This window comes from Olea europaea, chromosome 21, assembly GCF_002742605.1.
Source record: "Olea europaea var. sylvestris chromosome 21, O_europaea_v1, whole genome shotgun sequence".
Lineage (NCBI taxonomy): Eukaryota > Viridiplantae > Streptophyta > Magnoliopsida > Lamiales > Oleaceae > Olea > Olea europaea.
The window spans coordinates 9,673,370-9,745,458 of record NC_036257.1 but is presented as its reverse complement, the minus strand read 5'-3'; the positions used below and the strand labels follow the sequence as shown (position 1 = coordinate 9,745,458).

At 32.8% G+C, this 72,089-nt stretch overlaps 2 protein-coding genes across 2 annotated transcripts; one reads left to right on the top strand and one right to left on the bottom strand.

The window, feature by feature from the left end:
* Positions 1-11,252: 11,252 nt before the first annotated feature.
* LOC111370097 lies at positions 11,253-17,457 on the top strand. Its single transcript, XM_022991800.1, has 5 exons — positions 11,253-11,406; positions 11,600-11,860; positions 11,906-12,833; positions 16,063-16,260; positions 17,310-17,457. The coding sequence occupies exons 1-5, from the start codon at positions 11,253-11,255 to the stop codon at positions 17,455-17,457; spliced, it is 1,689 nt and encodes a 562-aa protein (XP_022847568.1).
* Positions 17,458-44,996: 27,539 nt separating this feature from the next.
* On the bottom strand, positions 44,997-49,286 carry LOC111370096 ((E,E)-geranyllinalool synthase-like). Its single transcript, XM_022991799.1, has 10 exons — positions 48,965-49,286; positions 48,406-48,598; positions 48,026-48,255; positions 47,817-47,940; positions 46,924-47,042; positions 46,610-46,836; positions 46,426-46,518; positions 46,006-46,123; positions 45,717-45,835; positions 44,997-45,617 (listed from the first exon to the last, which is right to left on the bottom strand). Exons 1-10 carry the CDS (start codon positions 49,284-49,286, stop codon positions 45,114-45,116), a joined length of 2,049 nt encoding a protein of 682 aa, XP_022847567.1. The 3' UTR covers positions 44,997-45,113.
* Between the last annotated feature and the right edge of the window lie 22,803 nt (positions 49,287-72,089).

The window sequence follows — 72,089 nt, the reverse complement described above, 5'->3', positions numbered from 1 at the left end:
TTTTTTTGTTAGTGTTTTTGAGCATTAGAGTTGGAGACTCCAAAACTCATTTGTACTTTCTTGTCTTCAGATCTTGTTCTCAAAGATAAAATCTTCATATGTGACTTGGTTCATCAAAGAATAGGATGGGCTGATTATGATTGTAAGTTCCTGATGTAAACCCCGTAACAACGTTGACTACGAAACTCACGACTAAATTGTTAGAACCCCAGAAAAGCCAATTAAGAGGTTTGAGAGTTTGAACACAAATCAATGAACGAAAAAACCTAACAAGATTAAAACTTGAAAGACCCCTTGATTACACGATTAAAGACCCGCACTCGGATTGTAGAACGCCACAAGATTGTAATTCTTGATAAGTTCCGATTGTTTGATGAAAAAGGATGTGAAGAAAGCAAATTGCCTCTCTTTATTGAATTCTTTCAAAATAATGTTGTGTAATGTTTGACAATGAAAATAAACCTATTTATATGTAGAAAATCTATAAACTAATTCTAATAGGAATAAAATTCTAATCTTAGCTTAAAATAGAATTAAGTATTACAAGATTATTGTCTATAATAGAATTCTAATGAAATAAGGAAAGTTCGCGCAAAAAAGGAAAATTCTAAGCAACTACGCGACCGTATAGTTGTTATTTTGGTCTTTGACTTTTGTTGCTTGTATCATGTTGATCCAATTCACTTCGACTCTCGACCCAAACAAGAAAGTTGCCTCGGTTTACATCCCGAACAATGTTTTGACAATTATTTCTTGAACGACCAATCTCATCGCTTGTTTTAATCATTTTGCCCTCAATAGCGTCACCGGTCCGCCTTCGATTATCCATGTGTCTCACTCGACACTTGTTTTCTTCGAACTTGACTCTTGAATCACATTATTATTCCTACCCTGTCTTTCAAATCTATAGCCTCTATTCCTCATCCGCCCCAAATTAACGTCATTAGCCTCATACTCGTCTAGATCACTATCATATTCCTCACGCCTTACTCTCCTAGGTTCTCGCCTACCCAGTCCCCTCGACACCTCTACTGGTTGTCCCCTACTAAGATTAGCCACCGAGGTATCTAACCTTGTCATCCAAACTTCCTGTCTATCCAACCTATCTCTCACATCTCCAAACGCACTTTCAAACCGTTGTATCAAATCATTCAACGCACTGTTATGATTGCTGTGTTGGCTTGAAATAGAATCTTCTCGTTCAGACATTCTAAACCTAGAAATTTTATCTGCCTCACTGGTATTCACTCGAAAATCACACAATATGGCTTTTCCCCTCTATTAATCCCACCATTATGTCTTTTACTACTCAGTGCTTTCTTCCAAACTCTTCAAAGAACAAAGTGAACTCGAAGAATATTAACTCATGGAATTCCCAACTGAATGTGAATCAAAGATTGTGAAACAAAAGGACTCAAAGAATTTTTAATAAAATTGACCCAACTTTGATTGAAAGAAACTAATGTGACTTGACAAAATAAAGATTGCTGGTAGTAAATTGATCAATAAAAATAGCAATATGATTTTTTTATATGAACAGTATAGTGAACAGTAATCTCTTTTTTTTTTTTTTTTTTTTTTTTTTTTTGGAGCAAAAAAAAATGAATTAAACTACCAACAAATTAAAAAAATATGGTTTTGAATGCTAGAACAACCCCAAAACAACTTCGACAAAATTTGACAGATTAAAGACTCGAAGAAACAAAGAACACAAGAGTGAAAACTAACAAAAACGCGGAAAAACAAAGAACAAAGACTCAACGAAGAAAGCTAAGGATATAACCTGTTAAATTGGAGCATGCGCTCTGATACCAACTGATGCGAACCCCGTAACAACATTGAATACGAAACCCACAACTATTAAAACCCCAGAAAAGCCAATTAAGAGGTTTGAGGGTTTGAACCCAAATCAATGAACCAAAAAATCCAACAAGATCAAAACTTGAAAGATCCCTTGATTACATGATGAAAGACCCGCACCTAGATTGTGGAACGCCACAAGATTGTAATTCTTGATAAGTTACAATTTTTCGATGAAAAAAGATGTGAAGAATGCAAATTACCTCTCTTTATTGAATTCTCTCCAAATAATGTAGTGTAATGTTTTACAATGAAAATAAATCTATTTATATGTAGAAAATCTATAAACTAATTCTAATAGGAATAAAACTTTAATGAAAATCTAGAAACTAATTCTAATAGGAATAAAACTCTAGTCCTAGCTTAAAAGAGAATTAAAGATTACAAGAATATTTTCTAAAATAGAATTCTAATGAAATAAGGAAAATTTGCGCAAAAAAGGAAAATTCTGAGCAACTATGCGACCGTATAGTTGTTATTTTGGTCTTCGACTTTTGTTACTTGTATCATGTCGATCCAATTCACTTCGACTCTCGACCCCAACATGAAAGTTGCATCGTTTTGCGTTCCGAACAATGTTTTGTCAATTGTTTTTTGAACGAACAATCCCATTGCTAGTTTTACTCATTTTGCCCTCGATCGCGTCATTAGCCCACCTTTGATTATCAACGGGTCTCGCTCCACAGTTGTCTTCTTGGATCTTGACTCTTGGATGACATCAGTTCCTCCGTTCACTTTTTTTATTTATTTATTATTATTTTTTTAACACTCTCTAATCCAATCTTACATTCATATGTAGCTACATAGGTATATATTTCTTGAAGCACCACTGTCCTGATGAATTCCAAAGTCTCCGTGTGTGTGTGTGTGTTTTTTTGAATGTTCTTATGATTTTGAACATATAGAATTTAAATAGAAACATGGTTATATCATTCTTAAACTTAAATAAAAAAATTATCAAGCCTTGCTTCGGAATAATTGAGTCCACTTAGGAATATTATTTTCTGGCATTTTGATTGGTTTAAATTTTTGGGCCAATCGGAACTTCTTTTCTTTTTTCTTTTTTTCGCAGTAATTATTGAACACTGTCAACAATCTTTTGCCCGGGATTTGTCTTCTTTATTATTTTATATGGAAATTTATCAACTTCATTTTCTTATTTCAAGAGGGGTGCATGCACTTGCAAAAGAGTTTTTAAAAGCTAATGACAATGTCATTATATGCTCAAGATCAGGTATGCCTTATATATCCTTAATAAAATTATATGTTGTAGGCAACATTATATGTTTGCTTAAATATATTAATTCGAATCTTTTAATATGATGACTGATAGTTAATCCTTTTTAATGACCGAAGATAATAGTACTATCAATATTTGGTTTTGATTTTTATTTTGCTAATCCTGCTTTTGTTTTGAGTTTGCAGACCTAAAGATGATCTGGACAGGTCAGTGTTCTCTTTCTTTCCCTGGCTTCATATATAATTAGCCTCCCTTTTTTTTTTATTTTTTTGAAACACCTAACATCTTATCTCTCTGTCTTTCTTCCTTCTTTTTTTGATATGGACAGATTATTATAGGAAGCTGGAATAGATCCTAGGTAAAAATCGAAGGCAGCACCTCTCAATGTATGACAATATTGAAGAATTCCAACAAAAACGAGAACAACTTCATGCCAATAAGTCATATTCCTTTACATATTGTACTCTTTCTATGGTTTGACATTGCACTCGAAAAGATATGAAAATCGACTTCCTAATGAAAACTATCGTTATTTTGAATTCTTTGTTTAAGGAAAATCAAGAATTTTCTTTGATTTATTGAAATGATAAGTTCTATGTTCATTTTTATGGATTAATGAAGTTATTATCAATTTCATGTAGTCCCAAAAAATATTTTTAATTTTATTGGTTAATTTGAAATTGTTATAAAAAGAGAAAAAAAATGTAAAATGACTTACAACAACAGTAAAAAAAATTTTTTGTAAAAATTAAGATATAAGCACATACAATATTCAAAAAACACTGTAAAACGTGATTAGCAACGTTCAAAATGCTACAAAAACGTTTAAACGTTGTAAAAAATTATTTGCAATGTTCAAAAAATGCTGCAAAAAGGTTATTCGCAACATTCGAAAAACGATGCAAAAACATTATTTACAACGTTCAAAAACAGTTGTTGTATCCTTTTACTCTACGATAACATCAAGGTTTGCAACATACGTTTAAACGTTGCAAAAGGTTTTCGGCAACGTTTTTTGAACGTTGCAAAATGTTGTTTTTGTTGTAGCGTTCGTGTTAGACAAACTTTTCCGTATTTAGATTTGATTGCACTTGATAGTTTGATTACTCGATGCTTTCGTGGATATTTCTCTCATTTTCTTTTCTGAACTTTCCCGTGACTGTCAATTTTTCACATCTCCAAGTCATTTTTTAAATATATTTGTCCCATATGTCCATACCATACATAACTCAAAACAACCAACCTTGCACGTAGTTACAAATTAGGGTTGGCACCGCAGTTTCCTTCCCCCCGCCCCGTTGCGACTTTTTTCAGTCACTTTTTTTTTGTCACTTTTTTAGTATTTGTCACTTTTTTCAGTAACATTCTTAATTTCTATCATTTTTTTAGCGACAAACATCACTTTTTAATAAAAGTGACATTGTATTTCAATTTTCAATAAAAAGTGACACTTTTATTAAAAAGATAATATTGCATAGTATTTTTTACTTCCAAGAAACTTTTCATATGATAATTTAAAAGACCCCTAATTTTAAGAGTATATTTGCAAGTTGATTAATAAGTATAGGTCCAAATATGTGTAGAGATTGGTTCCATTAGGATTGTATTTAATGATGGAAAAAAATACATATGGAACTATATAGAGAGTTACAATCCCCAATTCACATGCGATTCTCATTTTTTGTGTCATCCATCAACAATAGAATACAAGAAAAAAACATATTGAAGAGGAAGATCCACAATCAATATCAACAATCAGGCATCAAGAAGAAAGATAGAAGCAATTAAATTGAATAACACGACAATTAAGATTAAAAACATGAAGATAAAATAAGAGGAGTTGATCTTCAAGATTCAAAGTCATGGAACCAGGTATATTCCGCATTAATTAATTCTTTTGAGGATTTGACATTGAGAATCTTGACAATAAAGTATTTAGGTTTTCAAGTTCTTGATGTTTAAAGTTGTATAAAATTCTAACAAGTGATATTAGAGCCAACTCCTTAAACCGATGAGAAACAAAAAGAATTTCAGGGATAAAATTCATATTTTGGATTCTTCAATTTTGGTATACGAATAAATTTCATGTTGAAGAATTTTGGGGTTTTTTTGGGAAATAAATTCAAAGGTTGAATTAAGGTAAATTATATGCATTTTGCTTTGGATTTGGGTCAATATCTGTATTAATCATTATGACATTAAAAAAGCTAGCATGGCCCCACCTTTTATGGATTAAGGATTGAAGAAATTTGACTCAATATTTTATAGTTATAGGGATTAGGGTATTTCCCATTACCGTGTAATTATTGGCACCCACTATATGATTGTCAACACCTTTAATATCTTATGATTGCATTGTAAATTGTGTATTTCTCATTAGGATTATGTTACTTCTACATAAAAATGGTACATAATATATTACATAAAATGATGTTAAGGAAAAAGATTGGATGAAAAAGATAAAAAAAATTGACGGTGTTTTAAATTGATAAATGATAGAGTGGCATTATGTAACCCATTATATAAAGTTTGATATACATGTATCAAGGTCCTTCTCATTAATGGATTAAGGCATCAACAATGGTGGTCGACATGTGTGCATATGGATTAAGATTGGTTGTAGCAATTAGAAGGAAAATCATGTTTTTTCTTTGGCAGTGGGTTTTCGCATAATGGTGCTGCAACGCCCACTTTTGGGCGCTACAGTGCCAATTTGCTGAAAATTTTCAATTTTTTTTGTTTTAACAAATAAGGATCAAGGAGCAATCAATTTCAACTATTAGTATTTAAAGTTTCTTTCAAATTACTAATTTTCTAAAATGGATTAATTAAAACAACATGTTATCAAAGTAACATCTCTTGTCTAAATTGATTTATTTAAAATATTAGGATGGTGGTATAATTCATGTGGGTATTGACTGGCCCAAAGTATGATAAATATTTAGCCGAATTATTTGCACACTTGTGATACTAAATATGTTACAATTATAAAGTTTCCTTTTATGTGAACATTGAGTCCATTCAAAGATAAACTTAATGTTTGCCATTATTTATTGTCAATATTCATTAATATACAATAGTACCACTTACAATGTTACATTTCTGTATAAAGACTAAATGTCAATGTTGTACCCAACATCTTGTGATAGTTCCTACCACTATTTGAATTTATTGATTGTTGAATATGGATTCCCATATGAATATATTAATCAGGTTTAAGTTCTCTATTCAATTAATTCATCCATTTCTGCAATATCTGCCAATATCCATTCAATGCTTGTGCTTGAACCAAAGTTTAAGGGTTATGAAGAGAACATTTTTATCATTATTATTGGCATGGATCTAGGCCTTACATAAAGAACTGAACAACCTACTACTCTTACGAATAAGAGCTTTGCTAATAAATACAAGACTTGGATAAGTGGGATCATTCAAATGACACAAGTTTTACGACCATGAAGCGTGGAATTTCAGTAACATTTAGGGGTGCTAAGTCCTATAAGGTGAATACTATCTAGAAATTTTTGAAGAAATTGAAAAATGTTTTGTTAAAAGCAATTGCCTGAAACTTGTATGCTTCTGGTGAGAATGGTTTCACTAAAGTATAAAGATCAAGGAAATATACGGAAGTACATAAGGAAATATCTCATCTTGGTTCAATTCTAAAGGCATTAAAGCTTGAGTTACCTTATGACTTACTCGTGCATTTGGTTTTGATTTCCCTTCTTGCACAATTCAGTTAATCTAAGGTTGGTTACAACTGTCAAAAGGGAAGAAAGGCAAGCAGAGAGAATTGAAAGTGCTCACTTGGCAAGTATCTACAAGGACAAGTTCAAGAAATGAAAGAGTAAGAAAGTTGCATCTAATTCAGTTCAGAAAAAATAGCAAAAGCCTAAAACGGTTAATCATATGGTTGTTACTTTTGTGAGCATCCTACACACATCAAGAGGGTCTATACTAAATACCACGCTTGGAGCATAAAGGGGAGGAGTACACTTCTTACTTTGGCTTCTTGTGAGGTTAATTTAGTTTCGGAACCTGAACACACTTGGTGAATAAATTTTGCTACCACTACTCATATAAATGTGTCTATGCAAGGTTTCCTAAATAGCCAAAAGTCAAATGATGCTGAAAGATTTATTTATATGGATGATGGAAAGTTAGTTAAAGTTGAGGTTAGAGGAAATTTTAGGTTATTTTTAAAGATTGGTTATCATTCCTAGGTAGATATCATTCCTAGGTAGAATTTGGTTTATGTTCCTAAATTGGACAAATTCTGTTTACTCTTGTTTTAGAAATAGTCAGTTTAGTCTTTTTTCTATATTCAAATATTGTGGGTACCAGTTCTTTATCTAGTTATGACAACCTATATTTGCCTAATATAGTTGCTTCTTATAAAGAAACCTTGTATGTGTTCACGTGGTATTAACATAAATTAATCAATAAGAATTCTGCTTCCTATGATACAAGTGATTAGGTCACATCTCTCAAAAGAGAAAGAGTTACAGTTAATGATATTCCAAATTTCATCAAATAATTATCTCATTTGGTTTTGAGATGAATGCAGTTAATGGTTGTGTTTATCAAAAGTTCAGTAGAAATAAGCATATTTTTTGGTATTATATGCCAATTACGTACTACTTGCCTGCAATAATATAAGCCTATTAAATGAAATTAAGAGACTTCTAATCATGGAACTTTAAATTTAAAGATCTTGGTGACACCTCTTTTGTACTAGGGACATAGATACTTCTCGGGGTATTTTCGATTATTACAAAGAAGCTATATCTATCAATAAGGTTTTAAAGAGATTTACGATGTAGGAATGTAACCAGGTGATATCCCTATTGCTAAGGGAGATAAGTTTAGTCTCATATGTCACAAAGATAAACTTAAAATATTGAAATATAGAACATTTATTGTCCTTCAGCAGTTGAGAGTTTAATATATGCTTATGTCTGAACAGATTCGGATATAGCATTCGTTGTTGAAATGTTGGGTAGATAATTAAGCAACTCTGGGATGGATATTTGAAAACCAGCCAAACAGGTTGTTTGATATCTATAGAAAACTAAGAATTATATGATAACAAACAAAAAATCCGAAAAATTAAAAATTATTGGATATTATGATTCTAAGTATGGAATATGATTGAAAATTTTGTCATTGGGCTGCACCATTTTACTTGGATTTGAAAGACCACTTCAGTTAGTTAGTCTCTGACAATAGGAGTCTTGTATTTCAATAGTAGCTTGATGAATTAAAGTTTATAGACATCAAAGTTCTTAGTTGTTAAGGAAAAAAATAAAGATTAGTTAGTTTCTATAGAGCATATTGGGATAAATTCCATGACTACGGATCCGTTTACTAAAGAACTATCGCCAAAGGCTTTCATGAGCATACTAATCAGTTGCATCTTTTGATGGTATGGTAGTTTAGTGGGAGTTTGTATTTGGATTTTGTCTACTTTAGATAGAAATTTTTTATCCATAGATATCCAGTGTATTTCAAAATAAGGTATTCACTTTAGTTTCACTCTAATTAAAGCTTTGGTTTGATCTCATTAAAAAATAAAGTAGGACCAATTGTAAATAGGTATGTTTAGATCATATTATATGTAATTTTCATGCTACAAATCCATACCTAACCTATGTCATTTGATTGTATTGATATATGTGACCATTGATGGACTTAGTTAAGATAATAGTAACAGAGACCACCTTGATCCTATATTGACATAATTAATGGATGAGATTGTTCGGAAATGCTCTTAGTTATGATAGCAAAATTTTGACATCATAATGTTATACACATTTATAAGGAAACATATGTGTCCCAAGTGGGAAATTGTTGAGTTTTAATTTGTCATGTGGGCCCACATATATAATTGATTGTGTATAAAGACTTTTAAGGTTAAGCCCAACTATTGCAGTTGTGCATGCTAGATCCGCTGAATTTTACAGGCCCCGCCCTTTCTTAGATAAGTGAAGTTACAAGGAAGATTGAAGAAGAAGCGGGGAAGAAGATGCGGGGAAGTTATAGGGGAAGCAAAAGGGGAAGAAGGTGTATTCTTGGGCCATTTTCTTGTTTTTAGATTTTGGACCTTTTCTTTATTTGGCTTTAAATAAAGGGGGAGAAAAAAAAAACAATGACCCATTAAGAATTGCAAAGGAAACAAGCCCATAGACCTTTTTATTTCATACAACATTTCATCTCATACCAAACCCTATCCTCTAAGTTCTACCTCTCAACTGCCTGGCTCTCGTTCTCCGACTCACATCATCACATAGGATGCCGTAACCACCCAGCTTCATGGTTGCTCTTCTAAAAATAGGTGAAATGTTTAGGCTTTTTATTAGTCTTGTGTTGTACCCAAAAAAAAAAAAAGGTTTTTAGGGTTTTGGCAACATGGTATAATTTTTCTACATGTGGCTAAAATTTTGCATCAAGTCATTTGACCAATGAGGTAGTTCATTTGGTTATGTTCTGCATTTTTGCTTCACTTCTTTATAATTTATTAATTTTCTATCTAATTTTGTATATTACTTGATGCATAAATACACATATTGATAGAAATGCACTAATACACAGTTTGAGTATGCATGATTTTGTTTATTTTCTGTATAATTTTATATATCTCTTGATGATGCATAGGTAATTTTCTGTTTTATGAGATGATTGTGAGTTCTCTGATTTATCATTTTTGATTTATAATTTATTATGAGTTATAATGTGAAAATTTTGGATTTTGTGAATTTGAGAATATGCGATATATGTGAACTGAAGTACGTGAATATGTGATAAGTGAGAACGATAAATTTACAATTTAGTGCATTTACAAATAGATTGAAAAATTGTTAATATTATTTAATTAATTATTAACAAACAATCTTGCTATTACGATTGTTGACATCGAAGGTCAATGGTCAATAATTGTCCTACCTGACCTCAAATCCTGGATTGGCGACTGCATAGAGAGACTCAAATTTATAGTTCACAAAGAGATAGGGGCGGAGCCCCAATAGGTCTACCCGCACTGAACTTTTGGGCTCCTGTAGGCCCAAAAATTAATTTTTTTTTAAAGCCTGGTTCTTCAATCTCCAACCCAGATGGAAGCCCAATTGCCCACAGCCCATGACCTGTTTGCTGACCCAAACCCGGAATGTTGATTTAAATCATTCAATTAACCTGAAATCAAAACCAAACCCTTGAATCAGAATCACGTCTCTCTCCATCTTTCTGCTCTGGCCTTGCTTCTCTCAAAACTTCGACTCACAGTCACTGGCTTCTACTTCCAGTCCACCGGCGGCCAACATCTCCTAGATTTAGGGGCTCTAATCTCCGATCCAGTAAGTGTATCCGCTATGATCCCCAATGTCGAAACCCCAATCCTCCCCCACCGCAAGTCCGCAACTACATCACTGCCTGCCGCCTGCCAGGCCAACTAAAGAAGAAGAACTGAAGGAGTCGTAGCCCTGATGAACGAAGAAGGTGACTTTGATTTCAATTTCAGCCTCCAATTTCAATTTTTTCAGTATAGTGATGATTTTTATTTTTTTTAGAGCTAATGGTTTTAGGGTTTAGGGATATTGGATATTTCAAACTAGCATGAATTTGTAGTTTGAGAAGAACTAACTTAGCAGAAATAGTTGGGATTGAGTGGAATAATACTTGCTAACTTCCATTGCGTTCGACAAGGCACTCGCTTTCGATTTTGGAGCCGTCACCGTCGGTACCTGCTTTGGATTGGAAATTGCGAACCACTGTGTGAAATTGTAAGTTCAAGTTGCTTAAGATTTAGAAATAGTATAAATTGCATTGTGAAATTGCGAATTGGAAGGTGAATTGATATTGTGAAATTTGATTGATAGTGTGAAATTGTGAATTGTGAATTGGTTTGTGAAATAGTATAAATTGCATTGCGAAATTACGAATTCGAAGGTGAATTGATATTGTGAAATTGGATTGATAATGTGAAATTGTGAATTGTGAATTGGATTGTGAAATGTGAATTGCACTGCAAATTGAGATTGTGAAATTGTGAATTTATGATTCTTTTGTGATTATGAATTATTCTCACACACTCCCAGTAATAATTGGATATCAAATGTTTAAATTCAGATATCAAATGAATAGATACTTTCAACGAAAAATGAACATAGATAATGTTGATAAGGAGGTATCGAATAATGTGGAATTTGATGTCACAAAACCTCCAACTGATCCTGGTCTAAGGATACCCATTTTCGATTACAATGCTAACATCCGAGATGATGTTCGAAGAGCATATATGTTAAAGGGTCCTTGTCAGCCCCAAGATCATGACTTTTCAAAATGACAATTTGGAGTAAAATTAGACGATTCAATCCTTCGTGGTTTAAAGAGTTCGGTAGTTGGTTGGAGTACAATGTAGAGAAGGATACTGCTTATTGTTTGTATTATTATCTTTTCAAAACAAGTTCTGGAAAGAAAGTGGAGGTGAGTCTTTTGTTGGTTAAGGTTCTACATACTGGAAAGATAAAAAAAGGCTTCATACTCATGTTGGACTTCATGATAGTGCACATAATCAAGCTCACATTAAGTGTGAAGTGTTGATGAATCAAGAGCAACACATTCAATCAGTTTTCTACAAACAGTCAGAACAAGCAAGAAGTGCATATGTTACACGTCTTACTGCATCCATTGATTGTGTTCGACTTCTTTTGCGACAAGGGCACTCATTTCGAGGTCATAATGAATCTGAGGATTCTCTCAATCCAGGTAACTTCTTAGTGTAATTGCAATTTTTGGCTGCTCATAATGAAGTTATTAATGCCATCACATTGGGAAATGCTCCTCACAATTGCAAATTGACATCAACTGATGTTCAAAAGGATATAGTAAATGCTTGTGCTATTGAAACAATTAATGTTATTATCAAAGATGTTGGCGACTCATTGTTTTCTATTCTAGTTGATGAATCTCGTGATGTGTCAATGAAGGAGCAAATATCTATTGTTTTACATTATGTAGACAATAGTAGGCATGTCAATGAATGCTTCATAGGGATTGAACATGTTACAAGTACCACGAATCTATCACTTAAGGCTGCAATTGATAAGGTATTTTCTAGATATAACTTGAGCATGTCTAGATTGAGAGGACAAGGTTATGATGGAGCAAGTAATATGCAAGGTAAGTTTAATGGTCTGAAAATACTCATTTTGAAGGAGAGTTCATGTGCCTTTTACATTCACTATTTTACTCATCAACTCCAACTTACGCTTGTTGCTGTGGCAAAGAAGAACATCCCTATTACTAACTTTTTTCGTGTGGTTGGGGACGTGATATATACTATTGGAGCATCTTCCAAATGTAGTGATCTTCTTCGAGAAAAACAATTAGACTTTATTATTGAGGCATTGGAAAAAGGTGAGATTTTAAGTAGACCGGGACTTAATCAAGAAACGACCCTTCAGTGCTCTAGTGATACACAATGGAGTTCACATTATAATTCTTTGGTCAGCTTGCTTTTCATGTTCTCTTCTGTTTTAAATGTACTTGCAATGATTGTTGAAAATGAATCTCGTTCTTGTGATCAAAGATCTTATGCAACAAATTTATTGGAGTCGATACAAAAATTTGATTTTGCATTTAATCTACAGTTGATGAGAAGTGTCTTGGGGATGTCAAATGAACTGTCAAAGGCATTGCAAAAAAAAAAGATCAAGATATTGTTAATACAATGCAATTGGTGAGATTGTGCAAACGACGACTCCAAATAATGAGAGATGAAGGGTGGGACTCCTTTTTGGAAGAAGTATGTTCTTTTTGTCAATAACATTACATTCATGTACCCACATGGATGATATATTTGTGCACCTTGCACTTCATGGTCGCCCTTAGCGTAATTCTCCAAAAATTGCAAATTTACATCATTATTGGGTAGATTTGTTCTATTTTGTCATCGATTTACAACTTCAAGAATTGAATGATAGTTTCTCGGAGGTAAATACAGAGTTACTCCTTTGTGTAGCTTGTTTATGTCCACAAGGTTCATTTTCTTCTTTTGACAAGTAAAGCTTGATTAGACTTGCTAAACTTTAGCCATTAGATTTCTCTGTAGTAGATGTCATTGTACTTAACGATCAACTTGAGACCTATATTTTTGACATGCGTTCTAACAAATAGAATGAAGAGTTGAATGACCTTGGTGATCTTGCGGAGAAGTTAGTTCTGACAAAGAAAGATAGGGTATATCCATTGGTTTACAAACTTTTGACTTTGGTATTGATTTTACCGGTTGCTACTGCTATTGTGGAAGTCTTTTCTGCAATGAGCATTGTAAAGGATAGATTGCGCAATTGGATGGGTGATCAATGGATGAATAATAGCAAAATTGTTTATGTAGAGAAAGATATATTTTTGAAGCTCGATAATAAAGTTATTGTACGACGATATTAAAATATGAAAACTCGCAAGGAACAAGTTTAATATATAAATTTTGTCATTTTTAGTATTGTTCTAATATTGTTTTATTTTTTTTATCATCATTAAATTTATGACCAAAACCTCGAAGTTCAGCGTCGAAAAATGATGCCCGCACTGAACACAGATTCTGGCTCTGCCCTTGCAAAGAGATCAACTTACCAGTGAAGAATTTGTATAATTTTTCCAAGAAGTGGATGCGAAAGCCAGAGCACCTGAAAAATTATACTCGTAGGTGAACATGTAGTGGTTCATGGATCCACTACTATGGCTACGACCATCGACCTGTACACTTACGTCACTTTTGGCTTCCTCACGCGTTCTAGTATCTTTTAAATTTCTCAGTTCCCAATACTAATTTTGGTTGTGGAGTTCTGTGATACATGTTGGATTCTGATAGTTAGAATATTTTATGAATTCTAGTAATTGAGTGGATACCTTTTTTGTGATTCGTATTTTATTTTAATTAATTTGAGTATTTTATTTGGGATTTATAACCCTTTAAGGTTTTTCAGTAATTAGGTGTTGTTGATACTTTTTTTTTGTATTCTAATTAATTTCAATATTTTATTTACTATTCCTATTTGATCCTGATTAATTAAACTGCAATTTTCTCTTGGCATAATGATTTGTAGTGGTTGGATTTTGCAAATACTAATAATTCTATATATAAATTCAAATAAACTAGAAAACTGAACAAAAAAAATATGAATTAAAACTAAAATGCTACAAAAATTACGAAAATACCGTTAAATTGATTCAAAATAGAAAAATGCCAAAACGGACCACTCAAGGACAAAAAATTGACAATCGATCTGAAAGTTATGCACATTTTCATAGATCCTTCTTATTTCTGCAATGTTACAATTGGTTTTCGAATTTAGAAGACTGATACTCATTACATATGATGTGAAAGAATAAAATAATAAATAAAACTGCAGAATATATGAATTACTAAAAGGAGAATAAATTTGCAAATCGAGGCCTGTGTATTACATAGTGCCATTAAAATAGATTTGATCCGTTCTAGTAGGTGCTTGAGGTTTCATTTAAGCGTCTAAGGTTGGCCAAAATCCAAATTAACCTATCTAAATTGTCCAAACCGATCGGTTCAAGTTTTTTTATTTTTTTATTTGGGTTCGGGCTTTGGGTGAATGAGGCAGGTCAGGTTAGATTGGGTCATGGGTTGACCCCATGAAAACAGATTAAAATCGCCTAATCCAACCTACTTGGTTGAAAAAAAAAAAGAAAAAAAAAACTCAAATTTTAATCAAATCTCATGAGACACAAACAATACACAACCCTAACTTTCCATCTTTCTCTCGCTCTTGCTCTCACTCTCAAGAACTCGCTGATAGGACTGGGCAAAATCCAAACCAACCCATCTAAACCTTCCAAATCGTTTGGGTTGATTTTTTTATTATTTATTTATTTTTTTTATTTGGGTCCAAGTTTTGGGTGAAGGAGGCAGGTTGGGTCGGGTCATGGGTTGACCCATGAAAATCGATTAAAATAGCCCGACTCGATCCCCTTAGTTAAAAAAAACTCATATTTTAATCAAAACTCATGAGACACAAACAAAACACAACCCTAACCTTCCATCTCTCTCTCACTATCACTATCAGGAACTCGTCGGTACCATAATCTTCCATCTCTCTCTCACTCTCAAGAACTCGTTGACGCCACCTCTCCTATTTTCTCTTGCTGGCGTCGATAATCCATGGTCAAAGGTCTTTTGAAAGGTAGTTATAACTTGTTTCTTCATCATTGGATCTATTTTAGTTCTTCATTATTTCTACATTTGCAGAAATCAAGAAAAAAAATAGACAAGGAAATAGGAATAGATGAGTGTGATTCGTAATGTTACTTGCCGATAATCTTTGAGCGATAGTCATCTGCATTTTCCTTTCTTTTTAAACACAAAAGGACAACTATTGGTGATTGGCATCTCTAAGCTCTACTTGTTCATGGTTCAAATGAAACTTTGCTAACTTTTTCACATCTTTTTAGTATTAGCAAATTACATAATAAAGGACTTCTAAACTTCTATTATGTCATTTTCTGTTAGGATGTCAATGGTGATAGAGTAGCACTCAACATCCCCAACTCTGTTAGGGATTTTCGAAAGGAGACGAGAAATGTATTAAATATTTTCATGCCCTGTTATAGTGACCCGCATTTGCCATCCCTAATTTCCAATTATCCATGTGTGATGTGTCATACCAAACAAGAACTAAGTAAAATGAACTGAGACAGAGAATAAATTTTTTCATTTATCTCGGTTTGACATGTCAAATATAATTCAAGAATCTCGAGTTCCATGTGTTAGATTTAAAATCTTTACGAATCTTGATATATAGAAAAAATCCTTTCTTGATGTCAAAATCTTCCATATCAAATCATCAAGAGAACTAAAAAGTGAATCATTCTATTCCATTTTTTAAAATGATTTCTATCCAATTTTTATTAACCTTTTTGTGGCTGTACTAATGCAGGTGTAAAATGGACACAATTGATGTAGATATCTCTGAAGGAAAAGACACATCACAATTGGAAACAACATTGAAGTTTGAAAAAGATTTTGAAAGATTTGAAAATGAGGATACACAGTATTTGCATTACTTTCGAGAGGACGATGGTGGTAGAAGGAGGAGTGCACCTTCTTCAAAGTTACACTGGGAAAATGGATCCGTGTTTGTCAAGTTTCTTCAAAATTTCTTTAATGTGACTTTGACTTTTAGTGCGTCATTGTGTGTTAGTACTTGTACTCATCTTCATGAAATATGTAATCTTGTTATAGAATTGAATGAATGGATATTAAGCGGCAATTTCTTGTTGAGTGAAATGGTGACTAACATGAAGAAGAAGTTTGATAAATATTGGGGTAAAATGGAAAATGTGAATCAGTTGTTGCTTATTGCTACTATCCTTTATCCTAGATACAAAATGGATTGTGTTGAATACTATTTTGGTGATCTATACCTGGACAAGGACGTTGTTAGTAGCATGATGAAATCTTGAAAACCAATTTGATGGATATTTATGAGTGGTATGTAGATCGTGAAAGTCAGGGGCGGATCTGAAGGGGGGCCTATAAGGTCAATTGACCCCTAGTTTTTAAGATTTTTTCAATTAGTAGGTCAAAACTCAAAGTTTAAAACCAAAAATCTATGACAATCGACAGTAAACTCGTCTCTCTCTCTCTTGTCTCTCCTAACTCCCACCATTTGAAGCCCCTAAAACCACTGCCATCGCTAGCCATCGGCCCACTAACACGATAACACCGTTTACTTTCTCTTTCCCATCGGCCACCATTTCAAGTCTTCACTGCCATTTTGCACAATCAACAATCGTACTTCAATTTTCTTTAGTTCTTCGATGTCGCACCTTCGCCACATTTTCTTTCTAACTTCCAACTGGCATCCACAGATCAGCCTCCGTGTCCAATAGTCCATCCAATATCCACCCTTGCATCTGCCGTCTTCTACTCTTCTTGAAGGTGTATCACATTTCCATTTCAATTTAGTTATTTTATTTAGATTCCTCCAATTTTAGTTTATGAAATGTGTGTTAGTTCTATTTCTGAATTTTGATTTATATACAATACAACTTATTGAGTTATTCCTACCAAATAAAATTGGGTTAGGGATTTTTTATTTTAGATTTAGGAATTAGAACTTTGATATAGGAATTTAGGGATTTTTTATTTAGGGCTTTGTTATTTATATGTAAATTGATTTAGGGAGATTGAAACTTTGTCTAAATTTTGTGATGAGCAAAATATCAGCCAAAGGAATGTTCGAGAGAAAAGGGATGAAAATGATGTTGGGAATGTTAATGTTGGAGATGTTGGAGGTATTGGAGGTGTTGGGGATGTTGATGTTGCATAGGTTCCCTCAGATATTGGATTAATAGTTCCAATATAGAATTATGATGTTAATGTTCGAGACGTGATTCGAAGAGCATATGTACAAAGGGGTCCTTGTCAACCTCGCAATCATATGTTTCCACCCACAATAATAGGTAAAAAAGACAAGTGATTTTGTGTTTCGTGATGTAATGAACATCCTACTTGGTTGGAATACAATATAGCAAAAGATGTAGTTTTTTTCCTTTTATAGTTATCATTTTAGTTTGAGTGGTGGTTCATTTGTTAAAGGAGAATTCTTAAATTGAAAAGAAGAAAGAATATATGAAAAAACATGTTGGGGCTTTAAATAGTACACACAATCAAGCTCGGGTCAAATATGAATTGTTCAAGAATCAAGAAGAAAGTATTCGATCTTATCTAGTTAAGCAATCGCATCAAGCTCGAACAGATTATCGAATTTGATTGTGTTTGATTTCTTCTTCGACAAGGGATGGCATTTCATGAGCACAATGAATCTGAAGATTCAAAAAATCAAGGAAACTTTCTTGAACTATTGCATTGGTTGTATGATCATAATGTTGATATTAAGGCCATTGCTTTGACGAATGCACTGAGAATTTTTAAATAACATCACCAAGAATGAAAAAAGATATTGTGAGTGCTATTGCATCTGAATGTCTATAGTGATTATCAAAGATGTTCATGATAGTTTCTTCTCCACTTTAGTTGATGTATCTTGAGATATTTCTGTGAAGGAGCAAATGCCAATTGTCATTCGTTATGTGAAGAATAGGTGTGCATTAGAACATTTTATTTGTGCCATTCATGTTTCGAGTACCACAGTTGCCTCACTTAAGGCTGCAATTGATCAATTATTCTCAATGCATAGCTTGAATATATCTAATTTGAGAGGTCAGGGATATGATGGAGCTAGTAACATGTGAGGTGAGTATAATGGCCTCAAAGCACTTATTTTAAAAAAATCTAAGTGCTTACTACATTCATTGCTTTGCTTATCAACTTCAATTAACTTTTGTGGTTGTGGCACTGAAACATCCAAAGATTGAAACTTTATTCACTACAGTGCACAAATTAGTGAATTTTGTTAAAAGATCAGCTAAACGGAGTAATCTTATTAGAGAAAACCAAAGATTGAAAATTCTTGAATCAATCAGTGTTGGTGAAATATCAAGCGGACAGGGTCTCAATCAAGAAATTACTCTTTAGCGTCCTAGTGATACACGTTGGGGGCTCTCACTATAGTTGTTCAATTAACTTGATTGTCATGTGTTCAAACATGGTTGACGTTATTGAGATGATTGCCACTGACACTACTAGTATTGGAACAAAAGGTGATGCATGTATTTAATTAGAGTTGATGTTAAGATTTGAATTTGCATTTAATCTACATCTCATGAAAAGGATTTTAGGGATTTCAAACGACTTGTCGAGAGCATTAAAAGAAAAGATCAAGATATTGTCAATGCTATGAGATTGGTGCAAATATGTAAAACGTGGCTTCAAACTATGAGGGATGATGGATGAGATTCTTTTTGGGAGTGGTTTGTTCATCTATGAAACTCACAAGTTCAATGTTCCCAATATAGATAATATGTTCAAAACTCTAGGTTGTTCACTGTGTGAGACGATAACAAATTTCCATCATTTTCATGTGGAAATATTTTATGTCATCATTGATATACAACTTCAAGAGTTGAATGATCGTTTATTTGAGGTAAATAGTACCTGCTCAATTGTGTTGCGTGTTTGTCTATAAATAATACATTTGTTGCTTTCAACAAAACCAAATTGATTCGACTATGTTAGTATCATCTGGAAGATTTTGATGCAATAGATATCTTAGAATTTGATGATCAACTAGATACATATATTCTTGATATGCACACTTCTAAAGATTTTGAAGGATTATAAGGCATTAGTGATCTTGCACAGAAGTTGGTTGCAAAGAATAAACATGAAGTGTATCCATTAGTCTACAAGCTTATGATGTTAGCATTAGTTCTTCCCATGGCTATTGCTACAGTCGAGAGAGCATTTTCTGTGATGACTTACGTCAAAAATCGTCTGCACAATCAAATCGTAGATCAATGGTTGAATGATAGTTTGATTGCATATATTGAGAAAGATTTTTTGATAAGACTGAAAATGATGTAATTATGAAATGTTATCAAAGTATGAGAACATGTAGAGAGCAATTGTAATAAGATATCTCTTATTTTAATGTCTTTCTCATTTTTTTAAAAGTTTGATTGTGACCCCCTAATTTAAAATGTCTGCGTTTGACTCTGGTAAAGGTGTTGGTGGAAGTAGTCAACTATCAATAGAGGATTCTTTAAGTTCTTTCAATTCAGATAAAGGTAGCTCTTCTTTGAGTGATGCTCGTCTTTCTAAGTTTATGGAAAAAAAAGTTAGTAAAAGATTGTGCTGTGGTAAAAAATGATGTAGAAAGGTATTTATTGGACGCTTGTGAAAGTATAGAGAACAAGGACTTTGATATTCTTGATTGGTGAAAGGTTAACAAAAATAAGTACGGTGTTTTGTCTTTAGGGACGTGTTGGTGATCCAAGTTTCAACCGTTCACTACACCAAAAAAGACCTTTTGCAGCGTTTTAGCGTATGTTGCAGAGGTCGATGTTGTTATTGAGGGATGAGTTTTTGCAGTGCTTTTTCAATGTTGCAAAAGACAGTCTTTTGCAGCGTTTAAACAACGATGCAAAAGACCGCCTTTTGCAACGTTGAACAAATACTACAAAAGGCAGTCTTTTGTAACATTGTTTAAACGTTGCAAACGACTAGTTTTTGCAATGTTTTTTGACCGTTGCCGTAGAATTTTTTTTATATATAGTAAATTGACTTGCAAAATTGAAAATAACACTTTGTGAACAAATTTTGGAATTGCATAAAAATTAATAATTTCATTACAAATTTTTGAATCAATACACTTGAACATTAAAATGTAATACAATACCACCTAACTAAAAAGGAGTAAGGATTAAAGAGTTCTTGTTGCATCCTCTAGACAGGTCGAAACTACAATAAACTATCCAAACTACAAATTGCACAGAAACAATGGCATTGGAGACGAAGAGACAAATCAAGTAACCATAATATAACATAAATATCACCAGTTAATTGAAGCAATCGAATTTCAACTATTTCACAACCCCAGAGCGATAAATTAACCTTGCCTGAAGTGACTTTCACCAGTTCTACAAACATAACTCAAAAGGGATAACAAATAGCTGAGCACCGAGAAAAACAGCTTCTTCCGTGTCAACTCGCCTATGATATTTCCCGAAACCGGGCAATGGCCTTCTTTTGAATAACAGCTTTATAACTATCTCCAGCCCGCACTTCGAGTTTTGGATCCAACTTCTTAAGCTGATTCCCTAGTACCGCTCTAGTATCCATGACCTGAACTTAGACAAGCTCTACCATGCCACTTCCATCTTTCCCCAAGCCCTAGTTATGTGATCAATAGAGAGAAACCAATCAAAAATTCTAGAAAGCAAAGTCGGATACTAAAATAAACAAAATGTAATGCCACTGTCACTTTAGAGCTGATGGATGCCAACAAGTTATGGTGCAAATGAGTCTCCAAAAGACCAGAGAGGAATATATAGGACAAATTTGGAGAAAATAGCCCTTAAGATTCTAGCCTCTCAAGAACAAGAAAAATATTCGACATAGTACTTACACAAAAGCAATTCAAATTGTTTACGAACAAACTTTACATAAGCGTGCACATAGATTTTGACAAGGAAACTTACCCATATTCGCTGACAGACATTTTTCTCCGGCCAAACATCGAATTCCTTTGTGATGAGCATAGGAAACATATAGCCCTCATGAAATGCATCTCTGCTTCTACTCTTGAAAATCCATTCACCTAATTTATCCTGTAAGAAAATGCAATGGAGGAAAATAAGAGGACATAAAGTTTTCGGGCATGTATTGTATGTTGGATTGGACAACATTGAATATAATTAATAAAGAAGATGCTTTCAAAACGTTATTTAGCACTACATACACAATAAAATTCGATAAGAATAATGCATACTAACCCTAAGAGCTATTAAATGGCTTTTCCCGTAAATTGCTAAAATGGGCATTTTCAAAACGAAACCAAATTGACAAACCAATCTTCCTCATGCCATTATGCTTTTGAAATAAATAAGAAAATTTTCTTGCTACCATGGTTGAAAGATTATTAGAAAAATAAAATATCAAAATCCAAGAACCTAACAGATGGCATCATAATTATATCTACACTAAATAATCCGTGGACCATGTTTAAGCAGAATCTTTGTCAACAACATTGCCTAATCTCTAAATTCTCTACAATATGCAAATGAGATGTAGCTCAAGTGGCAAAGTTGAAGACCGAGGGACCATGGGATTCATGCAATACCAATAAAGGACTCTTATTTGCCCTACTATATTATCAAATTATTTGAAATGTCAAGATTTACATACAATTAAGTCCATTAAGGCGGCTGACATTGCAAAATATTTTCATATTGCTCGAGATGCTAAAACCACATTCAGTAGAATTTAGACTTAAAACTTACATGTAAGGGGAGGGTTCCCAAGTGATTACATGTCCACAAGTCAAGCCTTAACAATATAAGACACATTAGGGTTATTACACTCCACTCATTTCAAAGTCGACGTCCGTGATGGACCATATTCTCAATGGGCTACATTAATAAACCCATCTTTTACTTTTAAGTAACCCTCCCTCCCAATTCACCTATTGGCAATGAGGATCGTCCTGAGAATGGTGGCTAGTCTCATACAATAGCCATGGCCATGCTAGATTGGACTCACCCTCCAAACTTGTTTGTAATGAAATGGTGGTTAAGTATAAACCCACAAATCAAGGCCTTACTTTAGGGGAGTGGTTATCAGTTATCACTTAGAGTAAATGCAAACAAAGCATAGTCACAAGTGCATTGCTAGAAAAATGTAGTAATGAAGTTCAACGTATCCACAGTGAATAGATCACATTATCTTCTATACCAAAAGGTTTCTCTTACTAGTTTTATGCAATCCATAAACTATAACACAATAGTAACAAACCTTTTTTTTTTTTTTTTGTAATCATGAAATCCTAAACAATTTGGTCCATACATCAGAAACAAGAAGAAACCATGTACAGTCTAAATCCACTTACTACATCAGTATCCCTGTGAAAAATTTAAGTCCACGTGAATAACCATCAAATTATTTATTTAACAGCAAAGGCCTATTGAAAATCAAGAACCCCCTCATCAAAAAGAATTATTATCATGTTATTTAAGTCCACATGAATAATCATCAAATTATTTAATCATCCTATGCTTTCTGCTCTGATGTTGCAAATGGTTTCTTCGGCATGGTCCAAATGTTGTAAAACAAGAGAAAGTATCAATAACTAGAGTGGATCATCATTATTCACTCTTGAAGAACAATATATTATGTATTTATTTTTGAAATTTTCTTTCCCAAAGCCTCAATATTTTCTTATCTCCTTCCTTTATTAAATTTCACTTCACAGTGTATTCCACGCTAGTACTGTCATTTCCAAAAAAATATTCACAATCCATGAATCTATTTCTTCATAAACATATTATTTTCAAGCTCATTTTAGGCTTGAATATGGGAGAAAGGCTTCGACGCCCCCGGTGTCAGATTTTCACTGAATCACAAAGGCAATAAATCAAACATTCAGAGGCAAAAAAGTCGTCTCACCAAACTCTTGAAGTATCCCACTTATTCTCTATATTTTATTATCCAAATAATAATAATAATAATAATAATAATAATAAATAAACCTCGATAAATTGATATAATTCCACATTTATGTATTCAAGAAGTTTACCTTCCACCGAAGCTGACCTGATGGACAAGAGGGATCTTTTGCTATTGAAAATTGAAAGTGGAAAATGGAAAGAGAGCGAAGAAGGAGATACAGATGGAATTGAACTTGATAAGTGGCAAATAGATGGTGGGCATCGCAAGGTGCCAGCGAAAGCCATTGTTTTTGCTCAAATGAACTCCACAAGACTATGCACGGTCACCAATACATAATACACACAAACATCCAATTTTTTCCATTTTTGGGGTAATTTTTTGATTTATGATGGAGACCCAACCATGGCAATAACTTCATCTTCTCTAAACTGCGTGAGGATGAGAAGAGGGATTGGAGAGAGAAGATTTATCGTATTATAAAGGGAGAGGAAGAATTGCCCGTGAGAGAGGAATTGTTAGGGTTGCATAATTGTAACTGTTCGAATTTTTATTTTTTATTTTTTGCTTAGTGGATCAAATCGGGTTGGTTTAACTCAGTTTCCTTTTTGCAACGTTTAAAATCCGTTGCGAAAGACCCTTTTTGCAACATTTTTTAAACGTTGCAAAAGGGTTGCAAAAAATTAACTTTTCGCAACGTTACGTTGTAAAAGGGTTTTCCTTTCGCAACGTTTGATAAATGTTGCAAAAGATTAACTTTTCGCAACGTTTATCAAATGTTCTTAAAGGAAAACCCTTTTACAACGTAACGTTGCAAAAGATCAACTTTTTGCAACGTTTAACGTTGTGAAAAACCCTTTTCGCAACATTTATTAAACGTTGCGAAAATTAAAAATTTCGCAACATTCAATAAACGTTGCAAAAGAGTATATTTGCAACATTCACTTAAAAGATGTTGCCAAATCTCAATTTTTAATGCCAGTGGCAACATTCACTTATTAAAATGTTGCAATAGACACTTTTAGCAACGTTTAATTAATGAATGTTGCCTTTTATCCATTTTTTTGGTGTAGCGGTTGCATCAGAAAGCGTATTTAGTACTGGAGGAAGGATCATTGATCCTTTTCATAGTTCTCTAAGTCCTGAAATGGTGGAGGTCTTAGTGTACTCAAAATTGGTTGAAAGTTTCTCTGAATTTAGATGGTTTCTACATGGAACATGTCAAGCACTACAACAAATTGGATGAAGGTAATATATACAGCAATTTTATTATTTCAAGTTATTTTTAATTATGTTTTGTCAACTTAACCACTTTCTTTTTTTGTAGAAAATTTAGAATCAATTAATTCTAAAACTACTGAAGATGATCAAGGGCCCAACTATAAGTGATTAATTTGTTTTACAAGTTTCCATGTACTTTCTTTTATTAGTTTCCAATTCCAAAGTTTCTTTGATGCTTCAATTTTAAATGAGTTTTGCGTCTTTTTCTTGATTTATGCTTTCCTTGGATTCTTATATGTCTTCCAATTGAACTCTCTTGACAGCTCTAGCAAATCTAGAGGTTTGAATGGAATTATAGGTCTACCTTACCAAGTTTCTCAAGGGTCTGGTTATCAACTGAGGGGACAAAACTGCTATGTTGAAGTTTACTTCTAAGGGGACATCAGATCAGTTTCAAGCTTGTGAAACCCCCGCAACGGCAAAAGTTACTCTTAATTTTGAAAACTCACCTAGCCTCATAATTTTGAAACCCCTGCAATGGCAAAAGTTACTCCTAAGGGGACATCAGATTGATTTCCAGCTTGTGAAAGAATGATTATTTATCTAGCTTGTACCCGTTTTGTAAACTTGTTTGATGCAGTAATATTTGCTTTTGTTTTTAGTCTTTTGTGGATACCAGTGCTAACAATTATTTTTATTATGCTTTCTCTTCTTATATCTTTTATTAGTTGTGGTGAATTTTGAAATCTATTGTTCTGCAATTCTTTTTTTATGTCTCTTATGGTACATAATATCGTATGGAACTCTTTTGACATCTTTATGCCAATGCAATGATTTGTTTTGTTTATTATTGTGTTCAATTTTAGGAACTCATTCCTTAATTGCTTATATTGATCAATGATGCTACCCAGTTAATACAATATTGCTTTATTGTCTTCATTGTGGATCGTGAACAAAGATAAACTACAAACCGATCAACCCAACCCGATCGAACTTGATTGGGTTGAGTCAGGTATAAATACGTAATTGGCTTGGATTGAGTTGATTGTATACCAAACCAAACATGTTGGGTTGGGTTTAGGTTGAGTAAAAACCCAACCCTACCTACCCTTACTAGCGTCTATCCTCAAGATATAATGGAAAATCAGTCGAGTCTAAGAGCTTTAGCTATTACTCCGAAAGCTGCAAATATTTGCATATAGAAGATTGTAAATTTTACGCAAAGAAGAGAAGAAAATTCGTGGGTATCTTACAAAGGAAAAATCGAGCTCTATTCGTAAGCTTCAAAACAAATTCATGATGAGTGACATAAAAAGCAGGAGCTATAGGTGTTACGACAGTTTACGTTACAATTAACTTGGCTAAATAACTTCACAATTACATTTCAATTGGAAGTCGAAAAGTCAATTTGGTAAGGGGCCATTTTTGGTCTAATATTCGTGTACATAGATCACGCTCGTACACAAGTTCAAGGTTTGAAGTATTATTTTAGTCCACGATTTGCACTTACAACCCACACATGTGAAAAGAGCAGCTATGTTACACATTACACTCTTTCAATGTGTAGCCATATATGAAGTAGTATTTGCCTTAATAAACTTCCTAAGTGGGATACACTTAATTAGTTTTCCCTTCTACACGTAAATCTCTTCGAATTCATTTACTTTGAGCTTCAATTTCTCACTCACTTGGGAATCATTTTTGGAAAATAAACATATAAATTCGATGTCATCACAGAGGACAACAAAATTACTTTGATCCAAAATGAACAAACTAATCCCACTCAAAATTATGCTAAGAGTAGCCTAACAAGTAATTTTTCCATCAATATATGGATTGAAGAAATAAGTACATATGAAAAGATTTGGAATATGGGTAATTGAGTAATTACACAAAACATCTTTACCTTTCAATGTTATTATGCAAAACGTCTATATCTTTCATTTTAATTTATTTTTTTGTCATTTTCATCCCTATTTTTACATTTTATTGCGGAAAAAATCATTTTTGTCCAATTTCTCAATAAAAAATGTAAAATGATAAATCTACCCTCCTATTTAAATAAAATAAAAGAAAATTTAAAGATTAAGTTTGAAATAAATATAAATAATTAAAAAAAGAAAGTGATTTTTTTATTTTTTTCTTTTAATTATTTATTTGAAATTTATTTGTACTTTTTTGAGAAATTGAGGGGTATAGTTGCAATTTGTACTTTATTTTTGTTTTATTTAAATAAGAGAGTATATTAATCATTTTACAGCTTTTGATTGAAAAAATGAATGAAAATGATGATTTTCGCAATGAAATGTAAAAATAAGGATGAAAATGCCAAAAACGAAAAGATAGGGGAGTTTTACACATTATATTGAAAAGTAGGGTTGTTTTGTGCTAGTTACCATTTTAATAGTTTATTTGAACTCATTTGCAGTTTTTTTTTTTTTTTAAAGTTTGGAGGTAAAATTGCAATTTGTTCTTTAATTTTTCTTTTCTTTTCTTTTCTTTTTTTTTGTTTTATTTGAATAGGAGGGCATATTTGTAATTTTACATTTTTTTTTTTTTTTTTAGAAATTGGATAAGAATGACCTTTTCCATAGTGAAAGATAAAAATGGAGGTGAAAATGCTAAAACATAAAAGGTAAAGAAGTTTTGCACAATGGTATTGAAATGTAGGGACATTTTGTGCTAATTACCTATTGATAATTTTTACTGCTTCAATTATGTTGATGAAAATAGAAAATTAATTGTGAATGCATTGATTTGGGGATTTCTAGGGTTATCGAAGTGATTGGTTTATTTAAGAGAGTGTTTGGGTGAGCAATAAGCGGTTTCTAATATGTTTAATTTTACAAGTGAAGTACTTTTTAACATTTTATTAGTACTATTAAGTTACATTATTTTTGGATTAAAAAATGATATGCTGTATTACATAAGTATTATAGTTAAATGGAGTGTGGAGGAAGTTTCCACTTTTTGGAATATTTATCAAATTTCGGATGTAAAATGAGGAAATTAGGCTTAGTACGGTCTAAAACCAAAGAGAATTGATTAATACACTCATTAACATTTTATTAACTATATTTTCTACGTCAAAATGGATGGAAATTCAATATGACCACATCTTTGGGCTGATTCAACATCACCTTCTTCAATTTCTGATGGTGGTTTAAGGTTTGTGTCTGCATCTTGGCCTCAAAATCTTTGGGCCGCAATATCGTACGCTAAGTTTAGAGGCTCCACCCCTAAAACCCCAAACTAAACAATCCCAACTAGTTTCTCCACTATCTCTGCCTGATGATGGTACGATTTTTGCCATGGCCGAGGAGTTGATCCACGTGGCTTTGCCATGGCTGAGTAAAATGGTATAGCCATTCAAACGGCTTTTGTCTGAGCTTCAGCTTTCTCTGACTCTTCTTATCATCGACGTTTTCGTTCCTTGGGCGGCTGATGTAGCTTGTAGAAGGAATATTTTGGTGGCTTCGTTCTAGTCGATGCCTGCATTGACTTTTTTCGATAAATTATTATTTTGACGTTCTCGTTCAGCACGGTCGATCAATTCAAGCAAGGACAAAATAGTTTCTGTTGTCTGTACCTAGCTAGTAACTTTGTTACCTACAGTTTCAAATTCTCTCTTTTGAAATCTAACTAACATTTCTGGTTTTCTTCTAGGATTTTTTGTTTATTCCATCCCAACTCTTTTCAGGTACTATAAAGAGAAGCAAGGCTAGGTTGATGCCTGCTCTAATTTTTCCCCATGTCCAATTTAACTAATCTGCAATAACAGAGGTTTCTGGTGAAACAAATAGGATGTTTTCATGTAATACCTACTGAGGTAGCAATTTGCGTTTTGTACAAAGGCTTGATAATACATTGTGCGCTTTTGAACTACTGATCAAGAAGTATACTTTCTGTAATGCCCCGAAAATTTTAGAATAAAATTTATTTATTTTATATATTATATACTTACATTTTTTTAAGTTGAGGACTAAAATTAAAAATGTTTTAAATTCCTATTTTATTTGATCCAAATAATTAGATATTGTTAGAGCTAGATTTAGTATATCGATATTGGACTCATTTTATAGGTCGTAATTAATTAGAAGTCTTTGACTCGAGAAAAAAGTTATTTTGGTTAAGAACATGTTAAGTTCGACTCAACTGAAAGAAAATAGGATAAATAGAACTTTATTTAAACTATAATTCAATTCATTTTCTCTCTCCAAAGACGTGTGGGTGAGTATTGAATTTTAATATTATTTTTAGTTTAATATTAACCTATTTTGAATTTAATGTGATAGCTAGTATCGTATTTGGATAACTATGAATTTATTATTAAAATATAATCCAAATACCTAAACTAGGTTTTATCCAATAGGGTTCATGTTTTCTAGTATAACTCAACCGCTTTTTATTACTATAAATACTATACATGGATTTCATAATTCACACACCAAAAGTTATACAAATGTAAGAGAGAAAATGAAAGAGAGAGAGAGAGATGGTATTTTTGGGAACTAGAAAACAAGAAACTATTTTGCAACTTTTAAATAAACGAGGTAAAATATATATGTGTAAGTTGTTTTTCGTTTCTATATGTTTTTATATGCAATTAAATATGCATGGATTGTTAGTGGACCTTCGGATTCTATAAAAAGAGAAATAAAACCCTACGAGATATAAGAAGACATAAGATGGGTGTATCGTTTAGTCACTAATATACTCCGTAAAAGCAGAGCGGTAAGAAATGTAGCTTTTCTTGTTATATATCTGTATCTAAAAACTGCACGTATCTTACTATGTATTTTCGAATACTCACTCTTACAAATTTTTGCAGATTAGTTTGGATCGATTGGAATTGTGGCGGGATGATGATGTAGACTGTCAAGTGAATCGAAGGAAGGAAATTTTTTTCATTTAATTTGTTCTTTTTTTATGTCTCTAAATTATTTGTTAGTTTTATTTGTTCAAAGATTCGTTTATTTATTTTAAATTGATATTTATGGTTGAAAATAAAGAATTTTCTTTATTGAAAAATCGTTCAACAATTATTATAAAGGAAATTGAATTTTTCGTAACACTCTAGCGTTTATAAAATTTGGGGCGTTACACTTTCGATACATTGGAAATTTTGTAATGTGAGATGGTGAATGGTGGAAAATTATATGAAATGTCAGGCGAACAAAATGGATGGTGTTATTTTGACGTTTGTCACTTTTTTTTTTTTTTTTTAGCTTGTGCCACTTTTTTTTTATTTTGTCACTTTTTTTCTTTTTTTTTTTAATTGTCACTTTTTTTGAGTTTGTATCAATTTGTCTTTATTGTATTAAAAAAAGTGACAAATTTTATTAAAAAAAAAAAAAGGACATCTGTCACTTTCAAATTTACACAGTATTTTTTACTTCCAAAAAACCTTTTATTTTTTTAGATTTTGTCACTTTCTTGAGCTTGTCACCTTTCAAGTTTTTTATACTTTTTTTAATATTTGTCACTTTTTTATCTTCTTAAAAAAGTGACATGATATATGATATTTTCCTAGCATAATCAGCATGTGGATTGTCCTGGATTACTGATTATGTTAAGAACCGCCACTATGCTCATGTGGATTATTTTGGACATGCTGATTATGGAACATGATTACGAGTGTTGCATAAATGTATGGTGTTATTTTGATGCTTGTCATTTTTCTTTTGAATTTGTGTCGCTTTTTTTTTTTTGGTCACTTTTTTGAGTTTGTGTCACTTTTTTTTTAATTGTGTGAAAAAAAGGGACAATTTTTATTAAAAAAAAAAAAGTGACCTTGTGTCACTTTTTAATTTTACACATATTTTTTACTTTCAAAAAAACTTTCATATGATTTTTCAAAACAATTTTTATAAGTTACCCATATAAAATTTTTGTTTAGGGCTCCCAAAATTTGAGAATCGGCCATACTATTGTAACGGTCTGTTTGGATGGGCATTTTGTCCATTAAAATTTAAAACATTAATATTATATTTAATACTTTTCGTTTTTCTACCTAAAATAAGTTGAATGGTTTCATTGTTCTGTGCAATTGCATTAGAACTATAGAGAATACATAATTTTCCCCCTTTTTCATGATAAATCTAATCATAATTTACTAGATATCTGGATCCAAAGATAAGTACCCATGGGTATCAAAAGAACAAGGATTTTTATCGATAATTTTGTGAGAAAATCTTGTGTGGGGCAGACATACCATCCCATGTGGTATGCCCACCCTGATGAAGTAACATTTGTACAATTCGAAATTAATTTTTCCAATTGTATATTTTTTAATTAAAAAGTACACTGGGCTTGTATTTTTGACCTTTCCACTGCTGTTTCTTTCCTTTTGTACTTTGTTAATTGCATATTTTTTAATTGAAGAATTCTTTGACTCCATCCTTTTTTTTTCTTTCGCTTTTATCTCTCTTTCTCCTTGAAAATTGGACGGACCCATCTTCATTCCTTCTAAAGAAGCATTCTCTCTCTTTTGGATCTTGTTGGAAGCACTTTCTGGGCATTTCACAGCCCAACAAAATGATAGGTATTTTTTAATTTATTAATTTCATTTCTAAATTTTTTAAGTATTTATATTAAATAAATGGGAGAGTGAAATCATCTTTTATTGTGTTTATTTCGTTGATATAAATAAGAATTGAATGGGTTTTTAATATGCTAGTATTTTTAATCAAGTTTTCTATTCAATGGAGGATTTAAGTAGTAGAGAAAAAATGTATGAAGAACTCCATGTGGGGATGGAAGTATGTTCGGATGAAGAAGCTTATAATATATGTAATTCATATGCTCTAAGAAAAGGCTTTAGTATCCGTAAAGGGCATATTTGAAAAGATGCATAAAAAAATATAAAACAACGAGAATTTTTATGTTCAAAGGAAAGGTTTCAAAGGGACGAAGAGTTACTTGAAGTGAGGAAATATAATAGATTAGAGACAAGAACAGGTTGCAAATTTATGGTGTGATTTACTGTTGATGATAGAATGTGGAAAATTTCTCATATCAATACTCATCATAACCATGAACTTGCTAGACTAGAAGAAAGACAATTTCTCATATTAGGACGTAAGGTGTCTAATGCTCAAGCAAATGTCATTAATTACATGGTTAACGCCGGTATTTGACCAATAAAATCATATTTTTATTCAGCAAATGAGGTTGGTGGACCTGAAAATGTTGGATTTACCAAAAAGGATGTGAGAAATTACTTTCAAAGAACAAAAGGAGAAATGATTGAAGCAGGAGATGGACAAATTTTGCTAAACCATTTTAAATTAAAGTAAAGTGAGGATCCTAACTTTTTCCACTCAATGCAAGTGGATCAATTTAATCGGATGAGAAAAAAAAATTTGGAGAGATAGCAGGTCAAAATTAGATTATGATTGCTTTGGTGATATTGTATGCTTTTAGTACTAATAAGTACAATTTGATAAGTGCTCCATTTGTTGGAGTTAATCATCATTGAAAAAATGTTTTATTCAGTTGTGTATTTTTATTAGATGAGACCACCGAATCATTTATTTGGTTGTTCAAATCATTTATGGAGTCCACGGGAAATAGACAACCAAAAACTATTTTTACAGATGACGACAAAGCAATGGCAAATTCGATTGAAGTAGTTTTTCCACATACACAATACCAATTGTGAACTTGGCATATTGCTAAGAATGCTACACATCATCTTAGTAGCTATTACGCAAATCTAGAGTTCAAAAGGCAGTTCAATAAATGTTTCCATGGGTGTTATAGTGAAGAAGAATTTCAAGTTTCTTGGGATGATATGGTTAAACTGTTTGACCTTGGGAGTCAGTCATGGCTAAAGAAAATGTATTCACTACGAGGAAAGTGGCGTCGTGCTTTTAGTTTGGATACTTTTTCAGCAAATATAAGGTCTACCTAAAGGAGTGAGAGCAAAAATAATATTTTTCATCAAATTTCTACCAAGACAATGGACCTTGTTAATTTTGTACACCTCTGTGAGAAGAAAATAAAGGAAATGTGCTTGGCTGAATTGGAGGATGATTATCAATGCAAACATGGCATTCCTCATCTGTCCATAAGGTGTGGTATTTTAAGTCATGTAGTTGATATATGTACCCCAAAAATATCTAATCTTTTTGAAAAGGAGCTAAAGGGTTGCATTGGAGTAAGGATGAAAGAAGTGAGCAGAGATTATGAGCTTTACAAATATAAGCAATTGAAGAAGGTCAACAAATAGTGCACAAACTCCAATACAATCCCCTTACATTTGATGTTTTTTGTTCATGTAGGTTATTTCAATCGTTGGTGATTTTATACCAACATGCTTTAAAGGTGTTCTTGAATAATCTGATGCCCAACAGAATAGCGAGTATCCTGCAAGCTAGCTGCAATAGATGATTCACGAGAGAATACAAAAAAAAACGCCTTAGAACACAGAGAAATTCTCTGAAATTAACTTAATTTTATTATCAATGCCAAATGACGAAAATTAACCCACAAGCCGAGAATACGAAATTATCGAAAAATTACCAAAAATGGCAAAATCCTAACAATCACACCAAAATAAAATATGAAATGAGATCAGTAAGTTGCCAAAAATTTAGGTTAATCTGAATTCTCTAACGTCTAGAAAAAAGGGATATTACCATAAATTGTAAAAAATAACTAAACATTGAATTTCAGAAAGGAAACTAGTGGATTTTGGGCTCAAAATTAACGCCTACCAAGCATAGCTGGGTGACCACAATGTACGTGATGAATAGAGCTTTCCGGATTGGGTTATAATAGCAATTCTGATAACCGTAGCCAAAGTTATGGTCAAATTAGCAAAAACAAGCCAAAATTGCCCTAATTAAGGAAAGATTGCATTTATTTTCCATCTTTGCGCCGATCTACCATCTCATGGTATCTCAGCACCATTAATGAGCTATCTAACAGATCAGCGTCACTCGACTCAGATCCTCCTGCATCAGTTGTTCTAGGTTGGAAAGAACTCATCCTCGAGTTCATATTAGCTTCATCAGACTCCACAAAACATGGACTGAGATGTTTCACATTGAAGACATTGGGAGTCTTCAAATGGCTAGGAAGATGCAATCTATAAATGTTATCATTGATTTTCTGGAGCACTTCACACAGTCCAATCTTTCGCTCCTTAAGCTTATTATACTTACTGGAAAACGATCATGTATTAATACTGCCCACACAAAATCACCAGCATCAAAGAGCATCTGACAACGATGACTATCTGCCTGAGCTTTGTACTTGGAATTACTCTCCTGAATGGACAAATTCACCTATTCATGGATACCCCTAAGATGTTCTGCCATCTCATCAGCTTTGTAATGCCCCACAAGTGGGATAGGAGCTAAGTCAAGTACTCCGGGCGGTTCACGACTATAGATAACCTCAAATGGGCTTAATCATGTGGTTCTGTTCTTCGATCGATTATAGGAAAATTCTACCTGAGGTAATGCCAAATCCTACTGTTTCGATTTAGTCTCTGCCAAGCTTCTCAGAAGATTTTCCAAACCCTGATTTACCATCTCTGTCTGACCATCTGTTTGGGGGTAGTAGGCATTACTAAAATTCAACTTCGTCCCCAGTTTCTCCCAAAGCTCCTTTAGAAATGACTCATGAACTTGGTGTTACGGTCAGAAGTGATTGATTGGGAAACACCATGTAAACGCACAATTTTTCTAAAATAAAGATGAGTGATCCGAGTAACATCCATCGTCTTCCGGCAAGCCACAAAATGAGCCATCTTTGAAAACCTGTTAACCACAACAAGAATAGAATCCATCACCCATTGTGTACGGGGTAAGCCCAATATAAAATCCATGCTCACATCAAACCAAAGAGCCTCAGGTACAGGTAATGGCGTGTATAGTCCAGCATTAGTAAGAGTTCCTTTGGACTTCTGACATATAAACACAATTCCATATAATGCTCCATGTCACTGCTCAATTTGGGCCAATAATAATTAGAAGAGACCAATGCCAATTTCTTATCTCACCCAAAATGTCCCTAATTATGAAGTTCACTAATGATCTGCTGCCTTAGTGAATAGTCTGGAATGCACAACTGCAATCCACAAAACAGATAACCATTATGCAAAATAAAATCATATCAGTGACTATTAGTTACCTCCTGAATTGTCTTCCCGAAGGAAGGATCTGCAGTGTACATATCAGGAAATGCTTCAAAGCCAACAACTTTGGTGTTCATGGTGATGAGAAGTAATGTGCGACGACTCAATGCGTCTACTACTCGATTCAAATTCCCTGCTTAATGTCTTAGTGTAAATGTAAACTCTTGCAAGTACGTCACCCACTTTGCATGTCGCTTACTCAGCTTGTGCTGACCACTGATGTACTTCAAGGCCTCATGATCAGTAGCAAGGATGAACTCCCTCTGTACTAGGTTATGACGCCAATACTTCAAGGTTTGAACTATGGCATAGAACTCTAGATCATAGGTCGAATAATTTTTTTGATCTTGATAGCTTCTCACTGAAAATTGCTACTGGATGCCCTTCCTGACTCAGAACACCACCAATGATAACTTTAGACGCATCACAGTTTACCTCGAACACTTTCTAAAAATTTGGAAGTGCCAAGACTGGGGCCTCTGTCATCTTCTGCTTAACCAATTAAAAGCTGGCCTCTGCCTCCTCAGTCCACTGAAAATCACGCCCTTTAAGGCACTCTGTGATAGGAGCAATCAGAGTGCTGAAAATTCTGATGAACGGGTGGTAGAAGGATGCCAATCCATGGAAACTCCAACATCGTCAAACTTTTTAGCCTAGGCTAATTCAAGATTGCCTCAATTTTGGATTGGTCTGTATGAACACCATCAGTAGACACAACAAAACCTAAAAAAGTTACAGAAGTTTTGAAGAAAGAACACTTATTCTGATTAACGAATAAGCGCTCTGTCCTCATTATATCAAAAATAGCATGAAGATAATCAAAATGTGATTCTCATGTCAGACTATAAATAAGTATGTCGTCAAAGTAGACTACCACAAACATCCCTATGAAAGGTCGTAAAACCTGATGCATAAACCTCATAAAAGTGTTGGGCGCATTGGATAGTCCAAAGGGCATGACCATCCACTCGTACAATCCATGCTGCGTCTTAAACGCCACCTTCCAATCATCTCCAGGTTTGATTCTGATTTGATGATATCCGCTTTTAAGGTCAATTTTTGAGAAAACCTTAAAATCGGACAACTGACCTAACATCTCACCAAGACGAGAAATTAGAAACCTATATTTCACTGTATTCCTGCTAATTGCTCTGTTGTCAATACACATCAGCCACGCCCCATCCTTCTTCGGTACCAGTAGAGTAAGAACTGGACATGGACTCATACTCTCACGAATGTATCCCTTCTCTAATAATTCAATAACTTGTCACTACAACTCTTCAGCTTCCTTGGGACTGAGACGATATGCTAGCCAGTTTGGCAGACTCAACCCCAGAATAAGGTCAATCTGATGTTGAATATCCCTCATAGGTGGTAACCCCGAAGGAAGATCCTCTGGCATCAAATCAGAAAACTCCATTAGCAGCTGCTGCACTTCTGCTGGTAAATTCACTTCACTGTTCTCACAGGGCAGTAGAGCATAAATCACTTCTTCATTCCCAACCTCTACTAAGAATCTGGATATAAAAAGTAGGTTGTTATTATTAATTACTGGGGCAGGGATGGTTTCTTCCTTGCGAGGTGTCAAAACAATTTTCTTCCCTTTGATGCTAAGAGAATAAGTATTTTTTCTTCCATCATGAATAATGTTGCGATCATACTGCCAAGGTCGTCCCAACAAGACATGACACGCATCCACAGATACCACATCATACCAAGCATTATCAAAATATTTTTTTCCAATCGAAAAAGGCACTAGACATCTTTTCTCTACTGTTACCTCACTGCCTTCATTCAACCACGATAATTTTATGGCTAGGGATGATGATCTTTCTTCAGCTGTAGTTTCTAGATAGCCTCTTTAGACACTACATTCTCACAACTACCACTATTAATGATTAACTTGCAGACTTTATTAACAACTGTACAGGTTGTGTGGAAAACATTGATCCTCAACCAATCATCCGTGGGAGTTAGCAAACTCTTGCGAATGACTAAAGTCTTCTGGCTATCTCCATAAAGCACATCCTCATCTTCACCTTTATCATATACAGGCTCGCCAACCCCCTCAATATCCTCTATCTTATCCTCTTCAATCATAAGATTTTTATTCTTCTGACTAGCCGACTTCCTATAATCAGTCGACCTATGTCCCTGTTCAACACATTTGAAGTACTTAATGCCTGAGTTAGGATTGTCCAGCGGGGGCTGATAGGTAGGATGAGATGCTTGAGGTCAAACTGGCTCATTACTTTCACTTCTGACTGCTGGCTTTCTATTTTCCTACCTTTCTACTGCAAGTGCACGCTAGTATGGTTCAGACACTGTCCACAATGAATGAAGGCTTAGAATATCCTATAGGGACTGCCTTAATCCTCTCACATATCATGCAACTATCTGTTCTTCTGTTTCAGATAAATCATTTCTAGCTACCAATTGATAGAACTCCTCGAACTCCTCCATATAATCATCAAGAGATCTCATACCTTGCCTCAGTAATGGAGACGCTGAAATAAAGACTGAGTATAGCCGAAAGGAAAAAAGTGCCCTTTCATCTTTTTCTTCATCTTCTCCCCATCAGTGATCTTAGACTTGCCTTGTCCCTCTCGCGAACGCTTCAATTGTTCCCACCATGCAGAAGCTTTTCCCTTAAGTTTGATGGCGACCAATTTTACATTGACACGATCTGGAACCTCCTTATACTCAAAAATTTTCTCCACTTCATTCAGCCAATCAATAAAACCTTCATCTTGTAATGTACCAGAGAACTTCGATAGATCCACTCTGAAGCCAAGGTCCACATGGCGATTTTTCCGTCCACGATGCTCCCAAATTTGAGCACGAATATGATACGGGTCTTTTAAATTGGTATTGGAATCGTGACCCTCCACATCATGATTATCGAACTCCAGTTCCGCCAGACGTCGGGTTAACTTCGCAACTTGTCTCTGTAAATCCTCAATTGTCACATCCTGAACATTGCAATCACGGTGTTCGACTTCCTCAATCGGAACCTGCCCTTGACGACCACAACCACGTCCACCAACCATTCCAACTAATGAAAATTCACCCCAGGAAGATGATAACACTATGATACCAACTGACGTCGAGTAAGATATCGATTATCCTACAAGCTAGCTTCAACACATGATTCACGAGAGAATACAAAAGAAAACGGATTAGAACGTAGAGAAATTCTCTAAAATTAACTTAATTTTATTATCAATGCCGAATGATGAAAATTAACCCACAAGCTGGGATAAATAGCTGCAAAAATATGAAATTATCGAAAAATTACCAAAAATGGCAAAATTCTAATGATCACACCAAAATAAAATATGAAATAAAAGGAGTTACCAAAAATTTGGCTCAATCCGGATTCTCTAACGTCTAGAAAAAAGAGAACGAAATATTACCATAAATAGTAAAAAATAACTAAAAATTGAATTTTGAAAAGGAAAACAGCGGATTTTGGGCTCGAAATTGACGCCCACTAAGCATAGCTAGGTGACCACGATGTGGGCGCTGAAGAGAGCTGTCAGGATTGGGGTCATAATAGTGATTCTAATAACCGTAGCTAAAGTTATGGTCAAATTACCAAAAACATGCTAAAATTGTCCCAATTAAGGAAAGACTGCATTTATTTTTAATCTTTGCACCAAAATGTCATCTCATGGTATCTTAGCGCCATCAATGAGCTATCTTACAGATCAGTATCACTCGACTCCGATCCTCTTGCATCATAATCTCACTAGCATACCAACATAATTTATAATGAAAAGGTGGACTAGAGAGGCAAAGAAAGGAATTGCGGCAGGTAATGACAAAAGCGACTAATCAATAATGGAAAATGGTGAAAAATCTTCCAAATCATTACGCCTTAGTGAGTTGATGCACAATGGAAATAATGTCTATAATGTTGCTTCAATGACAATTTTGGGAACAAAGATTGTTAAAGAAAAGTTAGCCGAAGCAATGAAATTACTTGAAAAGGATGAGAAAACTATCAATGATCTTTAAAAGTTCAAAATAGAGGACGATCATTTTACTTCTGATGCTTTTGTGGATGAGCCAAGAATATTAAATCTACCAACTGTGAAAGCCAAAGGAATAACAAATGGAAGATTAAAAAGCACTTTGGAGAAAAGAAAAAGGAAGGCAAAGAAAGGTAATAAATATGATAATTTTATTTTTTTTTTTACCTCAATTATTACCCTTATTCAATTCTTAAATAATAAGTCATTTTTGTCACTTATGATGATTACCTTATAGTCGGAGAAGACAATCATCGAATTAATGGTGATGCACCTTACCCAATATTTCCTCCTATATTGACTATTTTTACCGTATTTACTCATCACTTAACTCCTGGGCATTCAAATTTTCACATTTCAAGCATGCTTCAAGGCCACAATGATATGCATTAATTGACTAAGGTATTTTTTTTTCCGTTATCATCATCAGCATCGATCAATGAATTATTTTTATGTAGGATCCAAGTTATTATAATTTTGATGATCTACAGAGAAACGATTGACGATTGCATAGTGGGAGTTTTGATATAACACTGGTATGAGCTTTATTAAATAAAACGTATTTGATAAAGTTCTAAGTTTTGTTCCAATGAATTTGAATTGTAAATTTTATTTATTAGTTTGTTTACATTTTTCAGGTGATTGAAGTATGATATTTTGTAGCTGAAGTTATTGTAGAAGATAAAAAGGGATTTATGGTGTAATTATTTCGCTAAATTTCAACATAAACTGAGATGGATTATGACGATTTTTAGATAATATTAAATATTGTCTTCTTTAATGAAAGTGTTTTTGCTTTGACATTATTGTATGTTAAAAGTGTTAATACTATTTTGTTATTTGTTAAGAACGCTTGCCATATGTGTTCTAATTTGGCTTGAAATTATATTCAAGACAACTTCTTTGCTTCTTCACTTTAAAAAGGGATTTCTAGCCCCTTTTCAAAAAATAAAATAAAAAAGGAAATTTTTAAAAAAACAGAAAAATGTATAACAAACTAATACAAAAAGAGGAGAGAGAGTGTGTGTGTGTGATAAACGGCAGTGGAAAGGTCAAAAAATACAAGCCCAGTGTTCTTTTTAATTAAAAATTGTATAATTGGCAAAATTAATTTAGAATTGTACTCATGTTTCTCCATCATAGGACAGGCATACCCCCACACGATTTTCTCTAATTTTGCTTAATAAAGATTCTTTTCGTGTTTCATAAGTAGTACTTGTCTGTTTCAGTTGTATTAGGAAACGCTCAGATTTTTCAAAGGAAAAAATCAAAATTGGCCATTTTTTCCCAAGAGTTCTTTTCAGATTATAAATATTTAGCGAGTTAAATATTATAAATACGTCTCTCTTGTAACTATTTGACTTAAATCTTCTTAATTTACCTCCACTACGATTTAGTTTTTATTTATTAATTCGTAATACTGTTTATTGTGTTAAAAAGTTAATTAAAATGTGAAATTTCTGACCGGTTGGGGACTTGATGATATCAATAATAAGATTTTTTATATTTGAAAAATAGGACATGACAAATAATAATGGAATAAAAATGGATACTAAGCCCTTGTTTGCAAGTTATTTTTTTTCCTTAAATTGTCTCAATAAAATATATATTTGCACTTGAACCCACGAATTCTGCTTACTTTTTAACCATCATTCTGTTAAAAGAAATCAATTTTTGTAAGATCACTTCTAAAAAAATCAATATCGCACAAGGGCTAAATTTCATGTGGCAGGTTATGCTTCTTGTCATCATGTGCCTAGTTAGATGCCTAGAAGGGGTGTGGTCATTATCCGACCTAGCCTCTGATGATTCTATTGTCAAACTATATTTTAAGCATATAGATATTCATCTATTTTATTTAGGTATGTCCAAAAGGATCCTTAGCATATCTTAATTTGGGTAGAAAGGCCCTGAAAATCATAACTCGTAACTGCTACTGGCATATCTTAAACTCATATGGTCCAGGTATTAAATATATAACAAAAAAATAAAAAACCATTTTCAAAATTCAGGGAATGCAGTTACCGTTGTCTAGACAAAAAAATTAAATTCAGTGTACTTGGTATATGACAAAAATTAATTCTTTCAAACATTATAGCCAATAGAAATGTGAACTGGGTCGAGAAATAATGGGCAGGCGTGTAACATGCATGCATGTTGAGTTCTCGTATCCCATGTTTTCAGGAAAGAAAAAAAAAAAAAAATTCAAAGCAAAGAATTCCAATTTTGGAGTAATACAAAACGGACGTGGGCCTGTCCTTGTTTAGGATAAAAAAAGGACAAATCCATTTCTTATTTTGTTATTATTACGTCGTAGTATGAATAAACATCAAATCATTGTCTAGGATTAGGTAATTATGCCTCTGTTTGATTCCCATTACGTAGAAAAATTGATGGGAGGAATAGTATTTTTTTGAAAAATGAGTGGTTGAAAAAGAATGAAAAGTTTTCGATTTATGTGTAATATTATTTTATAAAAGATTGTGTGGTTGAAAATAGGAGAGAGAAAAATAAAATGTAATAGGGCTCAAAGAGGGGCTATATGTCATATTTGATATTAAAACAAAATTGAACTTACACGTCCTAATCTTTATTTTTCTCGTATATAATTAATGAATAATGAGTAAATGAGATGACACAGGCAGACATTTATGACTAAATTCCACGAAACAATTAATAAGCTAGAAACAAGAAGAAGACAAGTTGAATAAGTCAAAAGAGCAGAAAGAAGCATAAACGACATAAACCAAGTAATTGGAATTGCTGGACTGCGAAGGTACTGAATGAGTGATTTAAAGTCATTATATTCTGTAATTATGAAGGAAAAGGCCTCATGCACAAGGTCTATTGCACAGACCTTGTACAAGGCATCTCACACGAGGGGTGGACCCCACATGTGGACTCCATGTGTGTGTACCTGTTGTGCAGGTAGCACAATTGAATTATGAAACATGAAAAATCTAGTCTATAAACACAACTAAGACACTCTAATGTAACTCACACCATAGGGCCGATCTTGAAATTCTGGGGACCTTAAGCAAACCTTAAATATGGGCCATGATAAATATTTTTAAAAGAAAGAAAAAAAAAACTCGAAGTTATAAAAACAACAATTTAAAATTTTAAACATCTTCATTAAAATTTTTAGAATTTTTTGAAAATCAATAATCGCGCCATTACAATAGATGCTATAGCTAATTCATTTAACATTTTTTTTTTCCATTTCGTGAAATTGTTGACTGAACATAAGATTTTATCAATTTCAACTTTCAGAAACTCTTTTCGACATATACAACTGTAACTTGTATGATTAATAATATTCTATAAGTAACCCAAATATTTAATAAACACCAGACCATCATTTTTGTATAGTCTAATACTTAAATCGCTTTTTTGGTCTCTACTGACAATCCATTTCTCACAATTTGTAGCTAAAAAATAACTCATGCCTATCAATATCATAATCCCAATCGTGCTTCAAAAAATCTTAAGCTTATCAAAACATTTTATCATTTGTAGTCTGCAATTTTTTAAAAATCAAACAAAATTTAAAAGGATCTTTATATTATTAAAATTGTTCAAACATTAATTGAAATGAAAAAGAGCTTTATCAACTGTAAATAAAAAATTATCAATTCTAATTTTTTCTGCTGAGCGTATTATTTCATTATTGATATTTTCATAAAATTGCTTCTTTTTATGAATAATATGTTTTTCGTTCAACTTTCATTCGAACCATAATTTCTTTAATAATAATCTTGTCAGATTCAAATCTAATTTCTCTATATATTTCAAAAAATGAAGTAAGTGCATCTCAGTGACTAATAGAAGCATCAATTGATATATCCTTATTTCGCAACTTTTTCTTAATCTTTTAATTATAGAAAATATATTTTACAAAATAAACATGTCAAACAAGAACTCAAAATAAATAAAACTTTTTGCATCTCTAAATGCTTTATGTTCATCATATGTTTTCACTATGTGTTTTAAAGTGGGTTTTATTTTTGACACTTGAAATCTTTTTACTTTAACATTTTCAACTTGACTTCCTAATGTGTTCAAGATAATAATTTAAATATAGACATTTCAAATTATTTTGAAAAAAAAAATTACATCGCTTTGCAGAAAATGAAAAATATTACATTGTATAATTTAAAAAAAAAAAAAAAAGATTTAACGTTTACACAAGACTTGTCATATCACAAAGTGATGTGTAAAATCTCCTTTGAATTACTTTTAGTATTCTTTTATATAAACATTAATGATTCCATTTCCTATTAGATGAGATGCAGCTGTAAAAAATAATAATAAAAGAAAAAACTAATTTAATACTTTCATACCAAAAGTGAAAAACAAGTAGAAATTGAAAAATAACAAAAAATAAAATATACAAGAGGATAAAGAAAAAAAAGAAAAAAAGTCATACCTATTAATATTACTGTCAAGGAATGTAACGATACACTAGTTATTTTATTGATAAAATTACCTATCAATGACCATAACGACAATTCAGTCTCTTTTTAATAATGTCAAAACCTAGCTTCTTAAAAAAAGTAAATGATATTTCATTATTTTAACAAAAAAGTGATATTTACATTTTAACAAAGACGATTGCGTATGCATTTAATTGGAACAACAATTCTAGTCATTTTGTAACTTTTATATTCGTTATCTTGCTTCCATTTGCCTTCATAAGAGATAAAAATTTTATTTTATTATATAAGCTAAAAGAGTACAAATGAAACAACGTGATACCTTTTTTAAAAAGGTGACATAGTACGTCAATTTTAAATTCCACCAATACATCGTCTCACTTTTTAATTTAAAGTAATGTTTGGATTCAAAATAATATTTAAATTATTATAAATACACATGTATGCATATCTTTAATTGATCCAAAAGAATTCAATTGAGATAGATTGCTACCTTCTTTAGGAATGTTACTTTTCTCATTGTCATAGTTATATCTACATTTTCACACACACTTTAAATGCATCACATGAATTTATCCAAAGTTGATTTTTCATATGTATTAACTCAATACAATAAACAAAATATGAACTAATTGAATAAAAAAACAAGAAACATACAAACTTGTAAATTTTGGTTAATATGCTTATGAGCACAAAACGTCCCTACGTTTTAGTTTTTTGCATTTTCACCCCTTATTTCCATGTGTTCATTGCGTAAAATATCATTTTTATCCATTTTCACAATAAAAAAATTGTGAAATGACAAATATAACATCTTATTTGAATAAAAAAAAAAGGAAAGAAAAGAAAAAATAAAGAATTAATTGCAACAACAGGCCCAAATTTTTCAAAAAATTACAAAGGAGTCCCAAACAAATAATTAAAATTAAAACTAAAAAAATAAAAATAACTTCATTTTCTTTCCCCATCCACTCCCAAAACAAGATAATTGAATCTTCTTCCCCAAAAACAATAAACTTCTTAACTCACTGCCACCGTGGCACTCAGCACTCATCAAGAAATCAAATCTTAATTTAACTTAGACAACTATTATAATTATTTGGGACTAAGTACATTACTGATTCTTGTCCACCTTCTGTATTTTCAACATGGGTTGGTATGGAGAAAAAAAAAACTATATTGGGGCTTTAATTAAGGATAAGATGACCGTGGGTTGGTGCGGAGAAGAAAACTGCCATGATGGTGGTCACAAAACAAAAATTTACTAATTCAGTTAATAGTAAGATATAAGTTCACTGTTTCTATTGGTTTTGGGATTTATTTGTAATTTTTTTTTTTAAAATTTGGACCCATGGTTGCCATTAAATCTTTATTCTTTTCTTTTCTTTTATTTTTGTTTTATTTAAATAAGTCATTTCATGGATTTTTATTGAGAAAATGGATAAAAATGATGTTTTCTGTAATGAAACGTGAAAATAGGGGTGAAAATGGAAAAAAAATTTGAAATGTAGGGACTTTTTTGCTAATAAGCCGGATTAATTATTTGCAAATTTGGGGAAGAAAACTTCGAATAAAAGGTAGTTGAAGCAATCCTTGACCTTGTTTGGGCTTGATTTGTGCAAAATTTCCTCTTATGAATTCAATTTTTCTTGATATGGGATTGCAAGATTTCGGAATTTTTGGAGCCGTCAACACTATTTTTGAATCTGCTGTTTCACTGTATTTCCTACAGTTTAATTGGATGAATTTTATTATTTATCTTTTTGCCCATGTTTATAATAATTTTTCAAAAGTAGTCCGAAATTATGGATATATCTGTAAGTACCTCGTAATTGAACATGTTACCAGGACTAATAGACCCAAAACTAAATGTAAGTTGGTCTAATATTACTAGGATTTTAGTCCATATGGGTACAGAATTCAACTTAATTTATTGATCAAAATCAAATTTATTTCTCAACAAAAATAATTACATCAAATATCATTCAATCCTAACAGATCTTCCGGAACATGCAACGAACTATTTATCACATTCTGACCAATCAAGAACTGTTTATTACAACAACAAACTGCAGGGTTCTGATCAGATGAAGCAGAAATTAGATCTCATTGGGATATTAACTTGTCCAGCTTTTGGAATAGCGATAGTCCCGAAAGATGGGCTTTTAATCATATTTATACTTGCCCGATTTCTTAAGGCTCGATGGAAATTAAATGTGGTCTTGGTTACTTCATCCTTCTTCGTCTTCTTAGGAACTAATGGCAGCGGCTTCACGAAAGGTCTGGACAGATGATCAATGGGAAGGTAAATTGCTTTCTTAATGTCATCATCAACAAGCGCGGTTTCACTATCAAGTAAGTTGGCAGAGTTGAAAAACATCTGGAATACTTTCATACAAGAGAGATGAAGATTCTTGCATGATTTTGGCAAATCATCAAATCCATCCATCAGAACATGCTTGAGGAATTCTTTCCTTTTCACTTCCACAATCTCTTCCACATGAGCGATTGATTCATCTATACAAGCCTGGGGATTTTCGTTCAAGTGGAGCAATACAAGATTCATTTTCCCATCTGCTTTTTCCTTCTGTAGTATCAACCAAAATTGAGAATTTTCAGTCATTAAAAAAAATGTGAAAAAAATAAAAATAAAATTGATGTTAGAAAGTTTTCCCTTATCATTTACCTCATAGCTTTGAACATCATTTAGTAATCGGGATCTAGCCATAAGCAATTTTGTGATGTTCTCATATTCTGCAGGTTTGAGGCTTTCATTTGTTAAGCCCGGATGCAAGAAACACGAGGCTGGAAGAGTAATGGTATGCGCTCCAATTGATTTTCACAATAAAATATTTTTCATGTTAAATTCAAATTTTTTAACCATGTATTCTCCAAAATTTTATTACTTAAAAACTCATTTCGCACAAAAAAAAGCCCGTCAAACAGGACTTAATTTTTGTCGAGTGCAGTAATGCACCTGTAAAATGAGGCCTTCCCAACCCACAAGGGGGTTGTTCTATTTTCTTCAATCCACTTCCTGTGGTCAAGATGATCCAGTCTAGCAATCCATGGAAGCTCCAATTCATGCTTGACCTACAGGAAATCCACAGTTTCATCTTGACAATTGAATAACATTAAAATGAAGAAAACTTCAATATTTTACTGGGCACCAACAAACGACTTTTATTTCCTAAGGTCCCCACGCATCTGGCAGGAAATAAAACGACGAATACAATCAACTAGTCCAAAATAACCGGAAATGTGTAGCATAAGCTGCAATGTGAGGACGACATTGTTTCCATTTCTTTTTTTTTTCTTTATTTTTTTTCTAACACTAACAAATAACTGCCATTTTATTTTATCAACTATGCTACTTGTACACCCATGTTTACTACCTGAACGATAGAATTCAGATGTGGCAACATTTCATAGGCAAGTGGAATTTTGTTTCGTTTCACCAGCCTATGAAATCTTGCCACCTCTATATTCTGTCACCCAAGCGATAAACTTGAGTTATCATTAATGTGTACATGTAGCATTTCTCTTATTTTATTGATGAGGGAGGAAGAAGATATTTACCACATTCAGAAATCCCTTGGAAAGTACAAAGTTATGATCCCTATTTCTTTTAACTGATCCTTCTAGCATTCTTCTGGCAAATGCTCTTGCGTCCTCTAATTCATACTCTCCTGGAAATAACAAGTCTGAGGCTGTGTATACGCTGTGCATCACTGTAATGAATTTTTCACAGTTTTCTTCCATATGATTCAGGATTTCTGCATGATTTAGAAACCAACAGAAGTTCCCTGCACATGTACAACATTGGAGTCAGTACACTATTTACGAGCAATAAATTGTCTTAATTAAATTTTTAAAAAAAATCGAAATTCTACCTGGATTTACAGCATAACCTTTCATACGGAAGAGCCGAAAAGCCAAGGAGTCCTTGTATAATTTTATGGGTGATAAAATGTTTGTCTGTCCTGGCTTTGACTTGCATTGTTTATGATCCCTGAATAGAGGCCAAAACTTCCATTTCTATTAAACATAATTAAATTAATACATTATCATCCCTTCACACCATTTTTTGTTTCTGCTTATTTTCCAAGGTGATTCAGAGTTTATATATTTTTTACTCTTCCGATAAGTCAAGTTATAGGTGCCATACTCAAATCATATGTTGTCACAAATTTTGATGAATAGTTAATCAATTAGATCATGCTTTCTTGAAGTAATTAAGTGAATTTATTTTTATTTATCAAATATTTATTATTAATTTTAATACTATCACTTCATACGAATAAGACAATCACTGAAAGAGTATAATATTACATCAAATATTCAAGCTTATTTAAGAGTTGATTCAGTACGATGGCCGGAATTCTCTTCGGCCATGATCCCAAAAGCTCGTGGCGCAAGATATGTGGTGAAATTAAAATTATGAGAATAAATGGGGATTTGGGGTGATATAGGATAAATCGAGCCGTGTTTTACTATATATATGATATATATTGGGTTTCATAATATTATATCATTCATAATAACCACACCTCTTGTAATAATCTTTGATATAGACATGAATTTCTCATCTTCATCCGTGAATTTTTTTTCCCCATGCAAATATTATGTTCTTTTTTCTTCATTTTATATTGTCTATTCTCATTTTTTCATAACAAGAACATTATCGTGGAAGTCTCAATTATTCGACAATAAGTTTTCTTTCTAAACCCTGTTTAATGTCTATAACTTATCACATACATAATTATTAAATCATTAGTTGTATAACCTGTAGATTTGAGCAAGTATTTCCTCGATCTCTTCATTGAAATGCTCAGCCAAACCCAGCCTTTGCACATGATCAACCATGCAAAGTTTTACTAGTTCTTCGTCCATGGGATACTTTGCTGGTACTGCATAAAGTTGATTTAGGTTAATCCCATTCCTACAGACATATTCATGTACGCGTATTCTTCCAGTTGTATTATACTGTCTTACCTCCTCCGTTAGGACAATTATGCACTAGAGACTCCAGATATCTTCTACATTCGATGTTTCCCGTGGCCATAAACGCATAAGCAGTAGCAGAGGGTGACTGAAATAAGGAACCGTCATTGCTCAAATGCTTAATAATTTCCTCTTGATGGACAATATATGTTGGCGGCAAGCTTTCTAGGTATGCCAACAGAGGAAGATCACAATACCGTGACTCATCCACAAGCTCTTCCCTGTAAATCCGCGTATGCGGGTTAATTAAGCTTTTAGGAGGAAAAAGTGCGAACAAAATCCCATATCGGAGACTTGAGTAGATGATAGGCTAATAAGGAATTAAATTTACACAAACGTGTAGGGTGTATCTTACAAAAAAGGGTACTTACGTTTGAAGAATTTGTTGCTGGTTGAATAAAACGTCGGCTATCACTCCTTTTGATCCCTGAAGTAAAACGAGCTCTAGGCCGGCTTCCTGAGCGAGTGCAATCATTGCCGGGAAAACAATGAGAAACGACCGAGGAAGATTCTGATAATTTATTTTCAGAAGTATCTCTACCTTGTCATGAACAAATGCCAATCCTGTTGAACAAAAGAAATGTATTCGAATGAAATTAGTAAATGTATGTAGGTTGTGACTCGCTTGCATGTACGTAATTATGTGTATATATTCTTGAATACAATTTAATTTTATCTAACTTGTTAAACTTTTAAATTAGAATAATGCTATTCAAGACTCCCGTTAATGATCACTAGGAGGATTGGGCTCCTTTTCATTGTCCAATGCATTAAAATGTATTACGAATTCCATTGGACAATGAATCAAGAACGGATAAACATTACCACTAGTGATGAATAGCATTACTCTAATTCTAAGTTCAATGAGAAATAATCATCAAAGTATTTGGTCTGTATTTTAGATGCGCGTACTATTTCTTGCTTGTGTACCTTTCTCAATTTTTTCTTGGCCTACATTCCAAGTTTTGAGGGCTGCCATGCAAGCAAGAGTTGCAGGTAGAGTTTCGATGGTTGGTAAACCCTCTTCGTCTGTTTCGCCCCAAAATCCCTCTTCTTTCTGGTTTCCGAGTATCCAGTTCAAGCAATTCTTGAACATGGGAAAGTTATTTTCTCTGGGATCGGCAGGAATCATTGCTAACCAAGCTGTGTCATAGGCAGATGACGAAACAAATGCAGGAAGATTATCATTTGACAAAATCTCCTTCTTGATTTCACTTACTAGAGATTGAATTAAGGATTTCGATGGCTCCATGGAAACAAATTAAACAGACACTGAAAAATTTATACTATAGTTTCTTGATAGATGATTTGTATGAATAATATTATGGAGAGTCTCAATTCTATTTATAGACTATGCCCCTGCTGGGTTTTGATTGAAATTCAATTAAAATTTCAAGTTAAAGTGAATAATTAATTTAATTACATATTTTATTAAATCTACGACATCTTAACTGCAAATTTTATCAACTTTTATCAGAATTTAAAAAAAAAAAAAACGATTTTAGTCTACACCAAATATGGACTGGATTTTTCATATTCGATAATGCTACTTGTATTTTAAGTGGTGTCCACCCCTTCATATGAAGGGGAACCACTTTAGATAAATCATATTTTACTCAAAGTAGGTCTATTTAATGTGATGAGGGTGAACACTACAACGTAACATCATCATTAAATATTTAATAATGACAACTCCAATACAACAACGACTTGACATCTTTCTTCCTTAAGTAATAAATCTGTTTTATCTCCACATGTGTGCGTGTATCTCATTCATTCTCCATTAATTAAATAGAAAAGTCAAGGTTTAGACTTGTAAGTTCAGAGTTAATTATTTCGATATAAATTTACAAATAATATATGAATTCTATAAAAGCCAAATATTAATTTTATAAATACATAGTTATAAATGTTTTTCATTTTTATTTATACAAGTTATATGACAAGTACCAATTAAAATCTAAATTTTAATTTAAATCAAAGTCAACACTTAATTTTAACTACATATTTATGGATCTCATAACTTTTTAACCACACATTTCACTGGTTTCTATAAAAATCTACTAAAATTCTTATTTTAATCCCCACCAAACAAGGGTTCACTATTCCTTCTACCATTCATCTTTATAAATAAATTATAAATTTGATTGGCTAAATTGTTTGAGCTAGTATTTCAATCAAATATGACTTCTAATTACCTAATACTCGACACCAGTGGTAAAGCCAGGTGGGGTCCATTGGGGAATCCAGGCTGGACTGGAATTTGGAGTTCTTTTTTTTTTTTTTCAAAATATATTTTTAAAATTTCCCATTGCTTTCACATATTCCCAATTTTAAAATCTAAATTCATTAGTATAATTACGTATTATGTTGTCGGCGAAGTTCAAATAATTTGACCTGGACTTGTTTAATTTGAATAAATTATAAAAATATATTGTATATATATAAGACATGTTTAATTTGTATGGATTATGAGTTTAATTGTACGAATGATTTAATTATAGATTTTGCTTTTTGATTTGGATGATTTATTGAATTTAATTGCTTATTATTTTATTATTATTATTTTATTTATCTCTATTACGTTCTTATAAAATCAATCGTTAAAAATAAATAGTTATGTACAGTTACGTTTTCCATATTGTTCATATGAACTCTTGATGAAGTGTAATGAGAATTTTCTTTGAGAAAATGCAAATTTTGTTGGTGCTTGATGGGATTTTTCTTTTCAAATTTGAGAATTTTTGTAGACATGAAATTTGAGTAGGACATCGTTAATTCTCTTGGACTATCCTAAGTTTGTCTTTTGCATTACTTTTCATTTTTAAAATAAGCAAGCATTTTTTCCCCCATAATCTTCCCCTTAAAATTGCCTTTTTTTTTTTTTTGTAAATACGAATTCACAACTAATAATATATAATGAGGTTATTATAAGATATTTCTTTGGGGGAAAAATACCCATGGAAAAGAATTATAAGAAATTTGTTGTAAAAGGAAAGTTTATTAGGATTTCAAGGCAAATGACAATCAGCCCTCGAAATAATTACTGTTATATCCCTGATTCACCCTATAAATACAGGGCTTTGGTTTTTTTTATAAAACACACACAAGTCTATTGACTTTTCTCTGTTCTCTTTTCTTTTCTTCACTTTTATAACACGTTATCAGCACGAAAAGCATAATTTTTCAAAATTTTGTGGAGTTAATTAAATGGCTAGCATCACGAAACTCGAGTTTGCTGCACTTGATATATCTGGCAAAACTTATATATCATGGATACTCGATGCTGATATCCATCTTGTCTCAAAAGATTCATGATGGATTGTCAAGACACCTGCTCGATTGATAGTGCAACTATACATACTATTTTTCAAGACAAAAAATATTTTTTGGACTTAACATTAAAAGAAAATAATGTCAATACAATATTAGGTGCATCGAATATTGTTGAAAGCTCCAGAAGAGCTTGTATTATTTTGCCAAATAATACAAAATTATATATTGACGATGCACTTTATTCTACCAAATTCAGAAGAAATTTGCTTAGGTTTAAAGATATCCGCTGTAATGCATATCATATTGAGACGATGCAAGAAAATAATATTGAATATTTTTGCATAATTTTTTTTGTATCTAGTCAAAAACAGATGAAAGAAAAACTTCATGCACTCCCATTTGACATGTATTATACATTTATAAAAATGGTTGAATCAAATAATGTCACGAACCAAAGTTCGTTGACCCAAAAAGTTTTATATTTTGACATGATCGACTTGGACATCCAGGAGCTATAATGATGCATCGAAAAATAAATAGCTCACATGGACATCCTTTAAAGAACCAGAAGATTCTTTTAACAAATGATTATCCATGTATAGTTTGTTCGCAAGGCAAGTTAGTCATTAGACCTTTAATTACAAAACTCAATATTGAATCTACAACTTTCTTGGAAAGAATTCATGGAGATATATGTGGGCTAATACACCCACCATATGGACCATTTTGTTATTTTATGGTATTAACTGATTATTCTACTAGATGGTCATATGTTTGCTTACTTTCCACTAGAAATGTAGTATTTGCTAGACTACTTGCTGAAATTATAAAATTACGAGCACAATTTCTCGATTACTCAATTAAAACTGTTTGTCTTAACAATGCTGGTGAATTTAGATCACAAGCATTCGATGATTATTATATGTCAATCGGGATTGTAATTGAACATTCAGTTGCGTATGTCTATACACAACATTGTTTGGTGGAATCATTTATTAAACATCTACAACTTATTGCTAGACCATTACTTATGAGAACAAAACTCTCAGCTTCTGTTCGGGGCCATGCCATATTACATGCTACATCATTGGTTCATATTAGACCAATTGTTAATTATCAATATTCACCTTTGCAACTGCCATTTGGTTATGAACCTAATATTTCTTACCTACGGGTTTTTAGTTGTACTGTCCAACTCCCTGTTTCACCCCCCCACAACGTACTAAAATGGGTTCCAAGTGAAGATTTAGGATTTATGTGGATTTTGATTCACTATCAATTATTAGGTATCTTAAACCTTTAACGGGTGACTTATTTATTGCAAGTTTTGTAGATTGTCATTTTGATGAAATGACTTTTCCAACTTTGAGAGGTGAAAAACTACATCCCGAAAAATAAGGTAAAATTACTTGGAATGAAACAACTCTATCTCACTTTGATCCCCGTAGCAATCAATGTGAGCAAGAGATTGAAAAAATTATTCATTTGCAAAGAGTTGCAAATCAATTACCTGATACATTTGTTGATACAAGAAAAGTGACAAAGTCTTATATATCAGCAGAAAATATTTCAGCAAAAATTGATGTCCCTGTAGGACAATCTGTTGTAGTAAATGAATCTCAAACACGTCAAAAGCGTGGTCGACCAGTTGGTTCAAAAGACTCTTTACCTTGAAAAAGAAAGGTACATGAGAAAAACCAATCAAAAACTTTAGAAGAAGTAACTTTAGAGAAAATTGATCAATCAAACATTGAAGATACGATTCCTAAAGAACCACATCTGTCCGAAAATAATGAGATTTCAATAAATTATACGTTATCTCATAAATTATGGAAACGGAATAATATTGTTATAGACAATATTTTCGCTTTTAATGTGGCTCTTAATATTATGCAAAATGAGGATCCTGAACCACAGTCAATTAAAAACTGTCAAAATAGAAATAATTGGCCAAAATGGAAAGAAGTCGTACAGGCAGAATTGAATTCCTTAGAGAAACGAAAAGTGTTTGAATTTGTAGTTCGAACACCTGAAAATGTAATCCATGTTGGATACAAATGGGTTTTTGTAGGAAAGAGAAATGAAAATAATGAAATCACAAGGTACAAAACCTGACTAGTAGCTCAAAGTTTCTCACAAAAAGGGAATTGATTACAAAGAAACATATTCTCCCGTAATAGACACCATCACTTTTAGATTTTTAATTAGTTTGACTGTGTCACAAGGGCTTGATATGCGCCTTATGGATATAGTAACTGCATATTTGTATAGTTTACTTGATAGTGACATATATATAAAAGTCCCTGAAGGACTTAAGATACTAGAAACAAACGATACATGCCCGAGAACTATGTTCTCAATTAAATTGCAAAGAACATTATATAGATCAAAACAATTCGGACACATGTGGTATAATTGCTTTAGTGAATATTTATTGAATGAGGGATATAAAAATGACGATGTCTGCCCATGTGTTCTCATAAAGAAAATAAATAGTGGATTTGCAATTATGGCAGTTTATGTTGATGATTTAAATTTAATTGGAACTTCTGAATAGTTCAACAAAACTATTGATTATTTGAAAAATGAATTTGAGATGAAGGATTTGGAAAAAACCAAAATTTATCTCGGATTGTAGATCGAACATTTCGAAAATGGATTATTTGTTCACTAATCTACGTATACAGAAAAAGTTTTAAAACGTTTTTATATGGATAATGCACATCCATTGGCAACACCTATGGTTGTTCAATCACTTGATGTGAAAAAGGATACATTTCGTCCACTTGAAGATGGAGAAAAGGTTTTGGTCCTGAAGTACCATATTTTAGTGCAATTGGAGCATTAACTTATCTTGCAAATTGCATTCGACCTGACATATCTTTTTTTGTAAATCTCCTTGCAAGATATAGCTCAACACCAACTCAAAGACATTGGAATGGTGTTAAACATATTTTTCGTTATCTAAAGGGTGTTATTGATTTGAGATTATTTTATTCTCAAAAGTCGAGATCTGCTTTAGTAGGATATGCAGATGCAGGTTACCTATCTGACCCAGTTAAAGTTAAATCACAAACAAGTTATGTGTTTACACATGGAGAAACGGCTGTATCATGGAGATCTGTGAAGCAATCTTTGACACCTACATCTTCAAATCACTCTAAATTTATTGCAACCCATGAAGTAGGCCGAGAATGTATGTGGTTGAGAAACATGACCTATCATATCCAAGCATCATGTGGATTAAGTTCAACAAAGGATAGTTCAACAATTTTGTATGGAGACAATGCAGCTTGTATTGCGCAACTCAGAGGAGGCTATATCAAAGGTGACATGATGAAGCATATTTCTCCAAAATTCTTTCATACACACGAGTTTTAAAAGAATGGCGATATCGATATCCAACAAATTCGCTCAAGTAACATTGTGGCCGATTTATTCACAAAAGCATTGCCAACATCTACACTCAAGAAATTAGTTCATGAGATTGGAAGTCAACTCAAAGATTTTCAGTTACCAACATCAGAGGGAGTAGTTGTACTCTTTTTTATTTGCTTAGGTTTTGTCCCACTGGATTATCTTAACAAGGTTTTAATGAGATATCATTTATTTTTAGTACTCTAAAATAACTGTACTCTTTTTCCTTCGTTTTGATTTTTTTTTCGTTTGGATTTTTATCAAACAAGGTTTTAACGAGGTAAATATCTTCTAATGTGTCATTCAAGGGGAGTGTTGTAAAAAGAAAAGTATATTAGGGTTTAGAGGTGAATGACAATTATAACCCTATAGCCCTAGAAATAATTACTGTTGTATCCCTGATTTGGCCCTATAAATACAGGGCTTTAATTCTTAATAAAACACATACAAGTCCATTGACTTCTCTTCTCTTTTCTTCACTTTTATAACAAAATTGTGATATTTTTAAATATTGACATATATTGTTGTATTATTTGAAAAAAAAAATTATAATTATGGTTTGCCCCCTCGACATTGAAGTCATCTTCCCATCATTACTCGACTATAATTTAAGTCCTTTCCCCATCACTACTCTACTGTAATTTGAAATAATAATAATAGTAGTAGTAGTAGTAGTAGTAGTAGTAGTAGTAGTAGTAGTAGTAATAATACTAATAATAATAATAATAATAATAACCAAAGGACGTGTCCTTTTTTTTTTTTTTTAATTTGTATCTCAAAAATGGAATTCTTTGCTTTCACATTTCAATTTTCTTAGAAATTGTGAGCTACAAGAACATGCATGTTACCTGGCAGCCCATCTTTTCTTTTCTTTTTTCGATTCAAAAATAGGTGAATTCACGAAAATTTAAAGGGCTTTTCTTCGTTTGTGAAATAGTTTAAATATGATCTCCTGACTTTTTGGGTAGAATACGATGCCTTTTGATACTCTGATAAACCTGCAAAAACGGGGAGGTTTGAGCTTCCTTCACTGTTTTATCTCTAGCGTGTGAATTAGTTATTGTTTATAATTTAATGACTTAAAGAACAATGATAGAATGCCAGAAAAAGTAATTTTTTTTAAGAAAAAGAGCCCTCATACATGGCACGCCTATGAGGTATTTATAGGTGCCTAGCATTGTATAATTACTAGCTGGTTATCATCCAAGTGTCCAATGTAATATTTTAAAAATCTGATCGAACTAGCCAGTTCTACCAAAAAAATCAGGAACAGGCTTGAAATCCGATCCGATCACATGAGTAAAACCGGATGAAAAACAAACAATGTAAAATTTGGTAATCATCCGGTTTAACCGAAAAACCGGTGATCGATTCCGATTTTCACAGTTCATTAGGTCAAGCTTTTTGAAAGATCAAGAATTATGAGTAGTTAGATGAATATAAGAAATCTTTGTCCTTATCGTATATCCTGTAATCCCTACCGTATCTACGATCGTTCAAAACTCACTCTGAATTAAAAAAAAAAAGGGTAGAAAACACATTAAAATTTATTTTTAGACATGAGACATGTATTTGTATATAAATATTTGTGTGTGTGTATTGTACATGTCTGAGAGAGTAGAGATCAGAGAAGATGAGGTACTGAGGCAAGATTATAGCCATCTATTACATTTTTTCAGCTAGAAAATGTTTAAATAATAGGGTATGTATATGGGCAAAGTTGTTATTAACAAGTTATAGAAGTTTTGGGCCTTTTAGCCCACTTAGTTTTCACTTATGCTCATTAGTTGAATTACTTTTTAAATATAAATAATTTTAAAGAAAATTAAAATTATTGGACGGATCCTGGTTCAACCTCATTTCGATCATTTGACCCTTAAGACTCTTTCACTTTTTTGACTCGATGTCCAGTCTAATTTTTGAAACATTGATCCAATGTAGCACGCCCAGTTACCAAACAGTTTTTCTTTACATATTCTCCTCTTTGCAAACCCTAAACGCTTTTTTCACTTTCTTCATACTCAAGGTAAACTCTCCTTCTACTCTCATTTTTGTTGAAATTATAGTAGTTTAGTTATTTTCCAATGTATAAGGTTATCCTGTCCTCATGATCATCTTCCAGCTAAGAACATTAAAAAACATCCTCTTAGATGTCAAGTGGGGTGATAGTGGATTTGAGAGTGAAAAGGAGGAAGATCAACTGACTTGTCGAAATATGGGTCAATAGACTGTGCTGGCCAACCAACCACAATGATGTTGTCGATCGATCCCTTCGAGTTATGGATTGTCCTCTTGATCTTTTTGACCTTTCAATTTTTGTTCCATGTTCCCCAAAAATCTATCTGTTCTTTCAATTCTTCATATGAAATTGGACGGAACTCGATGAATGGGGTGGTAGTACTTGACATCCTAAATGGACCCAGTTCTTATAACTATCGAACCAAATTGGATTAACTGCATAATAGGTACATGTATGTTGACAATTATATATAGAGCCTGTAGGCCCAAAGAAGAGCTTCAAGGGCCAAATCCTCACGGGATCGCTATGTACAAATATTGTTTTGATGGAGGTTTAAGGTTTCCTCTTCATTTTTTATTTGTCTCAATCTTCAACAAATTTCATCTTATCCCAAGTCAGATAAATCCCAATGCATGAAGCAAAGCGCTATTCTTTCTGTACCTTTGTGTTAGTGAAAAATTATATCCTCCATCAAGTTATTCAGTTGTGTATTCAGATTGCAAAATTTATCCCATTATAACGCAATTGTCTACTTCACTATCAGGGTTCCTCTTTGTATTTCGAAGGCCAATTTCCTTTCAATACTTCTTGGAGACTTTCCTAAATTCACATTTTCAATAGTCATATTGAGCTTACTCCTCTATTGAATTCTCAAATTCAACAACTGACTCCCATGCTCTTCCAAAAAGAGAAAAGTCATAAGCAAAAGAAGGAAAAGACACTGACAAGAGATCTCCTCAGCTATCAGAGGAGCCAAATGAAGTCGTCCTATCACATAACGTTGGAGGGAGAGACTCGAGTCTTAGCAAGGTGAGGCTTGAGAGCGATGGTTCTCCACTTCCAGATCTTAAGTTTTATCAGACTTAAGGTGAGCGTGAAGTTGCTATATTTTATGCGTTCATCATGTCGGATCTTGTTAGAGCTTTTTTTAAACATGGAGTAGATGATGTAGGGAGGGCCTTAGAAGTTTACAACTGAAAGGTCCTTTTCTTTCTCTATTTCTTCATTTTTGTTTATATTCTTACCTTTGAGTTCACTAGATAATTGTATTTTGTTTTTCCTATTTGCCTAACAGGTTTTAACTATGAAGACTTCACTTGTTGTGGCGAGTTAACTTCTAACAATTGAGCTAAAAGCTCTCGGGGAGGACAAGAACAAGGAAGCAAACAACTTCAAGAAGAACAATTTAGCCTTAAATAAATCTCTCTATGTCACGCAAGATCGAAAAAATAGATGGAATCTTGAATCAGTGAACAAGAGAGGAAAATTGATAACTTGCACTCCTCATTGGCCTGTGCTCAAATAGATGTAGTAGATCGGTACAAGGCTTCTTTGAAGTATATTAAGGGCATGAATGAGTATGAGGCTAAAACGATGGTGACCTCTATCGCTCTTACTATAGAATGGGTGGCTACTGAGCATCCATCCATCGATCCCTTCAACTGGGATCGATTTCTATTGCAGTGTAGAGAGAGGAAAAAAAGAGCTAAGTAAACCAAGACATTTGGATACACCAGCACGCAGGGATGGCAACAAAGTAGATCAGGGATGAGGCAGCCTTTCCGCACCCCCATTCCCACAAGTAATTCTCTGTCCCATACCTGCCACATTACTCGTTTAAGGCAAGATGGGACGGGTAAGGATTCTTGTCCTGTTTATTACCCTTTTTTAATTTCAATGTTTAATATGAGTATTTGATTATGACAGTTCCATAATACAAGAAATATAAAACCCCTATAAATAAAAAGGTTAGATCCCAAGTACTTCATTGTGTCATATTATATAATTGCATTACCCATAAAAGCAAAAAGGATAAATTACATCATAGCGTGCAAACAAAGTAACAAACATCCAATAATGCAACAATTTATGTTGTAGATCTTCAAGTGCTGCCATCTTCTTCTAGAATGTCTATATTAGGCTCCTTAAAAATTGATGACTATAAAACTGAATATTAGTTAGACAAATGATGTATTTAACTATTTATATTCAAGTTCATTTAAAGAAAAATGAATTTACCTCATCTTCAAAATCAGTGTCACTCAACTGTGCACAGCATCCAAAGTACGATGTAGGTGATGAATGTTCTGACAATAAATAAAATTAGTTAGCAATAAAGAAATAACAAAAATAATTATGAAAAACACAAGTAATAGTATTTCTCATACCATGAATATCAACACATAACCAATTTCTAGCACACATCAATGTCTCTAAAGTCTTTAGATGAAGTCTATTTTTGTATGGACTAACAAATCTATCACTGGTACTGAATGTAAACACTGATGCCGCTGTAGATAGTAGGATAGCTAAAATATCTCTTGCAACTTTTTGTGAAGAAGGATATTTTGTTGAAGTTGCATTCTACCATGCCAATATGTCAAAATCATTCGATCTGTACAATAGAGGATCATACAAGAAAATATCAACCTTTGACTTCGTACTGTTAGTACTATTGGTATTACAAACAAATAAATCAAATTGTGACAACCAATCTTTTTTCCTTACCAAAGTAGATGCCTTAGTTTGGGTAGAAAATTGAATCACGATCCTACTTGATCCATGTCTTGTTTTGTATTCATTTAGCAACTTGTGACAAAATTTTCTAATCTTTTGAATCTCAAGATCCGAAAACTTCAATTTCATAGATCATATTAAAACAACTTCATTTTAAATCTTGGATCCAACACACTAGCTACTACTAGAATTCCATGAATCTCACTCCAATATTTTTCAAACTTGTCAATCATACATGAAGCCATCATTTTGATTTTCTCATAAGGAGATTTCATCCAATCATAAATTGAGAACTTTATCTCACAAATATTAGAAAAATAAAGATTCGATGTTGGGTATTAGTCCCAGAAAATATTTCAGTTACTTCAAAAAATACCTCCAACCTTTCACGTATCTCTTTAGCCAATTTCCAATCTTCATCACTAGGCAGACATCTATATTGTGGCTCAAGTTGCTTTAGTCAAAGAAAAAACATCCCTATACTGTAAAGCACAATGAAGCATTAAGTATGTAGAATTCCACCTATTTTTGCAATCAAGTGCTAACTTTTCATAGCAAGAGATTTTCAATTGACGTGAAGAATTCTCAAATTTTTCTACTCTTTTGGGAGTTACTGTCCAATGTGCAAAGTTGTCACGAATCTTCTCAGCACTCGAGTTGATGATCTCCTAACCACCTTTAATTATCAAGTTCAAACTATTTAACAAAAGTGAACTACAAGAAAGCTTATCTAAAAGAATGTTGATTATGGCACCATTTGTAGTTCAATTATCGACAGTCAAAGTAAACAACTTACAATTGATATTCCAATCCAATAAACAGTCCATCAATGATGTATTCAGTGCCTTGGACATGTGTGAACATGGCACATATATGAACCTATATTTAAAATAAAAGCAACGTAATTGCGACAATAATAATTTTAAATAGTACATTAAAATAAGCTAATTAATTACCACATAATTCGATTTGAAGTTTCTAAGCTTCATCTATGAAACGCAAAGTGATGGCCATGAATCCTTTTTTCTTCTCCAATAAGCTCATCACTTTCAATTTCTCGTTATCATATATTTTTAAAATATCATTCTTTATAGTATTATGAGAAATGTTCTTAAATAATGGTTGCAAAGTATTTGTGAATCTTCCAAATCCAATGTGTTCAACCATTGAAAACAGATACTCATGCAAGATTATCAAGTTTCAAAGTTTCCTCATAGAACTGTCTTGATCAAAGGAGTAAGTACCCATTGAAACCTTCTGACAAGCTTCCTTTAATGGATTGAATATTGGTTGCTTAATGTCTTTTTGATATTGGTGGGGACATCTTTTCATGTGTTCATGTAAATGTTTTGTCCCATTCTTACTTTTAGCCCCTAATTGTTTTTCGCAGTAGTTACAAATTACTTTGACTTCACCCTTAATGACACATTTTTTGAAGTGATTCCACACTACTGAAGTTAATTTCCTTTTCTTACCTTGTCCAGTATCATCCACTTCACACAACTATTGGATCTTATTGTGTGTTTGCCTAACTAGGTAAATCTTCATGGGATGGACTAGTACTTGATCGTAGTGGAGTACTTCCAATGCTCAGTGTGGGTGTAACAACAATATAGGCGCTTTACACTATATAACAACAATGTAAAAGCATATTACCTTACTACATGTTCAAAAAGGCATTCATTAAGTTTCTGGCAATTTTTTGACACAAAACATTATTACAGTTTACTCTAAGATGCATGGAATATATAAGTGTGCACCAATTCCATTGGGTCATGGGTTTCAATCTTGATTCTTGTTTGGTATTTTCATCAACCCAAAATGAAGAACAAAAGAATTATCTCTTTACCAAATGACATGATTTGGATACAGATAAACAAATTATAGCAAATCCTTGTGACAAAAGTAAAAGTAAAAGAAGAAAAATCAGTAAAATCGATCTTTGATCACCTACTTTACTATATCAATTTGAGACTTCACCTTATGCAGAGTTGATAAAAAGGCTTAACCTTTATACACAAAATTTGAAAACCTAAAAAACAAAAAGTAAAAAATTAAAAATTAAAAAAAATGACTGGCTACTCAATTCAATAACAAAAAACAGACATGCAGTTGTAAAATGCCATTACCAATTGGCAAGCGACAAAAGCAAGAATCTTCTAGATTACTGTTGGTTTTTCTATTGAAAATACCGTTGGTAGTTATTGAACCCAAGGTTTGGATTCATACTTAGCGAGTTGATTGAACGGATACTGTGTAAACAAAATGGAAACCAACACAACATCAAATAAAAGTCACATACATCAAATAAACATTGACGGAAAGAACTTTGAAGCAACGACGACGGCAACGACAAGAGAGGCTAGAGATGACGGTGGACAGCAAAAAGAGAGGCTAGAGATGATGGTGGACAGCCTTTTTTGGAAAATGAAAAAAATAAAAAAAATAAAATAAAAATCCCTCAACTCTTAAACCCTCATGTCACTAAGTCTAATCTAATTTTGGGCAAGTGTGCATTGGGTTGGGTTAAAGGTTTAGTTGTGGGTTTTGGCCTAGGTTGGGCAATTGGGTTAAACTAACAAATGACAAACTAGAAGTCTAAAATTGTTAAAAGTTAAAAGTTAAAAATACTAGAATTTAAAAATTAAGCCCCCGTCCCCGAATACCCGATTAAGTCGGTAATGCTCGCCCAATTTGGAGGTGCTGGACGAGTATCAGGTTTAATGAATTTTTTTTGCCATCCCTACCAGCACGCCATGGAGAGGAAGAGAAGGGAATTTGCATCCCGAATGACTTAATTTTCATTATTAACTTGCATTCTTCATTGTAATTTACTTTTCTCATTCAACTACTCCATAGATTTTCTTGTTCCTGGATGTGGAGAGGATGTTAAATTTTGTATTTATTATGGTTGATTTCTTCTTCAATAAAAAACTCTGGTATGACATGCGTTCGATTTTTCCCCATTTTTCTTTTTATTTGGCCAGGCAAACCATCATACGAGCATATCAAAACCACTTTTCAAATGTGTATAGGTTAAATCGTCTATTCCCCCATAACTCCGCTTTTTCTGCTTGACAGCATAGTAGTCGATGGTACAACGGCCAACAAGCGTGCGATTGAGGCGTGTTAGTCGATTGTCAACCATTATGCAGCCGACTTGTATGTGGTCGATCGTTATACAGTCTACGTGTGCACACTCTTCGACCTCTATATGGTCGACATAATTTCTGGCTTAGATAACAAACCTTGTTTTCTAATTTTAATTGATGATTCTTGACGTTTGACTGTTGTTTGTCTATTGCTTGTGGACTAGTCTTTTGAATAATTTTGTAGTGTACAGTTTGATATCTAATGTTCACAGGACATAACCATTTTTTGGCTTTGAAAATTCATCATTCGATAGTATAACAATTTCAAGCTAACCAATTTTTTTTTTTTAGTGCTCACCATTTTTCGTCGAGCAATTTGAGAGTGTAGAGCACGAGGTCTATTGACTTCTGGATTTAACCCTTTTTTGGTTTTATAAGCTCACTAGTAGACTGTAGAATGATTTTGAGCTAACCAATTTTTAGGTTTTGTTGCTCACCACTATCACGTTGAGCAATTTGAGGGAATAGAGCATGAGATCCAATGATTTAAGGCTTTAACCATTTTCTGGTTTTAAAAGCTCACCACTAAATCATGATTTTGAACTAACCAAATTTTTTACTTTGTTATTCACCGCTATCTGTCGAGCAATCTTGAAACTTTGAGGAAAGTTTGTAGCCCATGTTTTAATCGATCGTGAATCAAATTCTAATACTAACATATAACTTACCTGGATTTGGGGATTCAATAGCATACCGAGACATCCCAACTAGACTTGCCTTTCCTTAGCGGCCTCATCATTTGTCGCCATCTAGACCTTTCTTTTACTGATACAAATAATTACGATAGGGTACGCTTGTAGCAAGCATTACATTAAGAAATCTAATAAAACATCTGAGCGACTATATTTACAATAAATATCGTATAATTAGAAATCTTGCCTATCAACCTATTAATGGTACTTTTTGAGATATTCGATATTCCACAACTTGCCTAGTGTTTTTTCTTTAAAGTTTGGCTCCCTTTCCAAGGCTGTGAATCACCTCGTATGGTCCTTCCCAATTTGGCCCGAGCTTGGGTAGAGGGTGCCTTGTTGCTACTGTCTCCTTTAGTATGAGATCTCCTAGTTGAAAGGCCCTTGGTCTCACCTTTTGACTAAAGTATTCAATGGCTTTTCATTTGTAAACTCCCATCTTTATAGTAGCTTTCTCTCTTATCCCCTTAAGTATGTCAAATTTCGCGTTCGTAGTCGCGATGTCAAGTTGTTTGACCTTCATCATGCCAATTTTGTTTAGGATTTCTATGGGGACAATGGCTTTCTTTACGAAAGATAGCCAAAAGTGTTTCTCCCATTAGTTTCCACAGTCGTGTGATATGCGTACATCATATTATGCAATTCGTTTTTGCCCATATCCCTTTTCTTTTTCCAATCTTGTCATTAAATCCTCTAATATAGACCAATTTTTTACTTTTTCCTACCCATTGGATTGGGGGTGAGCAATGAAAGTAAATTTGTGGTCTATTTGATAACTTGTATAGAAAACTTTGAAGCCTGATTGTCGAACTATCTGTCGTTGTTAGTAATGAGGACTCGTGGTATGCGAAACCCTCATCTATTATTCTTCCACATGAAACTATGTACTTTAGCGATCATGATTGTCTATTTGGTAAGATAATCAATGGCTGCTAGTAAGAACTTTCTGTCCTTTATCCATAGGTAAAGGCCCCAAAATATCCATTCCTCACTGAAACAAAGGCATACCCAAAAAATTGCAGGCTGTTATTCGTTTGGAATATGAATTATATTCCCATGACGTTGCATGCATTACACTTATGTATCAACTCTTTGGCATCCTCCTTTTTAATGTCGCGAGCTTTGAATGCAAAGATAGTCACTCCTCGATGATTATCGCAAATTCTGCATGTATCTCGAATAAAACTTCGTGTGCCTCAATTCGGTGGAAACACCTCAAGTACAACATGGTGAAACCCCATTCGTAGAGTTATCCATCGATAATTGTGAACAAGGCTACTTGAATTTTTAATCTCCTTGACTAAGAAACATCTTTTGGCAAGTTCTCTTGCATAAGATAATCAATCGATGGGGTCTAATAAACTTTTCTCATGCTCTATGTTCACTATGTCAATTATGTGTAGAATGCTCGGATGCTGCAAGACTTAAACATTTGCCATGTTATGCAGAATTTTCAAGTTTGCGGGTGCAAGCTTAGATAAAAATGTCTGCTTGTTCATTATCTCTACGGGGACCTTGGTTATCTTGAAACTTGCAAATTATCTTTACAGGTCCCTAACTTTCATCAAATAAGCTACCATTTTCTCGTCACTTCAAATTTTCTTGTCACTAGTCCAACTATCAATTGAGAGTTACTGCAAATTTCTACTGGCGACACACCCAATCTGGCTGCTAAGCTCAAACATATGATTATTGCCTCATACTTAACGCCATTATTTGTTGTCGAGAACTTGATGCACAATGATTACTCCAACTCTTATAATTTTGGTCCTATCATAATGACGCTACTCCGGATCCTTCATTGTGCAAAGACCCATCTACAAAGATTTTCCAAATCACTTTCTGTCGTACGAGGATGGTCAGACGAGATTGTAAGCTCTACGATAAAGTTCGCTAAAACATGCGCCTCAATAGCTGTCTTCAGTATAAACTTGATGTCAAACTCACTTAAATCGACTGCCCACTTTAAAATCTTCCCGAAAGTCTCAATTCAATGCAAAATCTACTTAACAGGCTGATCAATCATGATTTATGTTGTGTGATACTAAAAGTATGGCCTCAACTTTCTGATTGCCACAAACGACTGAAACATTACTTTCTCTGCAAGGTCTACCAAGTTTCTGTGCCTCTCAACACTTGGCAACACAGTAGACTGGCTTTTGTTCCTTTGAAAATTCCTTTATTAGCATCGCACAGACCTCATGCTTTGAAATTGCTGTGGCGCACAGCCTAGTCAAGATCGATGGCTATTGAAATGACTACTTCAAGGATTCGAGGGATTTCTCACGTTCTTTGTTCAATACAAAGTTGGTTAAACTCTCAATTGCCTTGAAGAAGTGGTAGCACTTTTTGCTGCTTGACTTATGAAATGATTTAATGTTGCTACCCTCCTGTTAGCCTTTGGACTTCCTTTTTTACTTTTAGGGTTTTTCATTTATAGAATAGCTCGAATCTTATCTAGTTTTGTTTCAATGCTTCTTTAGAGATGATAAAAACCTAAAACTTTCCACTCATACCAAAAGCACACTTATTGGGATTAAATTTCAGTCTATTCTGTCGAGCGACGTCAAACACTTTCTGTAAATCAGTGACATGATCGTTGGCCTTGGTACTCTTGATGATCTTGTCGTTAACCTAAGCTTCGATAACATTCCCAATCAGGTCTCTAACCTTATTTACCATTCTCTGAAAATTTACTCTAGCATCTTTCAAATCGAATGGCAGAGTTGTATAATAATGTGTCCAGGAGTCAATTATGAAAGATGTCTTCTCCTGGTCCATCTCAGCCATAGGATTCGATGGTACCTAGAAAAGGCATCCAGAAAAATTAGTCCTTTGTGACCAAACGGGACATTGACCAAGTGGTCTATTATGGATGCTGCAATTCCCTAATGAACCCTGCCTGCAACAACTTTTTGACTTTCACCTTTGCGATAGCTTGTCATTTTGGGGTAAGGTTTCTTTTTTCTGCTTTATTGGCTTGCCCCGGTGAAAATGCCAAGATGATGCTGAGCGACTGAGGGGCTAATCCTTAAAAACCACTTGGGCTCTATACAAAATCATCTAAATTGCCATATAAGCATTTCACCAATTCTTCTCTTTCTTTGGACTGTAAGCCTTCCCCAACGCTTAATTTACGTCCTTCTATCACCATTTTTTTTGTCATGTCAAGGGGCTCGATTCGTCCCCTTAGAAACTCAAGATCCATCATCATAATTAGTAGAGATCTCTTTACTTGTACACTATCAACATAACACGTTCTTAAAGATTGTTGATCATCCTTTATACACCCAACCCCACAACTGGTTGGAAGTTTCCTAACATGGTGATAAGTGGATGGAAAGAATAGCACCGGCAACATTTAGCGAAGTTCGGCCTAGATTGCATTGTATGCCATGGGGGTCTTGGCAACCAAATATTTTGCTAGGATCATCACGCCTGTAGGGTAAGTGCCCAATGTCACCGGAAGTTCAACAGTTCCTTCTGGTATAACAGCAACCCTTCCATAGAAAGGGGTGGATATAGCTTTCAATCTTTCTAGCGAAATTTTCAATCTTACAAATGCTTCCTACGTAAGAATATTTGATGCACTACTACAATCTATCAACACCCTATCGATGTCGAAATCCGCTGTCCCCAACGATCACCAAAGCATCGTCTCAAGGAGTTGCCTTATTGATTAAATCTTCCTCAATAATAGTGATGTTTTGATTGAACCTCGCCTTCTTCTTGATGAAGCAAACCCCAACAATGCGACATAACTCTTTCTAGGTGAATTCGAATCTCCACCTACAACGATCCCTCCGGTAATCACATTTTGTTTTGACTATTTTGCTTTGACGTATAGTATAACTCTGAAATTATTAGAGATTAATTTCGACAATGATCATGAGCTTGACAAATTTAACTAGGTGCATAATGACAGAACTTGACTCGAGCATATAAAATTTATTGTCCATTTTATTATGTGATTATTTGTAATTAAGCTTACTTTATTTTTTACTCAAGCATGGCACAAAGTTGTACTTTGATCATATAAAAATTACGAATTAAGCTTAAGGTGTACAGGAAGCTTCACAAATAGAAAAAAAATAGGAATTCTGCTGAACTATATTTTTTATTTATTTATTTTTATATGTAAAACATTCTGCACATTGATATGTATATATAGCGAAGTGCAAAATTTACTTGAGCATGACAGGAAGTTGTACTTTTCTTTTTATATTATGAAACACACGGCACCAACAGGTAAGACATTTCACATTTTAGCCAAGCTCCATTTAAAAATAAAAAATATAAAAAATCATTTTTCTTAACTTATTTTTCAACCATATATTCTTTCATAAAATAATTTTTCACATAATTTTAATTTTCTTTTTAATCATACATTAAATAATAAATATTACAAAATTTATTTTCCACAAATAAATGGGACTATAGCCAAGCATTCCGCTCTCTCTCTCTCTCTCTCTCTTTCCTGTCATTTTGGACAAGTGTGCCGCCTGAAAATTACATGACCTATTTGTAGCCACAAAAATTTGCATTTATTTATGAAACACAAATGACAGAACTTTGTTGCTGTACTCACGTTGAGGGCATGAGAAACACATTGTAGAGAAAATTGAACTCTGCTTCACGTATAGGATAGAACTCATACCGAATACTCACAGCACTGGGAGGTGGGTGGGGGGTTTTTGGTAATTTTTTATACAGGTGAGTACCGCATGGACCCACCTGGTGTGAGTGTTGCTAGAGTTCCTACCCAGTTAACCTAGCAAAATTCGAGAAAATTTGGTTGTGTACTATGTGAAACACAATGAGAATCTTATAGCCCTGGTTTGTTTAGTTAAATTAAAGCCAACAATTAATTTTAATCATATATTTTATGGTTTCCCAACTTTTAAGCCACACATTTCATCATTTTTTTTAATCAAAATCTACTAAAAAATCTGATTTCAATCACCACCAAATAAGGGCGTAATGAAAATGTCATTGAAAAATAGCATTCTTTCAATATTCACTACAAGAAAAATGATTTTCTTGCAACGGGCAAAGTGTGTTGCCTTAGCGATTGAACAATGTGTACCTGTATGTTGCATCACTCTATGTTACTATAGAGTAGGCGGATATGGCAAAAGTTAATTTTCATTTGATCACTGCTGAAGATAGAGTATGAATTTTTAATATTAGTTTAGTAATGTGCATTTAGGGATTTAAACAAGCATTAACATGTAGTGGTAAGAGTCACATAACATGTTGTGTTTCACCAACATTCATTTGTTTGTTGTCTTTACTTTCCCACAACATTTATTCACACCGCTATCATAAGTGAGAATAAATTTCATTCAATGTGAACAGCACAGTATGAAAGTTAAATATGCTACAAAATTTGAACCGAAACCTAGCGAAACTCACATGTCTAGAGGTCAGCTATGACATCAATAGTGGGACTACAGCACAGCAAGCCCCATTAGAACAACAAAATTTAAAACATCTTTTCCTCAAAAATGTATCTAGACAAATGCATATATCTTTTCTCTTCAAAATTACATTCATGATCAATGCAAAAGCCTCTTGAAAACTAATTACATGTCCTAATATTTCTCACCATCAAAGAAATTCTTATAAGGAAGCAGAAATCAAACATAGAACTTTAGTTAGAAAAATCATGTTGATCCATCTCTACTTGTTAACTCGAGTTGGTAGTTCGCTTTTTTATTAATACTAGTCTTTGTCTCGTGCGTTGCATGATTATTGTATTTATTATGTTATTATTAGTGTGAAATGTGTAGAATTTATATTGTCCAAAAATTGTCAATACTGGTGCAACTCTTTACCCATGGGATAATAATCATCGGAGTGCATGATGTTGAAATTCGGAAGTCAGAACAATAATTTGATTTTACCACCAGCACCACTATGAATGTTCATATTAATTTATAAATGTTTTCACGGTACATCTATATGATAACATTATTCCTCACGAATTTTCAAAGGTTTACCACCTTACCAATAGTATCAATGCTAAGACATAATTTTCTACTCATTTTGAATGAAATGTGCAATAAAATTCTTCGACAAAAACTATTTGGAGAATTTTATTCATGGTAATACAAGGATAATCATAGGTTTTTCCCTATTGCGCGTGGTTTGGATCCTTAATTCTTTGCTCCTATTGCGCATGGTTTGAATCCTTAATTCTTATTCCTAAAGTTTCATATGATATTAAATGAATTTGAGGAAATTGTGAAACCCAACATCACTCATCTTTTACAAGCACTTCTAAGCTATATGGATAGTAACGTAAAAAAAGGTCGGACATGGTGATTTAAAGCTACTAATAATTTTTTATTTTTTTAAAATCTCAATACGAGAAAAAGACCCAATCAAATTAAAATTCAAAATATTCAATGAACGTTATTTTGGCTAAGATCGGAAATTAACACATGAAATTGAAAAAACTAAAAAATAAATAAAATTGCGTTTTATTTAGCTTTTGAGAGTTGTAATCTATGTGCTATTTAATTATAATCTATGTTATGTTATATTCATAAGATAGAAATTGCAATATATGTTATTCAAATTTTTTAGCATGTCCGTATGGCTATGAATCATTTGAGATATATACTGACTTTGAGTAGTTTTTTTCGTATTTTACATTATATTGTATGATATTTGATTTGATTTTATATAACTATTTGTTAAAATTAGTGGCGAAGAGAGATGAAGGGCGATGGGGTCAGTGAGGAATTTGATATATTTATATTTGTAAAAGAGACTCCGTGCATGGTCATCTCTACTGTAGTATTTCTCTATTTTCACACACTACTTCACTTTATCCAATCAAACTGATAAAGAAAAGAAATTGAATGATTTAACAAATTAAATAACAAAAAAATTACATGCGAAAATAAAAAGAAACAAAAAAAAAAGTTATTATACACTTTTTAAATTAAATGGAAATAATTAAAAGTAAAAATAAATATTATTTAACTAAAATTGAAAATTTGTAAAATAAAAAGAATTAAAACAATTTTAAATCGAAAAAAAGTATTTACAATATGAAGAAAAAAGAATTTTTTTAAAAATTTAAAAATATATATATATAATAAAAACAAAATAATTAAAGTTATAAAAATTAAGTTTTATTATAAAAAAAAAAATTAAAAAGAATTTTTTTCAATCCAAAAAAATTATTTACCAAAAAAAAATTGAAAATAAAAAAATTGGGATAGAGAAATCACTATGTGTGAAGGTGGACACATGATGGACGGAGAGAAATCTCTCCATAAACGGAGAGATTTCTCAACGTGCACGAAAGGGGTTTCTCTCCATGCACACATTATGGATGGAGAGAAATCTCTCCATAAACGGAGGGACTTCTCTACGTGCACGAAGGGGTTTCTCTCCGTGCATGGAAAGAATTTTTATTTTCCTTTTTTTTTCTTTTTCTTTTCATTTTGTTTACATTATAAATTTTTTTTTTCCACTTAAAATTTTTTTAATTCCTTTCTCCATGATAAAACTCAAATTTTCAATTTTAACAAAATAATTTTTATATATTCTTTATTTATTTTAGTAACTTTCTTTTATTTTTTTATTATAATTTTTTGATTTTTAAATTTCTATTTTCTTCATATTATAAATAAAATTTTTTGATTTTTTAAATTCTTTTTAATTCCTTTCGTTTCAAAATAAAATGCAATTTTTTTTAATTTTCAGTAAATAATATTTAATATTAATTTTAATTATTTCAATTTAATTTAAAAACTTTGTAATAACTTTTTTTATTTCTTTTTATTTTTTCCTGTAATTTTTTTTCTATTTTGGTTTGTAATTCTTTTTTTGTTCTCTAATTTCTTAAGTCATTTAGTTTGTAACTATCATGTTACACCAATACAAATAAAAAAATTAAATGATTTAACAAATTAAGAAAAAAAAATCGCAGGCCAAAAAAAAAAAAAGGTATTGTAATTTTTTTTAATTAAATTGAAATAATTAAAAGTAAAAATAAATATCACTTATCATAAATCAAAATGAATTAAAAAGAATTTAAAATCGAAAAAAATATTTAAAAAATGAAGAAAAAGAGAATTTTTAGAACAATTTTCAAAAAAAATAATAAAAACAAAATAAAAGAAAGTTATGAAAATTAAATAAAGAATATAAATATTATTTAGTTAAAATTGAAAAATTAAGTTTTATCATTACAGGAAAGGAATTAAAAAGAATTTTAAGTTGAAAAAAATTATTTATAATGTAAACAATTTGGCTAACGAGATATTGACATCGATAATTAAAAAGCATTTCTATAAAGGAGAAAAATTAGGAAAGTTGCAATAAAATATTTGTATAAAATGGAGTAAAGGAGGCGATTTCTACATTTAAGTGATTAACTAAAGAGGCCCTGGTAAGAATTTCATAATCATATACAAAATTCAGCGAATACATACAAAAATAAAACGTGGAAGTTTTGCCCCTCGTTATTTGTCTTTTTTGATCCTCATCTCGACCTTATAGAAAAGAAAAATCATAAGACCTTGCAAAAATACGAAAACTCTTTGAAATGATTCTCCAACCGAAGAACCCATGAAAAGCACAATCCATCTAAATACCAAGTTAACAATCCACAACGTATCAAAACTATAAAATTCTCCATCGATTAGAGAATTTCAAAAAAACCAATTGAATTGAAAATCCGACCAAACAATGTTGGTGTTTAGGCTAACAAGGCAAAAAATAAAACCAATACATGGGTGCTG

Excerpts from the sequence above, each read along its gene's own strand:
- LOC111370097 (XM_022991800.1), top strand. The coding sequence starts at position 11,253 with ATGAACATAGATAATGTTGATAAGGAGGTATCGAATAATGTGGAATTT. Across the intron at positions 11,861-11,905 it reads TGAGGATTCTCTCAATCCAG|TTATTAATGCCATCACATTG; the intron begins GTAACTTCTTAG and ends CTCATAATGAAG. Across the intron at positions 12,834-16,062 it reads TTGTTAATACAATGCAATTG|GTGTAAAATGGACACAATTG; the intron begins GTGAGATTGTGC and ends GTACTAATGCAG.
- LOC111370096 (XM_022991799.1), bottom strand. The coding sequence starts at position 49,286 with ATGGAGCCATCGAAATCCTTAATTCAATCTCTAGTAAGTGAAATCAAG. Across the intron at positions 46,837-46,923 it reads AGGTTATGCTGTAAATCCAG|GGAACTTCTGTTGGTTTCTA; the intron begins GTAGAATTTCGA and ends GTACATGTGCAG. Across the intron at positions 46,519-46,609 it reads CCAAGGGATTTCTGAATGTG|AATATAGAGGTGGCAAGATT; the intron begins GTAAATATCTTC and ends CTTGGGTGACAG.